At 45.0% G+C, this 72,089-nt stretch overlaps 1 long non-coding RNA gene across 1 annotated transcript; it reads right to left on the bottom strand.

Moving 5' to 3' along the window:
* Positions 1-11,807: 11,807 nt before the first annotated feature.
* LOC143434509 (uncharacterized) lies at positions 11,808-41,868 on the bottom strand. The gene is made up of 3 exons (XR_013104009.1): positions 41,661-41,868; positions 16,731-16,889; positions 11,808-12,027 (listed from the first exon to the last, which is right to left on the bottom strand). It is a non-coding gene; the product is annotated as an uncharacterized LOC143434509 (long non-coding RNA).
* Positions 41,869-72,089: the final 30,221 nt, after the last annotated feature.

Genomic DNA, 72,089 nt, shown 5'->3' with positions numbered 1-72,089 from the left:
ATGTGATTAGTAGCCGGGATTGTCTGCTTTCCACAGCTATGGAGCCAAAAATGTAAGTGCATCCCCCAGCAGGGTGATTATTATTTAAGAGATCGTGAAAGCATGAACACGTGCCCTCTGCCTGTACAGATCTCAGTATTGTGGTTATTTACTGCACTCAGAATACACTTAGGAGACACTCCCAGCTGAGCATCAGACACCCTAGCCGGCGTGATTCGGGAAATCTTCAGAGTGAGAAGATTTGCTCAGTCCACAGTGGCCCTGGTGTTCAAAGAAGGGAAGCTATTCAAGTAAAGATAGCTCCAGTGGGCATCAGGCACCTGTCCAATCCTGTCTCCACGCCAGCACAAACTGTAGGAAAGATGAGTTCAAAAGTGCCCCCTCCCTCCGTGCATACAACTGGCTATCTATCTCTAAGACTTTTAGGACACAGAGAAGCTGCTTCTAGCTCTTCCTCCCCCATCCCTTCCTAGACACCCCCTCCCAGTAGCCTTCCTCCTTAACTTCCCCTTTTTTCTCCTGACTACATGTCTAGCAGTATTTTTACTTAATATTTCAAAAGATTTTAATGTTCTCCCCCTTTCATACTTGATATAATCTTAAACTCAATTTTCTTTAGTATTCATGTGTGGGTGAGTACGGGTACACATGTGTGAAGACCAGAGGGTAATTTTCAGGAGTCTGTATTACTTCCACCTTCCTAACACAAGGTCTCTCTTGTTTCTGCTATGCTGCATACTCCAGGCTAGCTGGCCCCGACATTTCTAGGTGATTCTCCCGTGTCTTAGATTTTTCTATTGCTGTGAAGGGACTCCATGACCAAGGCAACTCTTAAAAAAGAAAACGTTTAATTGGGGCTGGCTTGTAGTTCAAAGATTCAGTCCATTATCATGGTAGGAAGCATGGTGGCACGCAGGCAGACATGGTGCTGGAGAAGGAGCTGAGAGTTCTGTATCGTAGACCACAGGCAGCAGGAAGGGACAGTATACTGCTGAGTCTGGGTTTGAGTTTCCGAGACCTCAAAACCCATCCCTTAGTGACTCACTTTCTCCAACAAAGCCACACCTACACCAACAAGGCCACACCTGCCAATAGTGGCACTCCCTATAGACCTGTCGGGGCCATTTTTACTCAAACCACTAGATCCAGTCTCTAGCTCCCATCTCTGTGTAGGAGCGCTGGGATTATAGTGTGAGCCATTTTCATTTTTGTGGAGTTTGTGACCATACTCTGGTCACTAGGCCTGCTCAGAAAGCACCTTTACCAGCCAATCCATCGCACTGTGAGCATATTTCTATATATTAAATGATTTTTTGACCATCATAGAAACAGACAGTATCTGCCATCCTTGCAGTACCCGGTAGAAATGAGATTCTTAAAGCTTAATGATAATCTAAAGGAATTATATATTTAGAAATGCTCGATCAACAAGATGCCCACACAATTAGAGTGGCTACCCAATATCTAACCTTTTGATAGAATGTGCTACCCTGGACAGCTTTTGACCCATCTGTGGTTCTCCATGGCTGATAGCCTCCTTCTTCTCCTCCCCTTCCTCTTTTTCTCCCCTCCCCTTCCTCTCTTTCTCTCCCAGCTCAAAATGAGAAACCCAAATGAGCATTAAATATATAAGGAAAATGTTCACCACCTTTAGCCAGCAGGAAAATGTAAATCTGACCCAAGTCACAATGACTGATAGCAAATCCAAGGACAGCAAAGACTGTTGGAATGTGGGGAAGAGCAGCCTGTGTTCACTGATGGTAGGAGTATAAAATGATGCTGTCACTATGGAAGTCAGTGCAGAGGTTCCTAAAGTACTAAAACAGAAGGCCACATATATGCTCTTGGGACTCTAAGTGAACAGACCACAAATGTACACTTATGTCCATGTTTATTGCTACAGTATAGACAATAGCTAAGAAACAAGCCTAAACATCCATTAACAGATGAAGGGCCTAAAAACATGTGGAGATAAGCAAACAAAGTAAGCCAGATTCGGAACAAAACCATCTTTTCTTTTATATGCAGAATTTAGGGGTGCACGCATGTGGGTTCCTGTGTGCATGCGAGTGTGTGTGCGCGCCTGTGTATTGTTGGACCTAAAGATCCAAAAACGGGGAATGCCCTCCTGCAAAAACACCCACAGACGGAATTCACTGCAATAACATGAGGTTTATTGATAATAATAACCAGTGCACTGGGGTTCTCTTGCATGCAGGCAAGAAGAACCCCGAACTAAAGTTAAGGGCAGCTTATATACCATTTTTACAGAGTTCATAAGAACAGTTAATTACTTCTTAGACCATAAAGGATTTCAAACAGCCATTCCCAGGCCTGGTTTCTAGGTAACTCAAATTTGCACCTTATCTTTACAACAAAGAGAGTCAGTTTAAGTGGCTTCTGTTTACCCAGGTGTACTGTGTTAAGTCTCCTGATAAATTCTTATCTTGGGCCTTTTTTCCTGGAATGTTTGTTTGAGTCTTTGGAATGTGCTCTTCTCGGAATGTGCCTCGGGGAAGCTAATATCTGACCGAAACCCAAACTTAAGGATCTTTTAATTTTAAGTTCAAGCTGAGACCTGAAATTACATTCTTACAGTGTGTGTGTGTGTGTGTGTGTGTGTGTGTGTGTGTGTGCACATGTGAGTGCATGATGAAAGTAGAAAGAGGACTTGTGGGAAAGATGAGATCTTAAGGGAAGAAAGATGAGGGAGAGGAAAGACTATTGGGAGGAAGAGGACCAACAAGGGCAGAGGAGGATTAAGACAGAGTAAGATGACATCTATTTGTGGGATGCTAAGATGAACCTATTGTTTATGTTATCTTAAAAATAAATTAAAAGGCAAGATACACCTGAGCACGTGCCTGAAATCCCTGCATGCTGTTTGTTGAACCAGGAGGGCTGAGAGGCTAGCCTAGGTTATTTAAAGAACATACAACTAGCCTGGACTGTGTAGTGAGATACTGGAGAGAGGAGATAGGGGAATGGAGGAGAAGCAGGAGAAGCTGGAGAAGCAGGAGTTGGGGGGGGGGGGGCGGGGATAAAAAGAGAAAGAAGATTCCTCACCAGGCTGTCAGCTGGCTTGTGCATGGTGGTTTCTAGCAGAGATTGGAGGCATCCAGGACACCCATATTACTAGTCCTTCCCTATACTCTGCAGTGGAAATATGTAAGAGGGAAAGAATGAATGACGTCATAATCTAACCACCACATGTCTTTGCTGTTGTGTGGAGTTTTAACACCAGAGTGGTTGTGCCAAGCAATCTAATTGTGGGGACGATCATGGAGCCCCTGGGACCAGGTGTCCTTAGTGCGGACAGAAGATGGTTCTCAGTGGTCTTTGCAGCTTTAACTTCTGGGCATTTGTAAACAGAGTTCTCCATAGCCCTCCTGACAGCTGCAATCAGTTTTGCTTTCCTTCTCCTAAACTGTAACCTCTCTCCACCTACCACCCCCACTTCCTGCTACCCTCTCCCCTTCCCCACATTTGAACCAGTTCTGTGTGGAGGGGTGGGTCTCTTGGTGGCAGAGCTAAACCTGATTTCTTACTTCCCCATTCTTCAAAGATGACATTGCTGACCTCTTAAATACGGTAATTGATTATAGGAAGGGCCAAAGAGATAGTACATGACTCAATTATGAAAACAAAACTGGTGCTATTTCTCTGATAGGTAGGTCAGAAGCCTGTCTGCACACACCCCACAGACAGACTTTTATTTTATTTTATTTTATTTTATTTTATTTTATTTTATTTTATTTTATTTTTACAATCTGTTATTGAGAAGCAAGCTGAAACACCACCTAGCTAACTGCCGGTGAGCCCACCTAACCCATCCACCTGAGGAGCTGGACTCTTTAGAATTTTTGCAACCCTTTGCTTAGCACAGAAAAGAATATTCCCTCGGGTGTGGTTAAATCTTGTCCTAACCCTATGCTCTGAAACTGGAAGGACAAAACAAATTGACCACGTGCTCTTGAAAAGCTCAATTTGGAAGTTAGTGTTGGCAACTGCTGATGAACTTTTGGCAAAAGCAGGCTGGCGAGGTGCTCAGAGAATAAAGGTACTTGCTGCCAAGCCTGAGGAACTGAATTTTACATTGGGTTCCACAAGTAGGCCATCACAAACACACAGGTACACACACAAATGAGAGAGAGAGAGAGAGAGAGAGAGAGAGAGAGAGAGAGAGAGAGAGAGAGAGAGAGAGAGAGAGAATTTAGGGGCTGGAGATGGCTCTGGTTTAGAGCACTTGTTGCTCTAGCAGAGGCCTCAGATTAAGTTCCCAGCATCAATTTGGTGGCTCACAGCAATCCATAACTCCAGTTCCAAGGGACTCAACATTCTCTTCTGGCCTCTGTGGGCACTATGCATGTGTGGGTGCATAGGCACACGTGGGCAAAATACTCAGGCATGTAGACTAAAATAAAGAAATGCTAAAGAAGATAATTTTTGACAAAAGCAAACAGATACTCTGTCAGAACGCAGCCCACTTTCCCGGAGGGAAGTTCCCTGACACGGCTGGGGAAGGGAAGACTGTGGCTAATGGGTTGGGCAGAATGGCTACCAGGACATACCCTGTCCCTGATCTAGGATCTGTTGTCACAGTAACAACACTCCCGTGGATCTTCTGCAAATACAGCTTCTTACCGGGCATCTCAGTTGGCTATAATTTAGAGCAGCGACAGCAGACAGAGGTAGAAGCTGGGGAATCTTTCTCTGGGGCCAATGTCTCTGTCTTCCAGTATCTGCACACTGGCTGATGCCACCCCTTTCCCAACTCAACCCTAGACCAAGCCTGGTGGGGAGAGTGAGCCAGAGCCAGGCACAGGATCATATCTCTCTGAGTCTTGGCTTCTTGGAGATCCCTGATTCAAATGCTTCCCAGATATTCTAGGGGTGGTCCTCAGGCACCAGTTCATACATGTTTTGGACTCTTCTTTGAAGCACCTCACCCCCTCCATCTCTACTACTGATGCAAGACCCTAGACGGCATCTGGGTCACCAGTGTCCACAGAAGAACACAAGTATTGACAGCATCTTTGCTCAAGGCAGGCAGTGTGAGGCAATGAACCTTGATGTATGGTACAGGCTGCTCTTGGCAGTGACCAGTGTCAATATCAGGGAAGGTGACATCCTAACAGCAGCTCTTTCAGACAGTCTTTCTTGCAGTCTTTCATAAAGGGACATGAGCTACTCAGACATCACTATGTGATATGCAGAGTCACCTTCTAATCCAGCCATGTCACTAGGGCCATGAACCCAGTATGTGAACCTAGTGTGCCTGCCCTGCCCTGTCTGTAAACAGGCTCCTGGCCAGTCTCCCTCCTGACCCAGCTTCCTGGAATGCACAAAGGCCATAGGTTTAATTCCAAGCACCACAAAAACAAATGCATCATGTTCTATACCCAGAAATGGGACAAACAGCTATGTTTGGACTCTGACTTAATTAGCTTTCCTATTGATGTGATAAAACACCATGGCCAAAAGCAACTCAGGGAGGAGGGGATTTATTACATCTCATAACTTCATCATCCAAGGAGGTCAGGAGGTAATGCAGAGGTCAAGGAATCATGCCGCTTACTGGCTTGCTCAGCCTGCTTGCTTTCTTTCTTCCTTTCTTTCTTTCTTTTTCTTTTTTTGTTTTCTTTGTTTGTTTGTTTGTTTGTTTTTCGAGACAGGGTTTCTCTGTGTAGTCCTGGCTGTTCTGGAACTCACTCTGTAGACCAGGCTGGCCTTGAACTCAGAAATCCACCTGCCTCTGCTTCCCGAGTGCTGGGATTAAAGGTGTTCAGCCTGCTTTCTTACAGCACCTAGGATCACCTGCCCAGGAATAACACCACCCACAGTGAGTTAGGCCCTCCTAAATCTATCATTAATTGATGAACTTGGCTCCTTGCTGATGTAGTGAGTGGCATGGTTAAGTAAAACAGTATCCCACAGACTTGCCTATAGGCCAGTCTGATGGAGGCCTTTTCTCAATTAAGATTCTCTCTTCCCAGATATGTCTGCATTTGTGTCAAGTTGTCAAAAACCAACCAGCACAGACCTCAAGGTGCTGAGTGGAAGCCTTAATCAGGGCAGAGGTAGGCTAAGGTGCCAGGTGACACAGTGTACCCCTCCATACAGAAAAATTTTCACTTCAGATGCTGAGGGTCGGGTGACTCTTCCAACAGAGTTAGACATTACAAGATGATTTAATTCTGACCAACAAAAGCTTGGGCCACTAATCAATACTATGAACCACCAGCAAGTCACAAACATTAAGGCTCTTCAGATCTACTTGAAAAATATTTAAGTCATCTAGGTTTTGGGAAATCACTCGGGGTCCTACACATTTCCACATACTTGGAGAAACCAGGCCACCCTCCAGATTCACTATGCCACTGACTACATCGGCAAGGAGCCAAGTTCGTCAAGAGACCAGTGAGTTCAGGTCCGGGCAAAACGTCCTCCTGACTCTGACATTTCTTGTTTCACAAAAGACAATCCTTATAAAGATACCACAGTTGTCTTCACTATATCAGACTTGAGGTGTAAAGGGCACCCCTCTGAGGTAACCTACACCATGGTAGAACTGACAGAAGCCAAGTCTGCCTGACTCTAAAGCCTGGCCCCTGGTCATAGGATTCTGCTTTTCTGAGATATGGGGAACCATAAGACCACATTTCTTTGGCAACAGGAAACAAAAGTATCGCAAGGGACAGCAAACATATGATTAGATTAGAGCGTCACACACTGTCGGTGGGGTCACGGCACAAACCAACTTGAGTAGCATCCAGAAGCACACTGCGTCGTCCAAATGAGTCACATGGCATTCAGTTTTCATCTGTGTGTTATGTATCTGTCCCGCCAGAGTGTGCACTGCATGAAGCAAGTATTCTATACCTTTATCCTGTTATCACGGGGCTTAGTACTGGCTTTTAAGAAACCTTTGTGGAATGAATTAATGAATGAGTGAATGACTGCATTTCAGTACTTTCTCCCTGGGGATATGTGGACACTGCCGTGCTCCTATTCATTTGCAAGAAGCAAGTGCCAGAAGTCAGACAACCCCAGCCACCAACTCCCCACACCTCTGCTTTGCACTCCGTGTCTCCAGTTGTCCAGCCTCACAGATTCTCAGGAGCATCAGGGAACAGGAGATAAACGTGCAGACTGGAGTGCTCCACCCCATGACCCCTGTGTGATCATCCAGGACAGAAGCTAAGCAGACAGGGACATCCAAAAGCTGAGTTGCCTTCCACTCATCCTGGCTGGTGGCCTCGCTCCTGCTCCCCCCCTCAGAGGAGAAGCCAAGCAGGCACAAAAACACCTGCTGTCTGAAAGTTGCTTGTAGCAGCTCCCAGGCTACCAACTCACTCATGTATACTCAGAGAAGACTCGGAAGCTGCCCTTGAGGCTGGGGGCCTTTGTGCCTTCCAGGCAGTAGTAAGAGACAAGGAGGTGCCACCACTTAAACAAAGTTGCCTAAGTTTTTATGATCATATCCAGCCTCCTAGTCACCTGTCCTCAGATTCACAGGAATCATGAGTCCCCAGCCCTCTTTCCAAATACTCCCTTTTCCCAGAGTCCCCCAAGAGAGCCTTGCCATCTGCCATCAGGTCCCACGACTTCATGATTGTCAAGGGGTGTTTTGGATTCACGAAGAGCTCACAGGCCATCCCTCAGCTCTGTTGGCACCACTGGCCTTGGAAGCCTCTCTCTGCAGGACCATGTGTTCCTCAACGCCGTTTGCCTTCTCTCTATGCTTACTTAATCCTAACAGGAACTCCTTCCCAACATCTAGTCTCTTGTCTCCCTTCGCAGTGCTGCTCAGAGACACCTTCCCCTTGCTGACTTGCTGGCCTGTTCTGTCCCAGTGACTGAGTGCTCAGCAGGCCCAGCTTCTAAGGCACAGTCACCTCCAGCTATACACTTGACCACACAGACACCACAGATGGCCTTTCCAAGCTACTTCCAAGGTGGGAATGGGGATTTGGATTTGAGAGAACTGAGCCAAAGAGCTCAGAACACCTTCCCCACTGGGTGCAGGAGCAGGTTCTAACCAGGACCTCGTTCTGTTTTGAGATACCAGCTTGCAGTCAGAGTCAACATCAAGAGGCCTTCATTCAGTGCAGTGTACTATAATGACATGCCTGGAACAAATAAATGTCCAAGATGGGTTTTGAGCCTAGAGTGATAAAAATAATCTAATTCGTTTTCTTGTCAGTCAACAAAATCTTTGACCTGACTGAGAATGCTGATGTGGGTACTGGTCTACAATGAGGAGAACTCACTCAGCTGAGTTCCTAACAGACACCGAAGGGTAAGATTGCAGTCTCTGGCAAAGAAGGGCACTGTCTGTCACAAACAATGGAGGTGGCCTTGGCATAGTTTCAGATGAATTGAGAGCAGCAGATGCCAGCATGTCCCCTTTGGGTGCTGTTGAATCCAGGGAGCAGTCTGGATTTGAATTAGGGAAAATGAACAGCAAAAGGCTGTAGTTGTCTCCGTGGGAACTGGTCATAAGCTAGGACATACTTAGCTCTGGCTGGCTGCATATTTAGGGCCAATGCGATTGCTAAAGGTGGTAGGATGGGGAGTAAGGGCCAGCACATGGCTGCAGTAATAGCCAGATGGTCGTGTGGCCTATTGGGCTGGGCCTTCTTTCCTATGTGTCGAGCCAACCCTAGACTGCTAGGCCCTGGCCAGTAGCACTCCAGGGAGCTACATCATACAGCTGGATAGTTCAAGCAAGGCAGAAGGACTGTACCCCTGTCAGAGTTGTGAGCCTGGTTTCATTCAATAGCCTGTAGGTTCTTGTCCATTAGTCATCCCTGACCACACATGAGATGGCAGAACAGCTCGCCTACCAGGTGAATGTACACTTTGAAGATGCACAGAACAAAGGATAAAGTCCTGTAGTAAGTTGTTAGGTACCAAGTCAGTCTGTATCCCTAGGCCTCAGATTTTACACAAGTAATTTACAATAAGTAACTGTTGTGTGACAAAACTCTTCCTGGAGAGACACAACAAACACATCTATTCACCCCAGGGTAGGGAACCCAGGACAGAACAAGGTACAAATACCACCAAAGTCCAACTTGATGAACCAATCAGTTTTATTGGGGTCCAGGAATAGGGGTGAGGGATTAGTTACAGGAGCAGAAATGCCTCAAGGACAGTTGCATTACTAAGGTCCCACTGTAGCATCAGTACAGCTCACAAAGCTGGGAACCTGCCCAGCCTGCAGGCAGCTCAACAGGTTGGAGTGTGTCCTTTCCAGGTGCCTTAGTTGATCTAAACCTCTTGCAGTCAGGCCAGCTGGCCTCTGTTTCCAAGCTGATGGTCTGAACTTAAGAGTCTTCTTTTTAGCTCTATTTGGCTGAGTGTGCTCTTTACAGCCCAGCTTCCTTCCATTTGAGAACTCTGAGCTTTTATTGTTTACTCTGGCAAGGAGGAACCCACTAAAGCTGGTCGGTTTTAGGGACTTCCTGAAGCTATCTTGAATTGTTTACCTTCCTGCTTAAGGAGCTTCCCTAAAGGGTAGAATGTTTCAATCTGGGAGGAAACTGTTACACAATGCTAACAGAAAAAAAAAAAATCAAGAGCAAAAAGATCCAGAGAGGCAATCATTGCACAGAAAATAAACATTTCCAATATGTGACAATGTGTTCAGCCTCTCTGGCCACCAGGAAACATCAAGACCTTATTCTTTCAAATTTGAGATTGAGGCTGTCAAGTAGTGGCACAGAGGTGCTGTTACATAGAACTGGTAGGAAGGGTCCAGCTACGTACACGAAAGGGCATTTGTGAGTCTCTGTCAGATCCTAGGTTCAAGCCCTCTGACCTCACCATCCCATTTCACAGAAGCCATCCTGATGAAATAGCTGCATGTTATAGATATGAGTGGTTGGTGCTGTCTTGCTTATAGTGCCTTAAAGGAAGAAAAGAATGAAAATACAAAGGGGAAAGAAAGAAAAAGATGGGGGGGGGGGGAATAAAGGGAGGAGTCAGAGCGTGAGAAGGAATACGCCCAGCGTGATAGAGGTGCAGGTAAGAAGGCTGCAATAAACAAAGGAAACGAAGCACAGAAGGGAGAGAAGCTGTCTGTTTATGAATAGTAAGTTGGTTGGCAAGGAGGGGGTCCATGGGTGCAGGGAGATCTCCGGGTTCTAATGCAGCCACAGTGCTGCTGCTACCCATGGCCAGTGGGAGAGAGTGAGCAGGACACAGTCCTTGCAGGACGGTATCAGAACAACACATGTTTTCATTTTTCTTAAGCAGGATAGAGTAGGAATCCAGGAGAGTGCACATTCAGCTGTGCCCAGCAGCTCTATGAAGCAGGAGGCAGAGGGTCTCCATTTCACTCTGTACCCCAGATACATAAATCTGTGGGTTTGCATTTCTGTATTATCATCTCTCTTCTCAGGTCCTAAGACACTGTCAGCATAACTCCGGGCTAGTGGAGGCTGCAGCTTGAGCAGAGTCTGAAGGAAGTTCAGTGAAGAGGTAGCCATGCGACATTACCAGTGCTCACCCAGTATCTCATGTGAACGTATAGCCCACAGGTCCTGAGTAGGGCATGGATGTCTGACCTGAACGCAGAGTTGGGATTGCAGAATCCCAGCAGAAGACAAGTCCCTCTGGACTTCAGGACAAATATGTCTCATAGGAGAGGGTGAGACTCAGGGCTAAGTGTAGTGGACCCAAGATCTAGGTTCCAGTGCTCTTTCCAGTGGTTGGGTGTCTGTATGAACTAAACCCTAAACAAGTTCAGGCTTCAAGTTGATTTCCTACCCAATGACACCTTGTTAAAGCTCTCCCACCTTATTCTTTGCCTTGCTCCCTGCTCTTCCTTCAAATCTGCTACTGTGTGCAGCTGAACTTTTTTTATTACTAACTTTTAAAAGGATTTAAGGTGCTTTGCCTGCATGTATGTACATGCCTTGTGTGCACTGCTAATAGAGAGGTCAGAACAGGGAGTTGGATACCTTGTTCTGTTCTCTTAGTGTCCATTTTATTCACTGGTGTCCAGGTCTTGAGCATTGAGTCCAATGCTTTCAGCTTGATTTGCCCTTGTTTTTCTAAAGACTTGATGGGAATCACTGGCGTTTACTTGGATCTCTGATTCTTAAGGCAGCAGCCATAGTCATAAGCTTCCCTCTGGGACTGACCTTCCTGTATCCCAAAGGGTTGTGCTGACTGTAGGGCTAAAGGTACAAGCCCACCAACCCCCCCAATCCCAGAACCTGAAACCCCATCAATCTCTGAGCCCCAAACCCCACCAATCCCTGAGCCCCAAACCCCACCCATCTTTGAGTTCAAAACCCCACCAATCCCTGGGCTCAAAATTCCACCAATCCCTGGGCTCAAAATCCCACCAATCCCTGGGCTCAAAATCCCACCAGTTTTCATCCTGGATATCTCCAGCCTGAAAAACTCTTCCACCAAGGAACCCTATTTAAGCCTGTCTCCTGCTCAGGTTCCCCCTGATCCTTACCTGAACAGAGGCAACCACCCTCTTCTTTCTCTCCCCAATAAATTTCTTGTGTGAAGTGTGTTGTGCCGTGTGACTTTGTGATATTCCTTGGATCCAGACTGCCAGGATAACTCTCCCTTCAGAGTTGTAACACTTCATAAGGGAAATCTTCTCCCTTAGAGCTGTAACACCTCCACAGGGGAAGCCTTCCCCCTCAGAGCCACAACACCTCCATTGGGGAACCTCCCAACACCTCCAGAGAGGTAACACTTGCATAGGGGAAGCCTCCCCCTCAGTTGTAATGCTTATACTGACGTTTTCTTTGATTCCAAAGACTTCAAAATCCCTTTCTTGGTTTATTCAAATATATTATGGCCATCCAAAAGTGCACTTGGCAGCTGGGACAGGGGATGGAGTTGGGGGGGGGGGATGGGACTGGCTCAGAGGATACAGGTGCTTGCTGTGCACATCAGATGATCTAAGCTCGATCCCAGGAATCCATGTAAAGGTAGGAGAGAGAATCAACTCCACAAAGTTGCTCCTTGATTTCTGCATCTATTCCATGGCATCTGTGCATGCAAACACACATACACCCAGTAATAATAAACAAAATTGTAAGCCAGGTGGTGCACATCTTAAATCCCAGCACTCAAGAGGCAGAGGCAAGCAGATCTCTGAGTTCAAGGACATGTTGGTCTATAGAATGAGTTCCAAAGAATAGCCATGTTTACACAGAGAAATAATAATAATAGAGAGCACTGGTTCCTTCCGATCTGGGCCCAGGAACTGAGCAGGTCTGGGCCCATGAACTGAGCAGATTCAAGACAGCAGCTCTGCCTCCAATCACACACAACCCAGAGGAAGTGGGGCTCCCAGGAACTCTAACCCGGGCAGTATCTTAGGTAAGCAGACAGCAACTTTCACCCCAAACAGGGAGTAACTGGGACCCACAAGGACCCAGGAAGTCACTCCTGGCCCGGAGCACTGGTTCCTTCCGGTCTGGGCCAGAGCACTGAGCAGATCTTGGGCGGCAGCTCTGCCCCCAATCTCTAAGAACCCAGAGGAAACGGGGCTCCCAGAGCTCTAACCTGGGCAGCATCCTGTCTGCGCTTGAGCACTGAGCAGATTTTGAGCCCCAGCGCTTACCCCGGTAGTTACACCCACCCCACAAAGTTCTGATACAACCAAGATAATAGGAAAGACAGGCTCCAGTCAGGGACAGGGCAGGTAGCACTAAGGAGATACAGATGGCAAAAGGCAAGCGCAAGAACATAAGCATCAGTAACCCAGGGTACTTGGCATCATTAGAACCTAGTTCTCCCACACTAGAAAGTCCCGAATTCCCCATGTCACCAGGAAAGCAAGATTCAGATTTAAAATCACTTCTAATGATGATGATAGAGGACTTTAAAAAGGACATAAATAACGCTCTCAAAGAATTTGAGAACACAGGTAAACAGGTAGAAGCCCTTAAAGAGGAAACACAAAAATCCCTTATAGAATTATAAGAGAACACAACCAAACAGGTGAAGGAATTGAACAAAACCATCCAGGACATAAAAATTGAAGTAGAAACAATCAAGAAATCACAAAGGGAGACTACACTGGAGATAGAAAACCTAGGAAAGAAATCAGGAGTCATAGATACAAGCATCACCAACAGAATACAAGAGATAGAAGAGAGAATCTCAGGTGCAGAAGATACCATAGAAAATATCAACACAACTGTCAAAGAAAATACAAAATGCAAAAAGTTCTTAACACAAAATATCCAGGAAATCCAGGACACAATGAGGAGACCAAACCTAAGGATAATAGGTATAGATGAGAGTGAAGATTCCCAACTTAAAGGGCCAATAAATATCTTCAACAAAATTATAGAAGAAAATTTCCCTAATCTAAAGAAAGAGATGCCCATAAACATACAAGAAGCCTAATGAATGCCAAATAGACTAGACCAGAAAAAAATACCTCCCGTCACATAATAATCAAAACACCAAGTACACAAAACAAAGAAAGAATATTAAATGCAGTAAGGGAGAAAGGCCAAGTAACATATAAAGGCAGACCTATCAGAATTACACTAGACTTCTCACCAGATACTACAAAAGCTAGAAGATGCTGGACAGATGTCATACAAACCCTAAGAGAACACAAATGCCAGCCCAGGCTACTATACCCAACAAAACTCTCAATTACCGTAGATGGAGAAATCAAGATATTCCATGACAAAACCAAATTTACACAATATCTCTCCACAAACCCAGCATTACAAAGGATAATAGGAAAGTTTCAATACAAGGAGGGAAATTATACCCTAGAAAGAGCAAGAAAGTAACCCTCTTCCAACAAATCCAAAAGAAGATAGTCACACAAAGATAACTTCACCTCTAATAACAAAAATAACAGGAGACAACAATCACTGTTCCTTAATATCTCTTAACATCAATGGACTCAGTTCCCCAATTAAAAGACATAGGCTAATGGACTGGATACATAAACGGGACCCAGCATTTTGCTGCATACAGGAACCCCACCTCAGTGCAAAACAGACTCTACCTTAGAGTAAAAGGCTGGAAAACAATTTTTCAAGCAAATGGCCCTAAGAAACAAGCTGGAGTAGCCATTCTAAAATCTCCAGCCTGAGAGCACAAAGGGGGTGACTCATGGCTCCACCTGTATAGGTAGTTGAGGGTGGCCTTGCCAGGCATCAGTGGAAGTGGAGAGCCTTGGTACCTGAAAGTTTGGATTTTCCTAGTGTTGGGAAATTGCAAGAGCAGGGAGGCAGGAATGAGAGGATGGTGGGAGCACACCCTCATAGTAATTGGAGGCGGGGGGGGGGGAGAATGGGGTAAGGGTTTAGGCATCAGTGGAAGTGGGGGGCCTAGGTGCCTGAAAGTTTGGATTCCCTGATGTTGGGAAATTTGAGAGCAGGAAGGCAAAAATGGAGGATGGTGGGAGCACACCCTCATAGAAACTCCCAGAATTATATGGATTAGACATGACAGACGCAGGCCGCCAGAAGACTAGAATCCAGAATTCAAACAAAAAATTATCTTGATACTAAAATTTGTTTTGAGAATTGTATATTGCAGAATACATAGCCTTGGTGTATCTACTCATCAGACAAGCTGAGCAGACCTGCTCGAACCTCTGATGTCCTGGAATTCCAGCTGGATGCAGTGAAGACACAGTGTAAGAGGCTTATCAATTTACTCTTCCCCCAACCCCTCTTCTAATATCTCAACACCCATAATCAGCTTGAAGAAGTTAATGAAGAGTCGGCGCCCCTATTCCCTGGGCTTGGGGACTGAGGTGGTTAATATTGGGCTGTCTTTCTAGGGAAAAGTAGTAGTTTTGGTGGAACAGGGAGGATTAGCTGGGATTTATTGCATAGCCATAACCTACTGGTAGAAACATGTATAATTGTTATTAAGATGAAGTTATAATTTCTTAAATGGTACAAAATTTACTTTGATTTCAAATGTAAGGTTTTCATTGGTACTAGCTTCTTATTAATATAAAAGTGAGATGAAATTGTTACTATCATAGGCATTGTGCCTGTATAACACATTTAGGAATACAAGGCTTAGACCCAGTCCTTCTTTAACTTTTTTTAACTTATTTGAGATGGTTAGCCTGTGAGTTAAGGGCCTATAGCAAATTCATGGCTTTGAGGTTATTGTTAGGGTGTTATCTATATTTTCTTTAGAAATAGCTGAGAGGAGTTAACAGACAACTGTCTAGATTGCCTTACATAAATAGTTGGTTTTCAAAACATCACAAATCCACAGAATTGATGTTACAAACATTTCTGTATTAATGTTCATTTTGATTAGAGACCTGTCTGCTCCTGACAGCTTCCTGTCTTGGAATCTAAGAAGAAACTGAGCATCTTTGGCGTTATTCCAATTGTGGTTAGTCAGCCACTAGGCAAGAATTGCCTCTTTCCATCTACAGACAAATCACTGTCCAGAAAAGGACACACTTGCAGAATAGTTGACTGATTATATCTTCCAAGACAGAGTAATCAGCCCTTAATAATTCTGCATCACTAGGTCTGTCAGATGATCCTGGGCCAGAAGGCTGAAGATCAGATGCTCCAATGTTCTATAGTATAGGGACTGTCCAGGTGTTCAGCAGTCTTTATAAATTGGCTTTGTTTTAGAAGCTATGCTTTGTGCTTTCCATAATTTCAGTTAACTCAGTCATTCTGGATTTCTGATGGGGTTGAAAACTTATAGTCTTATAGCCAATCCTTGCTATTTACTTTGAGAGAAAAGATTTGAGAGGATGGTTTTCAGCTGACATTCATTCTAAAGCCAAGGGGAAAAAAAAAAGCCAGGTTCAGAACTAAGTCTTTTATTTAGGAGAGATGACAGAGGTTCTGCTTAGTCAACAAAATGATGGACTGGGCATTAGGTCTATCTTGTACCTTACTGACATAAATTGGTATAGTTATGCTCTAATTGTATTTTAAGAGAAAAGTTTTATTTTAACAGGAAGGGTGATATGTAGGAGGAGCTAAGGTGGGAGGAGTAAGGAGAGGAGGAGTAAGGAGAGGAGGAGGAGTAAGGAGAGGAGGAGCTAGGTGATGAGAGAGAAAGAGAGAGGGGGGTCAGACATGGAGGCAGATGTTCACATGTCTCCGCTAGTCAAAGATAGTTAATATATCTAGGTTGGGTATTAGGTTTCACTTCTGATTGATATTGAGCATTACCAAATTTATAAAGCCTTTGGTTAACATTTAAAAAAATGTATAAAAGCAAAAAGGAGAAGGGGGTATGGGATAGGGGTTTTCTAGGGAGGGGAAATGGGGAAAGGGGATGGCATCTGAAATGTAAATAAAATATCAAAAAATAAAGTATAAATACAAAGAAAAAAAGAAAAAAGAAATAATAATAATAATAATAATAATAATAATAATAATAATTTAAAATGCAGTTTTCAATTTCTGTATATTTCTATTGTTTCTCTTGCTTGTGCTATTCAGTTCTAGTCTGATTTCACTGTGATCTGATAAGGCAAAATGTGCTGTATTCCGAAGTGGAAACTTAAGGGTTTTTTGGAAAGTCAGTTGGATGGTATTTTGCTGGGACAACACTGGAAGGAACATTCAGCTGAGGTGGGCACAGGTGAAAGACTAAGGCAGACTCATGAAGGAACATTTTGCTGAAGCAGACACAGGAGAGAGGATGTTCTGATAAATCAAGCACATGAAAGGTTACGTGATGAAGGATTCTTTGCTAATGACACGCATGCATTGGTTCACCTTTCATTGCACAGTTGAGCTGCATTTGTGGGGAGTCCATAGAGAGAAACGCACCAAAAAACTTCTGGTGGTGTGCTGCAGTTTCTTGCTGCTTCTGTGGACTTGGGCTGAATGGCGGAATGATGTCAGCTGAGACAGATGCACGTGCTGAGGCAAGACCTGTGGAGAACACATGATGTTTGAAGGGTATAAATAGGACTCAACAGACAGTGACAGAAGCTGAGCCAGGCTTGCTTTTATAGAGCTAACTGCAATGCTGATCTTACTGGGAGAGGCACAGCTGAGAACTTCTCCTGGCATTGCTGTTGGCCCTTGTCCCTCCCGCTGACTCTGCCTGAGGCCTGGCTGTCTCTACTGGATAGTGCCACCGCTGCTGATTCGTGTTTGCTATCCCGACTCTACAGAACTGGACTGCTGGTGTATCTGTGAAGTGTTTGCGAGTGAACTGAGCTGCCACTGCTAACCTGTGAACCGAACTGTTGTTTCCAGACAACAAATAGCCTTTCTAAACAAGTCTACTTCCCCTGCCCTCATATCCTTTCTTTTCCACTACCTCTGGTGGGTGGTGGGCTACAGGTGAGATTAAAGTGTTGAAGAACCATCATTTAAAAATAAGGCTTGAAAAAAAAATCAAAGTTACAATGTTCTCTTGTAATTGTGAAGACTTGTGGAATATGCTAAGACATGCTCCACCTTAGACAAGGTTGCATGGCCTGCTGTGAAGAATGCGTCCTGCACACTGTTTGGATGGATACTTCTTCTGCTGTTATTTGGAAGTCTTTTTAGCCACTCTCTCACATGAGAGCTCAGTCTTCAGTCCATGTGGAAAAGGGGAGAGAAACTGATGAAACAAAAACAAACCAAGCCAGATATAGAAATCGACTTTAGATAAATAAAAGCCAATATATTCAGTATACCATGAATGACGATAGCAAAAAAAGTGGTAAAAATAATATTTAAAGTGAGCCGAGAGGTTAACGTTTTATTAAGGGGACTGGAAAGACGACTCGGTGATTAAGAGCACTTGCTGCTCTAGCAGAGGAGCTGCATTCAGTTTCCCACACCCGCACAACCGTGTGTAACTCCAGTTCCAGGGGATCTGACACTGGCCTCTGACCTCCACAGGCATCAAGCATACGTGTAGTGTGCTTACGTACATGCACGCAAAACACACAGAATAAAATGAATATATCTAATTAAAATGTATTAGTATAAAAGTAGAAATTACAGTTGAATAAAATAAAGGGGAAAAAGAAAGAAGAATTTAAGGTGAATAAGAAGAAAATAACCAGGAGACAGGAGAAGAATTAGGAAGAGAAAAGGCCAAGAAGTTGCTTTTCTCCTTATATATTTCATAATATAGATAAACACAAAAGCTGAGGAGCTTGCTTAGTTGGTAAGGTGTTTGTCCTGCAAGCATGAGAAGCTCAGTCTGATCCCCAGAGATTTCTGGGCATCATAAAAAGCAGACAGGTACTTGGAATCCCAGCTCTGGGGAGGTGGAGACAGGCATATTACTATGGCTAGCTGACCAGCCAGCCCAGCCTAAGTGGTGCGTACCAACATAGCAAGAGACTGTCTCAGATTAAAGGGCAGAGACCACCTGAAGAAGGATGTCCAAGGCTGTCCTTTGGCCTCTATGTACTTATACACTCTTGTGCACCTGTACATGCGTACACACACACACACACACACACACACACACACGAATGGTAAGAGAGGCCAGAGAGATGGCTTGCCAGCGGAGAGTGACTACTGCTCTTGCAGAAGATCTGGGATCAGTTCCCAGTCTTCAGGGTGAGGCAGCCCGTAACTGTCTGTAATGCCAGCTCCAACTCTGCCTTCTGACCTCAGAGAGCATTGTGATCATGCACACAGCACACACTCAGACACACTCTTAAGAGACACAGTTTAAATAAATAAAAATCTCAAAATCGACACTAGTGAGAGTATAGTAAAAGAAGAAAGAAGGAAAAACACGAGGACAAAAGAAAGAAAAGAATGAGAGCGACTGCCTTCTCACCCTGCAGTTTTGGCGTCTGCTGGGTGGAAGCTGAAATTGGATGGAAGTGAGGCTCGTTTTGCTTTGTTCAAACTAGTGCCGAATCAGAGTGGTCAAGGGTTACTTGTCCAACAGTGGTGTAATCTCTTTAGGGACTTTTGTTCTTTATGTACCAGACTCTGCTTTGACTGATTGACCTTTTCATTAGATCAGCTAGTGTCCAGACTAAAGGGTGGTCCCCCCCAACCCCGGCTGTGTTGGGTGTGGGGGAGGTAGGTGGAACACTGTGATGTGTTACTGGAGGACTTGTCTCAGTGCTTCTGATTCTGCTGGGTAGTAAATGCCTCGGAGGGACACGACCGTAGGGAAAACACATTTGTCCTCCGTTTAGAGTTCTCTGTTCTCCAAGTGGAAAAGCACAGGGCAGAAGAAGGTGTGGACTTCGAGCTGCCTCCTGACCTCTGGGTTAGGGCTGTCGTACTCCGCCACTATCCTGCTCCTTGCCAAAGTGTACAGAGAACCAACAGCCATGCACAGCACAGCCAAAGTCTTCTACTACCTGAGTTTTATGATGTGCCCTTGCCAAGCCCTTCACCAATCTACGACGGCCACCTTCCCTTCAGAGACTGGGAAGGCAGCTGACCTATGATTGCTTGTTGTAAGGTCCCAGAGTAGTTCAGTCTTGAATAACGACCGCTCTAAGACACAGTGGATCTCTTTTCCAGGGATAATTCATCAGAATGTGTCACCAATGTAAAAGCTCCAGGCTTGTCCAGTGGCTGGTATTACTAGTCGTCTTCTTCTTCTTCTTCTTCTTCTTCTTCTTCTTCTTCTTCTTCTTCTTCTTCTTCTTCTTCTTCTTCTTCTTCTTTTTCTTTTCTTCTTCTTTTAATCAATACCACTTGGATTATCTTTGGGATGCAGTTTCTGCTTCCGCTAGCTGGTGGGTCATGCAGAGGGAGCCTTTGCTTCTTTCTTCCGTGGGAATAGAGTCTGTTCTTTGCTATCTAGACTGCTCACATTCACATCCCGTCTAATCCAGTGCCTGACCCCAGAGGTCTGATAACGGTCTTTAGAACTCCCCACTCCCCATCCTTTGGAGTCCTCACTCCAGATCCCTGTGGGTCCAAGTTTGATGCTTCAGACAAGCACTCCAGCTTGAGTAATCACCGACCCTCACTTAAGCTCTTCCTACCCCTGAGTCTGCAGAGCCCAGCCCCCTTCCTCTGTTAGGAGACATCACAGGTATGTTACTGTAGGTGGTATTGCTTTTATTCTCATCTCTGGTTTCTCCAGAGATTAAGAAAGCAAAGGCTGTCAGAAGAGCCGCACGTTATATTCTATGTGGTGTGGCAAATCACCATGAATTCAACAACCTACAGAACACACTTGTGACCTCACAACTCCTGAGCATCAGGAACCTGGGGGTGTCTAAGATCCTCTGCATCAGGTGTTTCCTGAAGCTTCCTCAAGGGATCAGCCAAGCCAGGGTCTGATGTGAGGTTCAGCTGAGCAAGGATCAGTTTCCAAATTACCCAGTGGCTAGTGAGGAACTTGGTCTCTTATGGGCTCTTGGGCTGGAGTTCCATTATGCTCTGAGCTGTGTGTTTCCTTCCAGCTTCACCAGCACCTGTGAGCAGAGCCAGTAGCTGAACCCACAAGTGAAATCGAGGCTAGACCTCTTGTAACAAATTCGGGAGTGACTCCACCTCCTTTACCACCTTGGTGGGGTGGAAGCATGTTGCCACACCCACCACATTCAAAGCAAAGCTCTACACAGGCTTGAGTACCTGGAAGAGCAGCCTCAGGCTATTGGAATTAGCCCCACGGGAAGCCAGGCTTCGTACCTAGACCCTTACTAACTGTGTCCTGCTCTGGCCTACCCCAAATGGTAACATTGGTATTGTTTACCTCACATAAAACCTTTTTTTCTTTTTAACCCAGAGATGCTGAGTGATCTTCCTTTAGGGAAGAAAAAAAAAAAAATCAAGAAAAGATAGCAAGAAAAAAAAATCAGCATGCTTTCCAAAACAGAGCTATCCAAAACCCAGTAGCAAAAGCGAGACAGAAGAATGTGGTGGCACCGCTTATGAAGGCAGCTGATGGCACCTTTGAACCCAGCCCTCTAACTCAGACACTGGGCACAGTCCTGCAAACTGTCATTCCGGGGAGTGATATGGATCTGAGGACCAGGAGACAGGCAGCATGCACCCCACCAACATTCTGTGTGAGTCATTTTCCTGGATGTTTGGGTGGACACAAACCGAGACCAGACTAAAGAAAGTTTCCTTTCAGTGGCAGCTAGAAAACAATAATCTTCTGTTTGTCATGACTACTATTCCTCTACTCTTGGCTGCTTCTGCCAGGGATGGTTACCTGCCAGGGGGCTCCCAATCAGCTTGCAGGAAGTCTCAGGCTCTGTCGCCTGCATCCTAGGTTGGCCACTGTTGCATTCCTCAGAAGGTCGCTTTTATTTCTCCAACCCCAGTTATCTCTTCATCTGATACATTGAGTCTTAGCTTGACTCGAGAGCTAGTAAGTTATTTATGGAGCGCTCATTAGAGAGCAGATGCCCCTCTGAGCTGACAGGAATCCGCATAGATATACAGTCACATAGATGCCAAGAATACATAAGGACCAAGAGCACAGCCCCAAAGTCAGAGAGACACAGTTTGGCAGTGGCCTTTACTTTGGCACAAGGATGCCACTTCCTGAACTCTTCCCTCTCCTATAATGAGGAAATGACTTCTCTACTTTGCAAGACAGTTGCAAAGATTAAATGATTTCATTCCAGGGCAGCTCTTAACACCCTGCCCCTAGCAAATACCTAACACCTCAGCACCCCCAGTGTGTGGAGAGCTCTGTGAAGGCTGGCCATGTCTATGTCAGCTTCACATCCTCAATACCCCATACAAGGCCGGGCAGGTGGTGAGTACTTCATAGACAGTAGTCACATGGGTTAATGAGTGAACCAGTACTATGGTGGTTAATGACTGAAATGGTTATCTGGTCTAACTTTCCCAGGAGGCCAAAGATCTCACAGTGCTACCTAGCTCAGATCCAAAGTCCACTTTGTCTGGTAGGTGACAAGTCTGACCATTTAGCTCAGCGTTTGGCTGCATCTTGAAGGGTTAAATTTGATTTGCCTGAGACTGTAGAATAAATCTGGTTACAAGGTTGGCGTGGTTACAGGGGTGTGCTCAAATTCTTAGACTCTCAGCTCTTTATCCCCACTGGTTCAGCATATTGAGACAGCCCCATCTTGATTTAGCAAGCAAGGGGAAGTCCCTGTGGACTCCAGAGCTGGGATAGAGAGGACTTTCTCTTTTCTTCCTTCCTTTCTTTCTCTTTAATTTTTAGTCTTCTCTCTTACATTGTATCCCGACAGCAATTTCCTGTCCCTCCCAGAGGTCGTATGTCAATCTGTCTTCCCCTAGCCCCCTTCCCTTTCCCCATAGATCTATTCCTCCTCTGTTTTCCAAAAAAAAAAAAAAAGCGATCAGGTCTCCCTGGGATATCCACTAAACATGGCCTATCAAGACACAGTAAGACTAGGCACAAACCCTCATATCAAGGCTAAATGAGATGACCCAGTAAGAGGGAAAAGGTTCCACACACAGGCAGAAGAGTCAGAGACACCCCGACTCCCACTACTGGGAGCCCCACAAGGACACCAAACTACACAATCATAAGATATGTACAGAGGACCTAGCTTAGACTCATACAGGGTGTTAGCATTTTGTCTAAGCTCCACCCCGGTTACCTGGCAACAGCCAGGTGTGCCTGACTCACTATAAAAGGAGCTGCTTGCCCCCTCCCCTCTCTCTTGCTCTTGCCTTCATCCCCCCCCCCATCCTCTAGCCCCTTCTCCATTCCCCTCCCCCTCTATCTCCACATGCTTATGGCTGGCCTCCATTCCTCCATTTCTCTGCTCTCTTTCTGTCTCTCTCTGCCTTTCTCTGTCTCTACTACCCTCTTAACTCCCCTCCCCATGCCCTGGCTGGCCCCTCAGGGGGAAGGGATGGCTCAGCATGGGCCTGCCAAGGCACCCCTTCCCCACACCTCACCACACATCTACCAAAGCATATCTCCTCTTCTCTTTATCTTTTTATAAACACATCCCATCACTTCAGTCTCTGTGAGGCCCATGAGGCCTGCTTAGTTGACTCTGAGGGTTGTGTTTTCATGCTGTTCTCAACCCCTCTGCTTCCTACCGTCCTATGGGAGGGTTTTTAAATTACTCATGACCATGTTGGTGCTAGCAGCAGAACACGAGACATCTGCCTGACACTTCTTAGTCTCATGCGACCAGACATCCTTGCAGAGTTTGTCAAGCATTCCAGGAGTGATTTTCTCTGTATACCAGCTACTCAGCATGGCCAGCAGCCATTCCCAGGACAGGGGAACAAATCTCAACCTCGGCCTCATAGTCATGTGACCTTGAACAAGACATTCCAATTGTGTTTACATCAAAAAGTTGTAAACTAATACCTTGTAAGGACCTAATCACATCTGTATGATAAAAGGGTACCTTGCCTAGTACATTTCCCAGTCTCTTACTTTGTGTACATTGTCTAGTTGGGGGCCTCTATGTTAACTGCTATCTATTAGAAGTATGATGGAAGATACTTCTCCATTGCGGTGATGCTCTCTGGCAGCATACAGCTCTATCCAGCTCTATGAGTGCTAGTCAGTGGAAGTAAAACTTCCAGCTGAATACATCGTGATTTCTCCAGGTTTTATAGCATAAATATGTATATGGCAAAAGGGTCTTACCATCGAGTTCTGAAGGGTCAGCAATAGCATTGGTGGTAGTATGTAATGTTTGGGAGGGCCTTTGTTGAATAACTCAAAAAGATGTAACCGATTTCTGGTGTTGGGGATTTTATTTGGTAGTATATAATGCCCAGCTGGGTTATTGTCTTTCCCATTACATGGTAGCTCCATTTAAGTACCTTTCATATACGTATATATTTCAATGTCTTCGTCCTTAATCATGCTGTTAAAACCATAAGAAGAAAGCGTATGACACAAGTACACACTTTACAATCCCCGAGACAACGCAAATAGGTTTATGAAATGAACTGGCTCTGAGTATAAATGTTCTGAGATAGTTGAGGATTGATGGGGACAGGAGAGCCAAAGCAGGGTCATCCAGACAGCACACGGTCTTCATGGTGTCTCCGGTTGCCTTGGAGGTAGTTCACCCAGAGAATGTGTCCTGAGACAAAGGACAGAAAAGTTCAAGTAGACAAACTTCACTTCATTCATTTACTCATTACTTTATGACTTTACGGAATGTGTGCTAAAGGCATACTCTACGCTAGGTGCTGTTTGATGCTGGAGATGTGAGTGGAGTAAAGTCAGACACTGTCTGTGCTCCTCGATGCTCACAGTGCACTGAACACTGCACATCAAGTAATCATTTGCCAAAGTCACAGCTCTTGAGTTCCATCTCCAACCAGATTTATTTTCTGTGCCAACATCTTTGGCTCCAAATCTTAGTCTTGTAATCTGGCTGTTGACCTGATGTATTTCCATTCTGACTCATCTGGTTCAACCAGATTCTGACACAATGATATCAAAAGCCTGTCAACAGATGGTATTTGGTGGGGTTTTTTGTTTGTTTGTTTGTTTTTGGTTAGTTAGTTGGTTGGTTGTGTTTTTTTTTTTTTTTTTTATTTTATAGGATTTTCCTTGATAGGATTGTGGCTGGATTTGATCATTGGTAACTTGCACATTCGACTAACTGGTGGAGGTTTTTTTAATTGGTCTAATCCAGTATTCTTCCTCATTATTGTTAATTACCCAATGTGCCTGGGAGGCCAGGCGAATGCCTGGAAGATGATCTAATGCCAAGGCTGAATCACACTCAGATTCGAGAAAACCTGTCCTGGGAGGTGGGCCGATCCTGAATTCTCTATTCTGCTGTGCAGGACTTTGGCATTTAGAGGTTTGAGAAAACAGAATCAGATCCCGACAACTGTGGAGCTGTTTCTGATCCTAAACAACCTTTTACCCTGGATCTTAAGCTTAGTGTGTTTATTATGAAAACTGATTTTGGGGAAATCTCTCAATGTCTGGTGTTTGGTGTGGTTTTTGTGGTGCTGGGGGCTGAATGGATAGCCTTGCACATACTGGACAGAAGTGGGGCTGCTGAGCTCCGACAAAGCCCCAAACTCTCATTCAAACTTGTTTCAAGGTAGGCGCACTGAGTCTAGCAAGCTATTTCAAGGAGCTGTGACTCTCATGAAAGAAAGGAGAAAGGAGAAGGGAAGACAAATGGAAAGACCTTAGCAACAAAACTGTGACTATTGGGAAACATGGCGTTTGCAGCACGCTTGAACAGAAAGCTAGATGCTCTCTCCCCGGGATGCTCGCTCCTGCTATGCTTTTTTTACAGGTCCATTTACACTGAAGTCCAAGCTAACTTTATGCTTCAAAAGCTCGGCATTTGGGAAGACACATGGACCGTTTGCTCTGAGCGAGTGGCAACAGCTACTCTTCCCCCAGAGCTGGCTCAGAGAACGTTTTTGAAACCCAGACTGTCATGATTGCTGGCACATAGAATGTGTGGAATGAAAGAGTGCTTTCAATAAAAGAAGAAAAGGATATATATATATCTCAACAGTAAACCCACACAGTTGGTTCTTTTGGTGAATGTCAAGTTTTCCTCACCAACCTCACACAACCAGCATCACTTCCTCTTGCTCAGGTATTCCCCATGGAAAAGCATGCTATTTATGAAGTCTCAGTCATTTGTGAAGACACAAACTAGACTGGGCTGAGTTACCCCACCAACATAGCCCATGCTTCCTCCTCAGGCCCAGCTCTGCCCTTCCTCTTGGCAGGGATCCTCCTATACTGTGATATTCAGCCTTGGCCTTGTCCCCAGGTTGCCTGGTCTGGCCCACCTTAGAATGAGAGGCAGTGGAGGAGGGGAACTGGAATACCTGAATGTTTGATGGCTTTCGATCTGGCCTCAGAAAGCTTTGATTTCAAATTTCAAATCTACTTTGTCCTAGGTGAGGCTCGGCCTCCAGATCTATGGAAGTCTTGATAATAATCTGAACTTATGATGCCGTTTCGATTGTTTTCGTGCTGAGGGTTGAACTCGGGATCTTACACACAACGACAAGCACTCTATCACTGAGAGCTGCACCCCCAGCCTCACACGAGCTTATTAAAAATCACGATGAGGGACTAGAGAGATGGCTCAGTGGTTAAGAGAACTGGCTGCTCTTCCAGAGCATCTGGGTTCAATTCCCAGCACCCACGGGGCAGCTCACAACCATCTGAAACTCTAGTCCCAGGGGAATTAACCTCTTCCGGCTTCCTTAGATACTGCGTGTATGTGGTGTGCAAATACACACTTCAATACACACTTAAAAGAATAAATCTAAAGGAAAAGCTGCAGCAGGGTGACACCCAGTAAGCTTAACATGTAACCAGAAGATGGTTTTGGTCGTCCTTGACTATATTAGTCATAGGCTTCTTGTTAGCAAGAGTGGTTTAAAATAGCAATGCTTGCTTTCATGGATTTGTACCAGATTGGGACGTTTGTCAGAATCAGTTTCCCAATGCATTATGCATTGCTGTCCAGTAGAACACTGAGCATTAAAAGAGCCTGCCACAGTAAAGCTAGGTACTGTATGTAACTACTGAGGACTTCTAGTTTGACTATAGGACGTGACATCCAATTTTAATTAATTTAATTCTAAATAACCATCCATGTATGGTCTGTGACTACCATGTTAGACTGTACAGTTTTATGATATTAAAACAGCTAAATCTGTATGCAAGTTAGCCAACAAGGTGATAGAATCAAATGCCTCGAGCTGGTAGGATTGAGTAAGTCAGAAAGAGTCAAATTTTGAATACACAATGGGCACTATTCTTCTTACTTCTTGTGCATATGAATAAGTAAAATATGGAATAAGTCTAACCTTAGAAGCCACAAAGTCTGTTTTGAAGAGCTGTTTGATTGGCTATAAGTTTTACTGAAGTGAAAAAAATTATACTTTGATTTGAAATTTACAAAATTTCTGTCATTTGGCAAACAGATAAAACAAACAAACAAAAATATTACCCAGCATCAAAAATGATCACTGAACCCCAAAATGTTCAGAAGAGCTTCTGGAATGTTCTCCTCAGAGGGCACTGAACTTGTGCAGCTGAGAGAAGCCATATCAGTTCAGTGGGCTCCCCCGCTGACAGACTGGTCGGGTGAGGAGAAACTGATAAAGGTGCCATGTGTTTTGTTCCTGTTGGCACAACTTAAGACATTAGAACAAACGATGCTTGTTCGGTAATAACTAAAATGAGCCTTGCATGCTGTGAGAGAATGTCTGCTGCCTATAATGGTATGTTTAAGTGATGTAAAGTGATGATACAGACGGGCAAGGGTCCAACATATAAAAGCACTGGTTTTACATTACTTGACATTAAATCGATCCCTCACTGGAATCCAAGACCTGGTTCTGAGCCGTGGTTCCACCAGCTACCAATTGGGAACCCTTCAGCACGCTACTACACCCTTTGTCCTCCACATTCCTGCATGTATAAATGGGGTGATAATGCCCAGCTCACAGATTCGCTTAGGGGTTGAATGGAAAACTGTGAAGCAATCTGCAAAGGACAGTTGTTATCATCAACACATCCTTTGTTTTCTCAGCGTCATCTATGGGATGTGGCAGGGCGAGTTGACGGGACTACAGACGAGGAGGTCAAGGCTGGAAGGGTTAAATGACTTGCCCATCGTTTATGCAGTCATGAGGAGCAGTGAGCTCATCACAGCCACAGGACACTGAATAAAGTTGCTCCAGTAAACGCAATAGTTTCATTCATTTTCAGATACCTTGCTCTAGAACCGTCTAAAATGACAAGATTGTAAGGAGAGCAGCACAGTCCCAGCTACCTTCTACGTTGGAAGGAGAGGCTCTATCCAGGGCCTTAGTTATAACAACCAAGGGCCAATTGGATCAGATCCTGCTGCTGGGTATATGCAGTTTGATTGCACCAGAGCACTCACTGACTTGGTAAGTGCCTTTGGTTACTGCACTACAACAACAGAGTGGAACAATTGCAATAGAGACCATGGGACGTGCAAATCCAGGTATCGGCACTACCTGCGGCTTACAGAATACATTAAAGAACATGGTCCTTCCATCTCTCAGGATCTGGCTATTAGAAGGGTGTGGCCCCAAATACTAGGCAGCTACTATAGTGACCAGCACCCCTTAAGTGTTTGAGCCCTAGATTTCTACATATGCTGTGTGTCCTAATGTGATAGAACTCTGTCCTCTGGACTAGCATGGCCGTTGCTGTCATGCACATGAAACCCTTATAAGATGGGTTCCATAGCATTCCCTCAGAGAAGGGGGCATCATCAGGCCCTCAGCTGAGGTTGTAGCCATTCTTGCTTTTCAGCCTCCAGCTGCACGTGACCCTGTTCCAGCTACTAAGGACCTTGGTGGGTGGGGTGTGACCTTGGTAGGTGGGGTGTTAAATTATGTAGGAGGTAAAAGGTTAACTGAGGGTGAGACTTCCATAATGTGGCTCTAAAGCACTGGCTCCCATGCTTGGCGAGGGCTTTTGGTCCAGCAGCTTCTTTGTCCATGCTCCTGTAGGTTACCTCAGTAAACCCACTGGTTCATCTAACTGGACCTGGATAGAATTGTTTTTGTTTGTTGGTGCCGAATCTGCAAAAATTAGAGGTTTCTGCGAATCTCCTCAGGAAAAGTCCTGTAATACTTAGAGACAAAGGGGGTGGCCTGGGGACACCAGAGGGTCCTGGGGACACCAGGTGGGGCTTGGGACTTCAGCCACTGCTCACTTAGGCAGGCACGGTTCTAAGGGTGGAAGAAACAGCAAAAGAACTCAGAAAACAGGAAGTGACAAACTTTGTCATATCTTTCTTCAGTAGCAGAGATGCAAACCCTCAAACAACAGCGTCAGCCCCCGGTGGAAGAGGCGTCTTCACTTCTCCTTTGTGTTTCAGTTCCTGGTGTTGAGTCTGGGGTGGTCACATATTGACACAGAATTTACATAGATGCAAATGACAACTGGGAAACTTCTGCAATGGTAACCCAGAATATTTTTCTGTAGCTGTTAACATAACAATGCCACATTTCTTGACTTGACAATTAAATGGACATGAAACGCTAGAATATTTTTTTTCTAAAATAATTTCATTTATATGATTTTCACTTGAACATCCCACAAGCAGGGATTATAATTTGTATTTTGCAAATTACAAATTGACTTTAAAAGTAAATTTTGAATTCTTGGAAGAAAAATATACATGTGAAAATATGAAAGATTATAATTGGGGGATTTTTAAACATTTAATTTCTATAATTGGATGAAAATATATTCAAAATGTATATACATTGGAAGTACTATATCAATTTTTATACATATTTGAGCATTACTGTCAATGAAACAAATCCCGTTTGCTCATTTGTGAGGGTAAGGGTGTGTGGGTGTGGTGTGGGTGTGGGTGTGTCCTTTAATAATAACAGAAATATCTTTTATTTACTGTAGGCAACAGATGGCAAAGAGGTTGAATAGACTCATTAATAGAATCATTAGAATGGCCACAGTCCATCTCCTACCATTCCCTAACTACTGAACTACTGATAAGGACTCATTAATGGGAATAATATTATTCCACTCTTAGTAACCTGTCTTAGAAGGAAGTGAGGAGCAGGGAAGGGGGAAGGGGGAGGGGAGGAGTGTCTTTCTCCTTTTTGGTACTGCCCAACTTGATTTAGTGCTACCTTCCAGATAGGACCAGGTCTCTTCCAACAGCCCCATTACTAAAGAGAATGCCTCTCCTGAGGAGGCCCTCAGATTGCCAGCCCAGTTCCTGGAAGCTCATCTATGGCTCTTTTCCCAGTAGGAGAAAGAAGAGCTCCTAGGCTGGCTTGGAAAACAAGGCAGCCTTTGTCACCTTTGTCCCCTAGACTACTGATTCTCCTGGGTTCCATTAACAAAGCCATCACGGGCACTACAGATATTGATAAACCCACCCAAGAAACTGATGAGAGCTGGCACAAAGCCTTTGCAGTTACCCACACGGATGCCAAAGCTCAGCTGGTGGGGAGCACCTCCCATGCTGGAAGGAAATGATGAGTTCATTAGCTCATTCACTCATGTGGCAAAATATATACTGCGTCCCTGTTGTGTGCCAAGCATTGTACTAGGTATGGGGACACAGCTGTTACAGTGACCAGTGTGCCCTGTTTGTTCTGAGCGTCTCATGACTTCCTTAGGATTTCATGACAGATATGTTCATTATTCATAACGAGCTCCTTTGCATCTCAGTCAGCTTTATACTAATGAGGTGACTTGGGGTAAGATCTTTAGATAGACTCAAGATGAGGTCTGGTGACTAAAGAGACCTTGGAACTTTCAGTGCTACCCACTGAGCCTTCCACCAGCACCCATGGAGAAGGCCAGAGCAGAAGACTGAGAGCTCTAGAGATGCCAGCAAAGAAGTGTGGTGAGCTTAAAGACTGGTAACCAAGGACACAAAGCCATCGCACCTGAGACCTTATAGAGCGCGCTTATGTGATTCTTCACCTGGTTACTCCTTAGTGTTTTTTTATTCTAAACCACACAATGGATGTTAAGTCTCTCTAAGCCCTGTGAGATGTTTCAGCAGAAGTGACGGATGGGAACCTCTGATTTTATACCGTCAGTCAGACTATGGGTGCTCTGGGCTTGTGATTGTCATGTCAAGAGAGGGTACACTTGTGGAACGTCAACCTAGCAGGGCTTCTCTCTCTCTCTCTCTCTCTCTCTCTCTCTCTCTCTCTCTCTCTCTCTCTGGTTTGTGTTAGAATTGGATGACCGTTTGGATGTCAGAGAACTGGTTGATGTCACAAAACAAGAGTTTCTCCATTCTCATTCCAATAATGGAACTGCAGGGAGGGAAGACGGATAATGAGACATAATCACATTAGGGTGATGTGTTCAGTGAGGAGAAGGATGGAGCCTACCCTGGGAGCCTGTAACAGGAAGAACTTCTCCTAACTTTTGAGGAAGAAAAGGTGCCCCTAAGAAAGGCTTCATGGGACTTATCCATGCCAAAGAGAGAGGAGAAAGTGTTCCAGGGAGAGAAAGAAGCAGGGTCTGGAGGGAGGCTTGGCAGGAGCTACTACAGCAGGAATGAATGTGAAGGCTGTGTTAGGTGAGGGGAAAAAAAGCAAGAATTCTCACTTTGGAAAGCCTTAGGCTACCCTGTGGAGTTTCCTCTTTAGACACTACTGAGCCTCAAGAAGCAGCTTCTATGCACTCCCAAGGAGCTGCGATGTCAAACACAAGCCCTGAGGGACAGTGCCATTGGTCCATGAAGAGAAATACAGTGAATGCATGCTTCCTGCTCTTCGTCAGCTCTGTATGAGGACAACCTTATAACAGTTGATTTCATTTAGTGATGGCATTCTGGCTTGAAGGATGGGCACGTGAGCAGACATGGACATGGTGATTGGTTCAGAAATGGACATGGGACTTGAGCTGGGCCATTAAAATCTTCCCTTGGGACTTCTGGCGGAACTAAAGAAGAGGGCAAACTACTGAAATAATAAGTAAAGAAGATGGTAAGACTGGACTGAGTACCAACCTCCAAGAAGGAAGCTGCTCTCAGAGTACCCACACCCCATCCTAGCCACCATCCTCTACCACCTATCCCCGCTCTCTCATTCCTTCATGGAACAAACTTGAGGTTTGCTTTCCTCAGCATTTCAGAAGGTCCCTGGTTGCCCAGCTGGCCATAAATCAGTGACTCTTATCCTTCCAACCCCTTATTCCCTGAGTCCTCACCTGGGTCCCTAGGATCACTACCCAAACCAAATCCTCACTTTGAGGTCTACTTGGGTAGAAATCAAACTTACAAGGGCTCTGTAGTCACTTTTCATTTTCCTGCTGATTATGTGTTTAAGGTCTCAGAGATGGAGGTGGAGTTATCCTTTCCCAAAGTTCAACACTTGGAATTTGTCCTCACCCCAAGAGAAAGCTGACTATTTCCTCTCTGTTTGTCCCTGAGACTGTGACTGTAAGGCAAGTTTTTTTCCAGATGTTGGTCCAAAATGATGGCCTAATAGCAAAACCTTTATAAATAATAGCAGATGGATTCCTCACAGAATGCAGACAATTCTGGAAATCTGGGAATAATACTGTTAGATTGCAAGGGGACGATAAATGGACTATCAGACTTTCCTAGTACTAATCTATGTGATGGGCATAACAAGCCCCAAACTCAGCAGCCATCAGAGAAGATCCCACATGGTTGCATAAGTTTATAGTTCCAGTTTCAGATCCTCTGTCTAATCGAATTCCTCAAATATCTCTCCACAGAAGTACAAAGTAGAACAATTGGCATACTGTATTAATAAGGAGGATGGCACACAGAGCAATGAGATTTGTGGAGCTGATCAATAGAAACTCAACAAACACTTATACAAGCCATCCGTCATGGGAAGCACAGTCTGAGTTCTAGTAAGAGCTAGTCTTACTGGCAAAGATTTTATAAAGCAGTCAACAGGTTGGTTAAAGCTATCACATTTATATAAATAATCCTCAGACCTATTCAATGACCCCCTTTTAGCCTTTTCAGTAATGGGGTACCTGTTTAGGGAAGAGTGGCAATTAGATTTTACCCACATACTATCTAAATCTGGGACTAAGTATCTGTTAGTGCTTTTAGACACTTTTATAGGATGAATAGACATGTTCCTGCTAGAACAGAAAATGTTATACAAACTATGTAAATGACTCTTAAATTATTTATTAACTTGGATTCCTGCCATCCTCCCAAATTGACAATAGGTCTTTTGTTGCAAAGGTAACTCGAAACTTCCCACAGCTCTTGCAATTAATTATAAGTTATGTTCAGTTTGGCGTCGCCAATTCTTGAGAAAAGTAGAAAATGCCAATCATATCCTTAAGCAAAGTAGCTATTTTGTGCCAAGGAGGCCCTGAACCCAAGTCCTTCCAAGGCCCGCTCACTGCCACTGTAGGGTTTTATGAAGACACAAACAACACCTGCAGTGCACAATGCTGGTAGGTAACCCGTAACAGGCTCTCTTAGACAACGGGAACTGACTCGTACCAGATCTAACTCGGGATCCTGCTGTCTTTACAAACCAAGACAGCTAGGATATAGGGCTATGCTTAAAATACACAAGACATGATCCCTAAAAGAGTAGGGACTCTAGCCCAAGTGGAGAGGATCAGATCTAGTCATTTTACCTCCCTTCATGGCCGGGTGCATTCAGCCTGCTCTTCCATAGGACTGGAGCCCCAATCTCTTTAGCAGGGCTGACGATCAATAGATTATGAATATTGTAACATGATCCCGTGCTTAAGTTGTAGTTTTATTACGTCCTGGGCCAAGGCATTACCAAACAAAGGTGGCCTGTTGCTAAACCCATTAACTCAAGCTAACAAGTGGCCTTTTGGCTTTTGGGGGTGCCTCTACTCAAATGCAAAAGAATACTGTGAATCTGGATCCAACTGTATGCAGGATAACTATCCTTTCAAGGAAGGCCAACCTTTGACATTGCAACACAATGCTGTCACCTACAAAGTTCACTCTTGAGAACTACATCACGGATTTGGGGTGGGGAAGGTAAGACCTGCGATGTTTTAAATAAGCTTGTGATTTTGCTTACTTATCCATGTCCATATCCATACTGTGGCCCATGGGGCACAGGTTGGACACACCTGCTAGATTGAAACAGTAAAATATTAAGTCTTTCCTAACATTTGAATCACCAAAGTCTAGGGGTTGGGAAGTCTAGAATAGGTGAAAGCAGTCACCTCATCTTCAGCCATGAGATCCTGCATGATGTGACATCCTCCAGACAATTTCTTTACATTATGGGTTGTAATGGTTTAAATGAAAATGGCTCCATGGGTGCTTATATTTGAATGGTTGGCCCTCAGTTGGTGGAACCTTTTCTGAGAAGGATTAGAAAACATAGCTTTGTTGGAGGAGGTGTTTCACTGGGAATAGGTTTTGAGCTTCAGCCTCCCTCCCTCTCCACCTCCCACTCCTCCCATCTGCCTGCTTGTCTGCTCCCATGTTTCCCACCATGATGGCCATGAACTCATCCTCTGAAACTGTAAACCCAAAATAGGAAAGTTTTATTACTTGTCTTGGTCATGGTGTCCCTTCACAGAAATAAAATAGAACGGTATCTAAGACAACAGTGTATCACGGTATTACACCATGACCGGCATGGCGTGGGGAAGAGAATAGTTGAGAATTGTTGATAATATTTCTTGAATGACTTCCAATCTTCAAGGCTTACTTGTCTTTTCCAAAAAATATTTGACCCTGGGTTTAAGTTTTATCTGAGTTAGGCTGACCTTAACAAGTACATCATAGGCTTCTGGTTTCCTAGACTCTGTTTTACCAAGTCAAGTACTTCTAGAAGAATATTAGAAGGTGGACACAGCACTCAGCTAAAAGAACTAACAAATGAATACAGTATTCTTGGGGCACCTCAACCTAAATTTGGTTCCCAGCTAACAAGACATGTATTCCTCATTTGGTCATCAGGCTCCTTCCTAACAGATGAATAGAACATTCTGGCATATAAAGAAATGGGAAATGATTTGGGTGTGATCAATCAAACAAGAGTCCCATGGAAGCATTTTACCACGGGCCTATCATCTACTCTGTTATTAGGTACTCTTGGTTTAAGGCCTAGAGGGTGAATTGGGACACGGTCTCAGCTCGGCATAAAAAAGGAATTTTGTTTTCTCACTTGTGACATCAACAGTGACAGAACAATTTCTAGAGCCCGGAGGCCGGCTAGCCTGGTGTATTCAGTAAAGGAATCCCATCTCAAAACAAGGTGAAAGGTAAAGATAACACTCAAAGTTCCTCTGACTCAGCCCATGCACTGTGGCAAGAGTGCTTACACACAGTAACAACCATATACACACACATCAAACATACACGCATGCATCTCTCAGGTACACACAAGCACTCTAAGTAAAATAGGATAAAATAAGTTGAAAAGTAATAGGAGATGTTATAAACATCCCTCAAATCCAGCGTTTGCAAGAAAAGTGCTGGTCTTTGATTGACCACTGACGTGTCAGTTGGCCTTCCAGGGCTATCACCCTCCTGTGGGTGTCCTGGCAAACAGAATCCTTTACGCCTCTAAAAATGAGTCCACAATTAGCCCATACCAGGTGTGATGGCTCCAGTCCAGGGCTGCCAGCCTGTGTAAGGCTGTGTACCAACCAAGGCTCCCACTTCTGGGTGTTTCTGGTCTGTCTGCCTGACCTCACTTGCAGAGTATGTGACTGTCAGCTCTTAGGGAAGATGGTGGAGATCTCTCAGGAGCAGGAATGATTTATCGGTGATAAGAATGGTTCGCTCGTACATCTCTGGCAGGTATGTTGCTGCTCCTTCTTGTTTCACAAGCACAAAAGTGTACACATGTGCACATGCATGTGGAGGTCAGAGGTAAACCTACAGTATCATTTAGTGTTTATTTTTGCCATAATCCCTCACTGGCCTGTGGCTTGCCAGTTAGGTAGATCTGGGTGGCTAGTAAACCCGAGGATCTGCCAATCTCTGCCTTACCAGTGCCTGGCTTTTTATTGATTGATTATATGGATTCTAGGATTCAAACTCAATTCTTGGTGCTTGCAAAGCACAAAGGCATTTTAACAACTGAGTTATCCTAGTCCCCAGTGATTCAGAGTCCATTCATTCATTCATTCATTCACTGAGACAGAATTTTGCTGTGTAGCCTTGGCTGCTCTGGAGCTCACTATGCCAACTTGGCTGCCTGGAAACTCGTAGAGATCTACCTGCCTTTGCCTCCAGAGGACTGGGATTGAAAGTGTGCACTACCGTGCCCAGCTGTCTCGGAGCCTTTAATGTCCAATTATGCATTGTAACCTCTCAAGATTGTAGTGTGAACGATAATATATGCTGTAAGCAAATTCTCGTGACTACCTGCTGCTTCAACTCTGTGTCTTGGGATTGTTGCCAGGCAGAGCACATTCTGAGAAACGCTGTGGCGGCACACACCTCTCCCGTTACAGAACAGTGTTTTGTGGTTCTAACCACTATGATTCGGGGTTAGAGAAGATCTGAGCTTGGCAAAGCTAGATGACTGCGAAGCAGCAATTTAGAATCATGGCCGAGACAGCGACTCATCATCCTGTAAGTCTCCTGATTCTGGGAAATCAATGGCTGAGCCATTGCCACTGCTACCTCAGAGCTTACCTCAGAGCAGGGCTTCCCTGGCTCTGTTACTATTGGTATAAGGCCCAGGATGTTTCCTGTCCTTTTGCTTTTCTTTCTGGAATATCAAAAACTTCAATATTCTAGAGGATATGAATCACCTCATTGTCTTTTCCCATGAGAAACCCAACTCTCTACTAAGTCAGTTTATCCAGGTTGAAAGACCCTTTCATGTGTCAATCTTATCTGATACTGTTAACCATTTATGTCATATCCACACAATTATGGGTAAAGAGGCCAAGCGGAGACAATGGAGTCTGTGTAACTCTCCTAGTTTTGGAGCTGTAGGGTGGGGAACAGCTCCAGGTAATAGAGCAGAGAGACAAAATCATCCTGCGCCTGATGCCTAGTTTTGCTGAATTTCTTGGAACAGGCAGCATCTTGAAACATCTGATATAAGAACTTTGAACTGATCCAAGATAAACTATCCCAGCTAGGTCAGTAAAGGACTCACCTCATAAACATGAGGACTTGTGTCTGGGTTCCCAGGGTACATGTACAAAAAGCCAGATGTGGTGACACCTGCTTCTAATCCCAGCAATGCCAAGAGGAGAGGTGGAGACAGGAGGATTTCTGAAAGCCCACTGGCAGCCAGCTTAGCCTGTAAGTGAGAGACCCTGTCTCAGATAGAATTTGAAAGGTGCCTGTGATGATTGATCTCTTTCGTCAACTTTACTGAATGTAGAATGACCTGGGAGACCAGTTTCTGGGATTGTCTATAAAGAAGCTTCTAGATTGTGCTAAATGAAGGTAGGAAGACCCATCTTTACCAGGAGTGGTTCATAGGCCGGGGCCCAAAACTGAACAGAAAGGAGAAGGCTAAGTGAGCTCGAGCAGCCATTGCTCTGTCGGCTCCCAACTGATGAATAAATGGGATAGGATGCTTCCTGCTCCTGCGACACGCCTTTCCCTGTCCTGCGACACGCCTTTCCCTGTCCTGCGACACGCCTTTCCCTGTCCTGCGACACGCCTTTCCCTGTCCTGCCACACGCCTTTCCCTGTCCTGCCACACGCCTTTCCCACGGACTGTATCCCCCAAAACCGTGAGCCAAGAGAAAGCCTTCCATCCTTGAGTGACAGCAAAGAGAAGATTAACTAACACACACACACACACACACACACACACACCTCTAAATGACACTGGATCTTATCTTCTCATTTCTACATATATACCCAAACTCTCACATATATCCACACCCATATACAGATGAACATACAAAGAGGAGGGGGAAAGAAAGGAGGGAAGGGAGACAAGCTGCTTAACAAATGTGTACAGATCCAGGCACGAAAATATTAGAACAGAGAATGAAAGGAGACAGCGGTGCTGCTCAGAGACAGTGGTGCTGCTCAGAGACAGAGACAGCTGAAGGACCTGAACCTCCTTGCTCACCGCTCTACACAGCATGGCTTGTCCTTGCCAATTCCCACTGCTGAGACCTGCCAGGCCAGTGTTTCATTATAATACTGGCCCTTAAACAGTATGTTTCTTCATACAATGATGACAGGATTTCATGAATAGAAATTAGGCCTTGGACCAAGTTTATAATAAGCCACGAGCCTCATTACACAGGTAAGGAAAAGAGACCAGCTGCTGAGTGATATATTTGCCGTGTAGCAAGAAGGCAGCTCTGAGAAGTTGTTTAGAAAAGGTGCCATGGTGATGTCTGACAGGCTCCAGGCATCTTTCTCTTGGGGGTGGCTGTGTAGGAGGACGGTAAGAAACCAAGGATTTAAAAAAAAAAAAGAAAAGTAAAAAAGACAATTGGGTAGAAATTCTTCCCACCCGTGTTGAGCCAAGTCACCTGGGCCCCTAGAGAAATGGCCCATCATATATTGTTTATTAAATGTGAAAGGAAAGCATAAAAATAATTTTTCTATTCAAGCCTAATTAAGATCTATGTGAAGAACTGGGGGATTTTTCCCCCTCCTGTTGAACAACGAACAAAGGGGCCCATTAACGTTAGGAAGTGACCTCAGTGTGGTTAAAAATATTTGTGTTGCTTCTGTGTAGAGTGGCAGGCAAGCACGCCCTTCCCAACCTGTGTGGGCAGCAAGAAGCAAACAGAAGAGAGAAGAGGAAGTGAGGGTCAGGACCGATGACAGACTTGGATCAACACCAGCACTTTCAAGAGAGCGTGTGAAGCTCCGGGTTCAATAACTGTGCCTCTGCCGAGGGCTGGGCCCAGCCTGTCCATCGGCAGGGTTGGCGCCTGAGCACAAGGCGTGCTTCTGAGCGCTCGCTCCCTTGGTCCTTCATGGCAGAGCCATCTCCATCCTCAGCTCCACTGTTGCCTAGCCACAGCTGTCTACCTGGGAGCTTCCCGTGTCACACTGTGTTGTGAGCCTCAGTGTTAGACTTACCGTGTTCATGAGTCCATTCATATTTTTCTCCATCTTTAGCTGTATGTCATTAAAAGACCTTACAAGTAATTAATGACTCCTGCTGAACCTCAAACAAGGAATTTTAGACTTGTTGTGGTTAACTTCATGATCTGCTGAGGCAGCCAGAACCAGAAGTATCTATTTGGTTTGTTTGATAGGCCTCTAACATTTTACACTGCATAAGGAAAGTGCCCAGGATTGGATAGAAAGGGTTAGCCTGAGAGTGGGGTATGGTGTTCCTTTCTCTAGTTCCATGGACAGTGTTTGAGCCATTCATTCTTAGAAAGCAGAGTCTGTCATGTTTTTGTGAAGCAAGCTGTGATCCTGGGGTATGATTGTAGGATAATGGTTGGATTTGTAATGCTCAAATAATGTCGTTCAGTCTGTCTGGTCCCCCATAGGAGTAGATTGCAAAACTAAAGATATCGCTTTTCCTACTAATGAAGAAAAACAACCAGACAGCCTCTGTCCAGTCCCAGGAAATCTGGAAGCTTTGAGAACAAAAGACTGAGTTGCGGCAGCCTTCACTTGGCCAGGAACCTGGTAGAGTCACAAGAGGGCCACTCGACACTCCACTGAAGGCAGGAGGACTAAATGCATTGAAAAGACCAAGCGAGGCAGAGCTTAAGACAGCCTTAAGGTTCTGTGCTCCCCGCCCCCACATCTGTGTGCTCTGTTCCTTTTGCTTTAAAGGAGAGACTGTCAGGCTAGTTTTAGCCAGCTAAAGGTGTTGCCTGCCACATTCAAGCCTAACCCAGCTCCTAAAATCTGGAGGCTGGAGGTCAACCTGAAGTGTCATTCTTCAGAACTTTTTTTTTTTTTTTTTTTTTTTACAGGATCTCTTACTGGAAACCGGGGCTTGCCAATTAAACCAGGCTGCTGAGCCAGCAACCAAGCCTGGGAATCCTGTCGCTGCCTCCCAGTGCTGGGATTACAAGCACATGCCATTGCCCAGCTAGAGTAAACTCAAGCCCTCAAATCCTTTACTGAATGGCCTATCTCACCAGCCTCACGCTATCTCTTTTATTCATTAGCTGGCTAGGGGAGGAGGACTCAGAAGCCCTAGGTGACAACAGAGCCACAATATGGAAAGAGCTTAGGTCACTGAGTGACTGCCTGGAGCAATTTGTCATAGTGTACCATGTATCTTCTGGACTGGATGGGAGGGGAATAAGACCTTTGCTGCATTAGAGGTTAGACCTTGCGTGTTACAGGGTTATGACATCGGCTGATACAGACCTGAAGCTGAAGAGTCACTGTGCAGAGAGTAGCACCAAGGGTGCCTCGTGCCTTCCCAAATGTTTTCCTCTGACCTTCTAGAAGCACAAATTAGGCCAAATTTATACCCTGTGTACAGAATTATGACTCAGTTGGTTTCCTTTGAGTTCAAATTTCCTCTTAGTCTTCTAAATGGAATCAAGTACTGTTAGCTTAAATATAAAACGGATACATATAAAGCCACAACCCTCAAGTAAAACTGACGTTTAATCTAAGCCTTCATATTGCCAAGTGAAATTTGTCTGTAAGCCAGGTGTGGTGGTGTGCATTTTATACCCTGCACTCGGAAGCCTGACAAAGAAGGATTATTGGAAGTCTGAAATCAGCTTGGTCTACCTAGCAAGAATCAGGGCTTTGGCACCTTTAATAAATGCTTGGGACACTTGCCAGCTCTTAGGTTTGTACAGATTTTACTTCACATGCAATCTGTGGCTTCTATTGTGTTCTCTCACTGTGAGGCACTTAAGAGGAGGTGGCAGGTGGCATTAGTGCCCTCTCCCCACTAGCAGGGTAAGATAAATGTTCCTTTTCCTCTCATCCCAAACAGATGTTTATACCAAACACAGCATATGGCTTTCCTATTGCAGAAAAGCTTAAGAAAATTAAAATCTCTGTCTATGATACAGCTCCCCAATCACAGTTAGCACATGACTGTGTTTCCATCCAGAATGGCCCAGAGAGCATCGGTCTATGCTAGACAGCTCAAGGTTTCAGGACTCAAGCCTGGTGCTCTGGGGAACTTCTATGAAGCCTTCATGTTCTCAGACACCCATCTTTACAGTAGCAAGCTGAGTTAGTATACACTATATGACACATCCACGAAAGGAATCCGGGCTGCCGGTTAATACAAGCCCACAGCCTGCTTAGCAAGCATCCTACCAGTCACCTGAGTTTCCACACATACAGTCAGGTGGCATTGGACTGGTTCTAAATTTTTGGGGTGCTTAGCTGATATTTATCTGTAGAAACAAGATAGTAAAGACGCATCCTAGAGCTACTCACAAAAACCATGCTGACCAACAATGTGAGGACTGGCTCCCGGGAGTTCCGTAGACTGCTCCTAAACCCTCTGAACCACTTCTCTTTGAGAGCCAATCCTTTGCTTGAGAGTCCTTCCCCCTTTCTTGGGTCCCTCTACATGCTAAGAGTTTGAAAAGTCAGTTGTAAGAAAGGACTCAGGCAGGAAAGGCACATCATCCCCCCGGTGCTGTAACTACAGAATTAGCTGAAATCATAGGCTAGAAGCTGATCTGAACCCAAGTTCAAATTCCAGGTCTGCCTTTTGTCAGCTGTGTGTATTTAAGTGGGTGGGCTACTCCCTGCCTTCGAGCCTTGATTTTCTTATTTATAAAGGGAAATAGCAATGAAATTCCTAAGAGTTTGTGAATAGAGGAGACAGGCTATCATTTCTTAAACTCAAGGTTATCTATACTTTACTGCTGCCCACTATCAATTCAAAATTTTATTAGACCACTGTTAAATATGTTAATTACGTTAATTAGCTTGATCCAGTCATTCCATAATGTACAAATATTCCAAACCATCACTGCATTCCCGCAGGCTTATACACATTTTCCAATAAGAAGAGATCAGAGGACTGGGGAATGTAGCTCAGTGGTTGGAAGCACTCACTGTTCTTGCAGAGGCCTGGGTTTCTATTCCCAACATCCATAATACAGCTGACGATTATCTGTAGTTCCCATTCCAGGGGATCTGGCATCCTTGTCTGACCTCCACGGGCAACAGAAACATATGCGGTGTACAGACATACGTGCAGGCAAAACACCCATACACAAAATAAAATAGTATAAAATAAAACAAAAATAATAAAAAGAATGTATCCTAAATAGTGACAAATTTACTTTGTGAGGAAGGAGAGTATTAGAGATTAAGCCCAGGGCGTCATGATGCTATGTAAATGTTTTGCCATGGAACCACCGCCCAGCCTCTCCTGGCCTTTTAAAAAAAAAAAAAAATTAGTTTTACTTACATTGGTGTCCTGCCCCATGTTTGTGGGGAGGGGGCAGATCCTCTGAAACTGGAGTTACAGACAGTTTTTAACTGCCATGTGGATCCTGGGAATTTAACTCAGGCCCGCTGGAAGAGCAGCCAGTGCATTTAACCTGCCCCTCTCTTGGCCTTTTCAGGAAGCAGAGCAATAGAGACAGAGACCCCTCCTCCCTCAGAAAACAGGACACACAGTTTCCGGTTCTCAGAGCCCTTTCTGTTCAGCTTAAGCTACGCTGCCATAGGAGGCGGAGCTTAATATGCAAACGCATCTGTCAGGCTCTGAAAACCAACAGGCTTGTTCATAGATTTTACAAAAGGTTAGGTGGGAAGGTACGACTGGAAGTTGGACTTAATTTGAACAGTCTTGGGAGAATTCAACCATGCCAGAGAAAGGCAAGAGTAGATCTGGAAGTTACCCGCCAAAATGGAAGGACAGAGACCACTGCAGGAAGCCAGGGGGAGTGGCACACTTCTGCATGGACACTGCCCACGAACAGAGTCAGGTTAATCCTTATCTAATGACGTGGGCACTGCTGAGAATCTAATAGCTGAAAACAAAGCTTCCAATAGGCTCACTCAGGCCAGATCAGAGACTGACCCAGGACAGGACACTAGACAGGGCTCCTCATGGTCAAAACCAGTAGCCTGTTCCACAGTACCCATGAGCACAGCAGTCTCATCCCGCCATCTTGTCCTCACAAGCCAGGAAGAAGTCTTCTCTTCCAGCACTAGTCCTTCCTAGAGCTTCCATGACTCATCTTGTGTAATATCCAAGCATAACTTACTTCATGTGATGGTTAGCTTTAACTGTCAATTTGGTACAATCTATAATCACTTGGGAAGAGGATCTCTTTGAGGGATTGTCTGATGAGTTGGCTGGTGGACACGTCTATGGGAGATTATCTTAGTTATATTAATTGATGTGGGGGACCCAGTCCACTGGAGGCAGCACATTTCCTAGGCAGTGGGTTACTGATCTATATATGTGTGTGGAGAAACTGAGCCGAACACAAGCACAGAAGCTACTGAGTATACACGCATTCATTTCTCTCTGGTCTCAGCTGTGGATGTGATGTGACCAGCTATCTCAAGCTCCTGCCACTGTGACATTACCTCAGTGATGTACTGGAACCTGAAACTGTGAGCTAAAGTAACCCCTCTCTTCCTTCAGTTGCTTTTTGCCCGGATACTTATTTTTATCACAGCAACAGAGATGACACTAAATCTGCTGCCTATCTTATATCCAGTGACTAGAATGACATTCCATCAGAGGAACCATACTTATCTTCCATGAAGCAATAAAGATCTGACAAAATTAGGGCCTTGCCCTGAAGGCTTACGTGAAGACAGTTTCCCAGTCACTATGTGACACCTATGCGTTACTTTCTTGTATTCACTAACGAGGGCTTAGCATGAGTGCAGACACAAGAAGGGTGAAGTTGGTGTGGAGGAGGGAAGGAGAGAAGAGCCGCCTCAGCCAGGGGGAAGCTTGGGAAAGGACATAGGATGGTTCGGTGGTCTCAGGGCTCCACCTGCCAGAACATGGACCATGCCCCACCCAGAACAGCAGTCTGAGTAGAACAGCAGTCTGAGCAGAACAGGGAGAAGAGAACGGTCTTGTTTTCCTATTTTGCAGATAAGTAAACTGGATATTCTGGATTATTTTAAGGATGTCAAGTTACTTTGAGGTTGTAGTTTATTACTGCTATTGTAACAAGTCACCACAAGCTGAGTGGATTTATAGAGAAGATAAACTTACTTCTCACAATTCTGGAAGCTGGAAATCCAAGTTGGAAGTGCGAGAGTTTCAGTGTGGTGAAGTCTAAAGCTTTGCTTCCGAACTGATTCCTTGAATGCCGTTTTACAGCTATGCATGCACTTATTTATATTTATATATTGTTATATTATACATGTGTATATTTACCTTTGGGCACATGAGTATCAGACCCAGGACCCCGTTGCTCAACCATTGAGCTGAGGCAGGTAAGTCTAAAGGTAGCTTAGCAACAACCCAAGGGTCCGCATGGCTTGAGCTACACACACCCAACAATCCATTTGCCAGCCTGAGATTCTCCACCTGCTTGGAGCTGCACATTCTCCACCTGCTCAGACGCTGCAACAGACTGCTCTTCTGTAAGACCTTCCTGCTAACTCCCCTTTTGTGACCAAACCCATCCTAAAACTAAGGAAAATTAATGGATCCGCCCTGAACTGGTTTGGGGTATGTGTGCACCAAGGCGAAGCTTCTTTGAATAAACTTCTGGGGAAATTCCCTGTTTAGCATCTTAGATGTGTTCGTGGTTGGGTGTGCATATGATTAAACCAGATGCATCAAGGGAAAGGGCATGTACAGTAAATAAAGGGTTACATAACCCAAGCTCGTTAGTCCAAACAGAAAACCACCCACACCCCATTCCCAGAAACCAACTCCTCTCCCTCCTAACCCTTGTAAAACCAGAGGCCCCGAGCAATAACCCTCGGCTCTGAACACTGCCCCTCAGTAGCCCGCTGCTTCCTGCGTCTGCTCTGTACTTGCAGTTTGTCTTTGAAGAAAATTTCTTGCTACTTTGTAATTTCTGTGCACCTCTTCAACTTTTTAAACAAGATCATCAAGAACCAGGAAACAGCCAGTCCAGCCAGTGACCCTGACAACAGAGCTGCAGCCTCCAATGATTCACAGGTGCTCTGTCCACAGGACCGACAGGACAGTCATTCACAGGTGCTCCGTCCACAGGACCTACAGTCATTCACAGGTGCTCCATCCACAGGACCTACAGTCATTCACAGGTGCTCCGTCCACAGGACCTACAGTCATTCACAGGTGCTCCATCCACAGGACCTACAGTCATTCATAGGTGCTCCGTCCACAGGACTGACAGTCATTCACAGGTGCTCGGTCCACAGGACCTACAGTCATTCACAGGTACTCCGTCCACAGGACCTACAGTCATTCACAGGTGCTCCGTCCACAGGACCTACAGTCATTCACAGGTGCTCCGTCCACAGGACCTACAGTCATTCACAGGTACTCCGTCCACAGGACCTACAGTCATTCACAGGTGCTCCGTCCACAGGACTTACTATAAAGATCCCCAACTCTTCAATACTACTACTTCAGCGATTATTCAACCGAAGACTTTTGGGGAAATGCATCCATTGAAAGCCATAGCAGCTATGAGCTTAAACTCTGAACCAGGCCTGTCTGAGTGCGTAGCAGTACTTGCTTTTCTTTGTGTCTGCTCCTGTTAAGGACTGAGAGGATTACTGGGATTCTCTGTGGCACACTTCTGTCATGGTGCCCATGGAAACAGAAATCAGAGGGATCTTCAAGCTGTGCCGGGCTGAATTCCAGAGCCTGGGAGTCTGGAGAGAATGTTGTCCTCCATTCACATAACCCGCAGTTCCTCAGATAAACCAAGCATTTCCCCAGCCTCCTGGATTCTTCACAAGAACAACAACAACAACAAAAGCAGACTCCAAAGCAACTCCCCTCCCCCTCCTGCGCCATAGCAGCTTCCATCCCTTCTGTGGGCCGAGTTGTGTCCTTTACCGAGATAGGTCAGTCTTAACTTCACTTGCAAGCAGTCATTGCAGATAGATTGGCTAAGATGAAGTTATTTGGAAATAGGGTGAGCCTCGAATGCAGTACTAGTGTTCGTATTAAAACAAACAGACAACAACACCAAACCATGACAAGACTAAAAGGACAAAGGCCAGACACACTTGGACCTGCTGGAGGGGACACAGTGCAAGTACTCCCACCCAGAGTTTTCATCAAGAGCTAGACTCACTCCCTCCAATTTCCAGCCTCTAGAACCTCGAGGGAACAAGGTTTTACAGGGGTTTGCTGCTTTGAGCCACTCTGCTTATGTCAGCTTCTTAGGACAGACTTTGGAAACTACACTCACTTTGGACAGAGCTGGACCCTAGACAAGAATGAACTGTTTTGTGACTATAGCTAAAAGAAGTAGTGACTGGGCTGAGCGAGAGCTGGTTCTGGTACTGCCTGTTCCCTGCAGACATGACTGATGGGTCATGGTTCTCTTCCCACAGGGCCAGGCTTGCAGAACTTCTCAACACCGGTGTTTCAGGCTGTCGCCAATGCCTGTGACTCCTGTCCCCTTCTATCCACGAGTTACAGTTTCTCTCAGCGTTCAATGGCTACCAGGTAAACTGTTAGAAAATTTACACGGCAAGAGAAAGAAGTGTCCATCGGGAGTGGGGGCCGGTTGCTAGGCAAGGGGAAGGTCAAAATGACCCAGGAAAGTACTGGGAGAGCACGGGAAGACTACATCATGAATAACCAGCTGAAATCTTTGCTAGTTTGCTCAGTTAAAAACAAAACTGGTTTTACTTTTAAGGGGGAGGGGGGGAGAGACTTCTGATCTTCAAAGTGTCTGCAGAAACAGAGTTGGTGCCGCGTGCACATTTAAGGTTGTGTTTTAATTTGCAGCAGGATCCTCCGGGCATGTAAAGTCTGTGTTTACCGCAGACCTGTCAGGCACCAGGTGGGGGTGACGGAGTCAGCGCTTCTCCTGGGTCTGCTTCTCCTGTCACTGTTGCTCCACTGACACCAATCTCAAATGAGAGTTAAACAAAGAGCATCTCCACACTACACCCACCTAGCTGGCCCCCGTGTGTGGCATCTCTGCTGTCACGTTGCTGTCTGTCCTCGGTCTTTGGAGTGAGTCGACTTTTATCAGCCTTTCCATCTCCGAGTCTGTCGTCTTTGTGCCCTTCACACTGACTTTTTGTGTTTGCTGCTTTGCCCCTCCCCCCACCCGTCACTTCCTAGCCCCTGTTATTTAAGTTGCATCAAATATGCTAATTAAACAGATGAAGCGCTTCCTTATTCAGCTTTGACTTCGCAGCTCCTGAAGCTTTGTTTTCTACAGGTTCTTCTAACACCCAGTTTTGCTTCTGTGGCAGAAAGCGGGGGGGGGGGGGGGGGGGGGGGGGGGAACCTCAGATGGAAGCCTGCCTGCTTCACTCCCTTCCTCTCCATCTCTCTCTGAACCTCCTTTCCCTTTCTTATTTGCATAGTGAAGATAAAAACACTAAGAGACATTTACTATTTCAAACCATTTTTAAAGGTATCACTCCGAGCCATCAGGCATATTTACATTGTAACTATCGACGTTATCTGTTTCCAGAAATCTTTCATCAACCCAAATAAAAACTCTTGGCTGGCTCTACCCCAGTCCGACACCACATTCTGTAGAGTACTGTTATTGGAAGGGGCCTGAATTCACTGAAAATGCACCACACGGGCGGGGTGTGGTAGGGCACTCCTTAAATTCTAGCACTTGGGATACAGATGCAGGCAAGTCTTCTGAGAATTCAAGGCGAGCCTGGTTCTGAGTTTCAGAACAGCCAGGGGCTGCATAGTCAGACTGTCTCAAAAACAAACAAACAAAAGTAAAGAAAATGCATTACAAGCTCCAAAACAGCCACCACAATGTGCTTTAAAAAACATATTTCGTATGCTAAGAAAAGAGAATGGAGTCACATATAATGTTCAGTTAAAAAACACACCGGGGTTGGAGAGATGGCTCAGTGGTTAGGAACTAGTACTGCTCTTCCAGAGGACCTGAGTTCTGTTCCCAGCACCTAAGTCTGGTGTCTCACAACTACCTGTAATTTCAGTTCCAGGGGCTTATTCTGGCCTCCTGGGTACCCAGGCATACAGACACACCATAAATAAATCTAAAAAATATCCACATTGGAGACTGGTGACACAGTTCAGTGGGCCTGAAGTTTAAACTGAGTTTCATCCTTGGGAACCACATGGTGGAAGGAGAGAAAGGACTCCTGAATGTTCTTCTCTGGCACAAATGCGCGTGTGTACACACACACACACACACACACGTAATTTTAAAACTTTTTTTTAACTGCAAAGGCAGAAAAAGAGTGTAAGACATAAACAGAAGCAAAGACAGAGCTATTGCCAGAGAACAGGAAATATACAGTGGCTATCAGCCCAACTGCGTCAATAATAATTCTATTTTTAAGTAACCATGAAAAGCAAATGTTTGGTTTCGGACCCTGGAACAAGAGACTGACGTGCATATTTTATATATGAAAACAGACGTGGCCTCCAGGTTCTCTCAGTATTCCTACCTGGCATACCCTGCCCCAATCTTGAACTTTCCAGCCCCTCCCCCAGAGGCTCCTCCCTATATAATCCAGACATTTTGATCTTTCCTCCTCTTCTTCATCCTCCTCTTCCTCCCCCTTCTCCCCCTCTTCTTCCTCCTCCTCTTCCTCCTCCTCTTTCTCCTCCTCCTCTTCTTCTTCTTCCTCCTCCTCCTCCTTGTGGTCTTCTTCTTTCTTCTTCTTCTTATTCTTCTTCTTCTTCTTCTTCTTCTTCTTCTTATTCTTCTTCTTCTTCTTCTTATTTTTTCTTCTTCTTCTTATTCTTCTTCCTTCTTCTTCCTTCTTCTTTCTTCTTCTTCTTCTTTCTTCTTCTTCTTCTTCTTCTTCTTCTTCTTCTTCTTCTTCTTCTTCTTCTTCTTCTTCTTCTTCTTCTTTTTTCTTCTTCTTCTTTCTTCTTCTTCTTCTTCTTCTTCTTCTTCTTCTTCTTCTTTTTTTTTCTTTTTATTTTTCTTTCTTTTTTTTCTTATTTTTTCTTCTTTTTTTTATTCTTCTTATTCTTCTTCTTTTTTCTTCTTCTTCTTATTATTGTTCTTCTTCTTCTTCTTCTTCTTCTTCTTCTTCTTCTTCTTCTTCTTCTTCTTCTTCTTCTTCTTCTTCTTCTTCTTCTCATCCTCACTTCCTATCTCTTCTTCTCTCCTCTTTTTGCTCACACCCTTTCTTTCTCTTCCCCCTCCTCCCCCCTCTCCCCATGGTGACAACCCTGGCCTCAGTCCTTGGGGCCAGTGAACTTGCCTGAGAGCAGTTTCCCAGTAAACCTGCCTTTAATCTAATCTAATCTGACTCAAATTGGCTCCTTTCACCAGCTGCAGAGAAATTACCTATCAGAAATGTGCTTCCTTGTGGCATTTTCACACATCTGTGTCATTACACTTTATTCCCTCCCCTCCCCCACCCCACGTTCCCTGCCAGGCCTTTCTGGGCCCCTCCCTTCTGCTTCTCTGTTACAGGTGATGATCATTTTAAATGGCAATGACCTGAATAAGCAAGTTAGACAGTTCTGCCAGAGACCCAGCTACATGTTACCCATAAGAGTAGAGAAGCAATAATCAAACTTAGAGAATTTCTAACAAGCTGCCCATGGTGATATGTGGTAGTACATGTCTATACTTGGAAGGCCCCAGGAGGACAATTACAAATTAGAAGCTAGCCTGGGCAACACAGCAAGTTCCAGGTGAGCCTGGGCCAGACCCTGCCTCAAAACAGTCTTCATCCGTCTAAAATGGCAGATTAGAAGCTGCATCTGAGCAAGCAGATTACAAAACTACGTAAAAGGATTAGTTTGAAAATAACAATATAAATCTCCTTCCTCTAAGAGAAAGGCAGAAATAAGCAGAGGTGGAAATTTCTCTTCAGAAGAGGAGGGCCACTGGAGACTCCAGTTAAGATGTAGCTCCAGGTGACCAACATCAATGGTAGGCACCAGCACAGTGCTCCACGGGCAGTGCTGTCAAGAGATCTGGGATGTGGGAAAGCAGCCAGGGTCTGGACAGGCTCGCACAGACTACAAACTGGACCGAGCAGGAGAGGTGTCAGGGTGAAGGAGCAGAAAGGCTAATCAGTAAACAGCAGAGGCGAGATGGTAACTTGCTGGCAGGCGGTCTCAGGTCAGGGAGTCTAGGCAGGAGTAGACATCAGGCAAAGGAATCCTCCTCTGGTAGGTCATGCTGACCTAACTTATGGGAGTTACGAAGCCCAGCACCCCTCCCTGTCCACAGACACCCCAGGAGAGCCATGCAAAGGAAAGTCAAGGGCACAGGAACCATCCTGGAAGGAAGAAGTGCTCAATACTTTCTAATGTTACTGCTTATTTGTATTTACTTTCTTGGAACTTTGCCAAGTAAGCAAACTTTAGCTGTGAGCTTGTTGAATTTTAGCTCCCCCCCCACCACCACCACCACAAAGCCTTCCTGGCTGTCTCCTTTTCCAGGTAGAAGTTTTGCCTCTCCACCCTCACTCCTCTGACCTTCTTTACTCCGAGTCCGTCTGTTCTCACTTCACTGTTTAGATACTGATAACTTTATCTTTAAAGAAACTGTGACAACGCTCTCCTCATCATGTACCCAGGTGCCAGTGTCTCAGAACCTTATCAGGGACACAAGTGAAGCCACCCAACACCGGTGCCACCGGCAAACCACTGTGTCACTGTTAGCATTTTGTCTAAGCTCTGCCCCACAGTTACCTGGCAACATCCAGGTAACATCCTTCTTGCTCCTCCTGCTCTGTCTTTTTGTGCCTTCCTCTATGCCTCTACTTCTCTTCTCTCTCTCTCTCTCTCTCTCTCTCTCTCTCTCTCTCTCTCTCCTTCCCTTTCTCTGTCTGTACTACAGTCTCAACTCCCCTTCCCATGCCCATGAATAAACTATTTTACACTATAACTATACTGTCCTGTGGCTGGTCCCTCAAGGGGAAGGGATGCCTCAGCATGGGCCTGCCAAAGCAACCCCCCCCCATACCTGACTCCACCACCAAAACATATCCCTTCTCCTTTTATCTTTTTATAAACACAACAATCACCACTGTACCCCCACCCCCACCACACACACACACACACACACACACACACACACACACACACACACACAGTGGCATAATCCCAAGTGAAGGCAACTCTCCAGAAGGCCTCATAGATGAAACAAATAGAAAGAGTAAGAAATAGGAAAGATAAAACTGTAGAACACAGTCACCCCAATAGATGTACCAAATACAACCACAAACCCCAAAGTCACATGCAAAAACCCTCTGTGACACCTGCATAGGCTTACAAGTCAACCATGGAAACCAAATATATCAAAAACCTGAAATGCCAGGAAGATTCAGAATCCCATCTTTCAAAAGAACTGCTGGCCATATAGGTGATTTGGATAAGACAAATGGAGCAAAGGGGATGATTCCGGACCTAGAGGACAGTGTTGCTGGCGTGGGTGAAACCATCGTTAACACGAAGGATAAATTCAAAAAGGGAAAAAAATCAAGCAAGGAAATTGAAAAGCTGAGAAAACTGAACAGAAGCTCTAAAAAGGAAAGCAGTCAGTCAAACAAGACACTCGGCAGAGCCACAATCAACCCACAGGACCAGGCAGAAGAACGAATGTCAGGAGGAAGCCCAGGGGGAGACAATGACAGGTTCAGACACCCACAAAGGAAAATACATTGGCCAAAATTCAGAAACTTCGAGACCCCCTCAACCAGAGCCAAGAATTTATGGGGCAGAAGAAAGAGCTGAGCAAAGTCTAAAAGAACAGGCTCTTTATTCGGTGAAAGTTATAGCAGGACGTATGTGTTTCCCTACACACATGCCCAGACACACAGGCACATGCACATACACATGCAAACACACAGACCCACACACACACACAAAAGCATATGCACACACACACACACAATTTAAAGGATATGGTTGTGGGGCTCCCTGCAGGCATCATGGAAGTCAGGAAAATGAACTACAAAAAGGTGAGAATAAGAACTCAGCTCAGCCTGACCTAGTCAACCAGAAGGAATCAAACTTCTAGGAAGTCTGATGCCAGGAGATTTATTGCCAGCATAGTCAAACATAGTACAATTTAGAGAAAAGAAAGTTTCCCGGTGTAATACAATCCCTGGTATACATGGAGGCAAAATTACATTGAAACTCAAAGTACATGCCATTTTTCCAAGAAGATAGGTTGTAGAAATAGGATACATGTACTAGCTGAAGGGCTTAGGGAAGACCTATCATGGTCTCCGTCATACAGGTACAAGTCGAGATCATTTGGGCTAAAGTCTTGGTCATGGGAACTTGGGGGAGCCCCTGGCTATACAGATAACATACGGGTCATTTAGACTACTACCTCCTCCAGGCTTGGTTGTGGGAATTTGATTTGGCCCAGCCCAACAGATAATGCAGATCACCAGACTGATAATCACCTCTGATTCCCAGCCTTCTGGATGGAAAAACAGAACAACCTTTGAAAGAACAACCTCGAATGCTTAACATTCCTGGTTTCTTTGGTGACCTGTGGGCACAAGGACCTTTGTGTTCCCAACATATGGTGGAACTGGGCTGTAACTCAATAGTAGGGTACTTGCTCCTTAGCACAAGGTGTACAGGCCCCTTAGCCCAATCTTTAATACCAGAACAAAACAAAACAGTGTTTTTAAAAATTGATTTCAGATACAATAGACCTCATAGCAATAAACATATATATATATATATATATATATATATATATATATATATATATATATATATTTAAAGGACATTATTGAAACCCAGAGTGGTGGTCAGGAGAATAAGAATTTGAGACCAGCCTAGGCAGTTCAAGCCCAGCCTGAGTTACATAGCAAGACTCAATCTCAAAAAAATAAAAACTGAGGATATAGCTCAGAAATAGAGGACTTGCCTAGCATACATAAGGCTGCACTTTCACTACCTAGCACAACAAACACAGCCAAAAAGGAGAATTATAGAATCTCTACTGACTATAATTCTCCACTCACCAATCAGCAGTTGAGCTTGTCATCTGACCTGTAATCAGTTCCGTCTGAGGTGACCAGAGCTCTTCCATGACACTGCCAACCATGTCAGGAGGAATGCAGAAAACACAGGGAAGACCCAAGCAACAGGCACACCCAGGTTCTGACATCACCTCTGCGAGATGCTTGAGTTGGACAAATGGTCCTTCGAGACTGAGAACCACCTTCCCCAGCACTAAAATACAGCAGACAGCCTCCTTACAGACTTGTTATGTAGCTTCCGTGAGACAGAGATCTATTTTAAGATGTGCTGGGTGGTATGGGATCTCTGTTATTAACCATGCCTGTGGAATTCACTCCTTGTGGCTTTCTTCTTATAATCTGCTAAGGTCTGATTTTTGTTACATACATGATCCATAACCTAAAGCAAAAAAAGAAGTATTTTAACGCATTTCTATTGTTTCCTCTCCATCCATCCATACACCTTACATCTGTAGGCGAAGATTGGCAAATGCTGGGTTTCCTTAGAAACATGACAAACAGATTGGGCAGTGGGTAAGGAAGGGGATGCTGGGCAGGATGGCCACAGAGATGCACACACAGATAGAAAGATAAAGCCCTGAAACTTCAGAACTGGAATGCTAGAACGATCAAAAGTAACTTACAACCGAGAATGAAAAGATGTCTTCAGATGTCTCAATCAGTCTAGCAAAGCAGTCGTCCATGATGGTATTATTTTTAGCTGGATGCATGGCCATTCAAGCTAAAGACTTCATTTCCTGCCGGGTGGTGGTGGCGCATGACTTTAATCCCAGCACTTGGGAGGCAGAGGCAGGCGGATTTCTGAGTTCGAGGCCAGCCTGGTCTACTGAGTGAGTTCCAGGACAGCCAAGGCTATACAGAGAAACCCTGTCTCGAAAAACCAAAAAAAAAAAAAGACTTCATTTCCTAACTCTGTTGCTGCTAGTGTCACCATGAGACTATGTCCCAGCTAAAGGGTGTGGACACAGTGGATGCACCTATAGGCTCTTAGCCGTTCGGGGACATGTCTGTCCTCCACAAGTATTTTCCTTTTCCAGCAGCACAATGGGGTGATAGGAAGAGATGTCTGGAGCCATATAAACAAATGAAACGTGGTGGGGGAGGGTTGGAGCAACAAGATAAAAAGGAAATGTGTCACTGACAGTGTCACAAAACTAAGCCAATGTCCCAACTGTGCTGCATGTGTGACAGTAGGAAGTTTTGATGCTACCATTTCTTTTAGTTTCTAAACTAATGGCTACTTTGATGTCATTCCTCCCCAACTCAAGTAGGAGAAAGAAAGAAGAAGAAAGTGCCGGGCAGTGGTGGTGCATGCCTTTAATCCCAGCACTTGGGAGGCAGAGGCAGGCGGATTTCTGAGTTCAGCCTGGTCTACAGAGTGAGTTCCAGAGAAACCCTGTCTTGAAAAACCAAAAGAAGAAGAAGGAGGAGGAGGAGGAGGAGGAGGAGGAGGAGGAGGAGGAGGAGGAGGAGGAGGAGGAGGAGGAGGAGAAAGTGATTTACAGAAAGAAACGCTGCTGTGGCTCAGGAGATGAGGATTTAAATCTTGCTTCTAGGCTATGCAACAAACCCTTCCCTTGTGACCCTAGTGCTAGCATGTCCAAAGGAGAAACTAGACCCAAGACTCAATCTAAGAGCAGACCCAGGAGGAAAAGGAAAGGACAGTGGACCTTGTCAAGTTCAGCTCTAGTGTGGATCACAGCTCAGGTGGACAGCGTGCCCACCATGAATGAGGCCCTGGGTTTGTTCCCTAGCACTGTGGAAAGAAAGAAAGAAGAAGGAAGAAGGAAGGAAGGAAGGAAGGAAGGAAGGAAGGAAGGAAGGAAAGAAGGAAGGAAGGAAGGAAGGAAAAAGAAGAAAGTTAGCAAATAGAAAGCAGCACAGCGCTGGGCAGTGGTGGTGCATGCCTTTAATCCCAGCACTTGGGAGGCAGAGGCAGGTGGATTTCTGAGTTTGAGGCCAGCCTGGTCTACAGAGTGAGTTCCAGGACAGCCAGGACTACACAGAGAAACCCTGTCTCGAAAAACCAAAAAAAAAAAAAAAAAAAAAAAAAAAAAAAGCAGCACAGAGTTAAAAAATCTATCCTAACAATAATCTTTTCTATTCCCAGTTTGTTTCACTTCCTGATGATCGAACAACAAACCACACTAAAACTTAGTGGCATAAACTGCAATAGTTGATTCCCTGGGATCTGTGGGCTTAGTTCTTGGTGTTAACTGAAGCAGAAAGATACCAGTCGATCTGAATAGCTAGCCGTGGGTGCTGCTACTTCCTGGAAGATCATCTGGGGTGATTAGTTAGAGGTTTTGAGTCTTCACCCAGTCTTCTCTATCTGTCTGTTTGAGCTTCCTCAGGGCATGGCAGTGAGGTTCTGAGAAGAAACAATTCAACACACAAGTAGAAGCTATTCATATTAATATTAATATGGGCTTCGTTGTTGTTCCATGGTAATAGAGTTCATTCCCAGCACTGGAAAGAAAAGAGAGAGAGAGAGAGAGAGAGAGAGAGAGAGAGAGAGAGAGAGAGAGAGAGAGAGATTGGTATTTGTGTGCTTTCTAAGGCTTAGGTCTGAAATGGCATAAAATTAAATTCATCACATTCTGTCACTGTAAGTGTGTGAATAGAATACCTGAACATGACACTGGGGACCAGATAGCAGCTACCAAACAAATGTGACCACAAGAGGCAGGTGACATCTGAAGAAGGAGGAAGTGTGTGTGGAGGACAGAAGGTAAGGTATGGGAGTATTTTTATCTTGATTGTATTGATGATGTCCCAGGTCTACACACACACACACACACACACACACACTTATATACATTATACATTAAACTTGTCAAACTGAATGTTTGAGTTTACAGAAATTATTGTGTGCCAGTTATATTTCAGTATAGCTATTTGGAAAGTGAAAGTGAGCTATTGCAGAATAAAACATCCCAATAAGATAACATCTGGGTGTGTGGTGGGGTGGTGGAATAATCTGTGGCAATTAATTACTAGGGATACTTAAAACAGCTATAAAATAGTATCAAGAAATGTGTTTGCTGGGCAATGGTGGCGCATGCCTTTGATCCCAGCACTTGGGAGGCAGAAGCAGGCAGATTTCTGAGTTCGAGGCCAGCCTGGTCTACAGAGTGAGTTCCAGGACAGGCAGGACTACACAGAGAAACCCTGTCTCGTAAACAAACAAACAAACAAACAAGAAATGTGTTTGCTGTGTGAGCAGGGGAAAACAGTAGATATGTAATTCTGAGTATGCTGAAATTTTTGTTCAAATATGGGAATTAGACAAGGCTAGGAAAAAATATCCCAAATGAGGGGCTGGAGAGATGACTCGGTGGTGAAGAGCACTGACTGCTCTTCCAGAGGACCTGGGTTCGATTCCCAGCACCCACATGGTAGCTCACACCTGTCTATAACTTACTTCCAAGGACACAACACCTTCACAAAGACATACACTTGATGTTATGAATTTCAGCACAAAAAACTCCATTTTGATGCTTTGCCTTGCGTGTTGGGTCTGAATGTGGGAACTTATTCTAGAGCAACGGCCTCTATGTTGCTTGAGAGGGTAAGAGGCAGGAAGCTGCAAAAAGGTGCCTCCCATGTTTGACATAGCCCCTCACACGTGGGCAGGAAGCCACAAAGGGAAGAGCAAAATATTTTTATTTGTCTGTATAAGATCTGGAAGATGGGAGCAGATTGCCCTGGCCCCTATTTGCTTCACTCCATCAGAGCACGGATGTCTTACAAGGAAAGATTCTAGAAAACAGAATCCTCCCCTGGCTGGGCCAGTAGCCCGAGATGAAACCCTATGACTAACTGGCTCGAAGCACTCACTGTTCGTTTTTTATGTGCCTTCTCAAGGTCTGTCCCCAACAGTAGGAGGAACAATTTGACCAGTTGTTGGAGGTACCAATGTGACCATGTAAATATCTCTTGTCTAGATGTCTCATTTCACCTCATCCTGAATCGTAGTTTTTTGCTATGTTATCTTTAGAATTGCTTGCAAAAATAAAAATTTGGCATTCTTTTCAACTAAGTGTGAAATAACGTCTCTCCCCCGGCCCCCCGCCCCCCCCCTCTTCTGAGGAGGAGAAAAGAAAACAGTGGGTAGAGAAATCCCAAAGAAGCTGAAGGGCAGGGTGGGGTGGGGCGGGGTGGGGTGGGGCGAGTCGGGTCAGGGTGAAGATCATTAATGTCTCCAAGGAGGAGATCTCAATGGGAGGTATTTGGTTCACTCGGCTATACCAGTAAATGAAAGAAGATAAGGAAAGGATGTCCAGATAACTCAAATGTTTACTTAGATGGATGCCGTCTTGTCTTCCTGTCTTCAGCCACCATAGCCAGGTCCCCTGAGGGTGAGGCTGGTTCAGAGTGAAGGATACTAAGAGCAGCTACCTGAACAGAATCGGTCTTTCCCCTTCTCTCCTTCGGCTGGCGAGCCACTGTAGAAACAACAACAGTAACCTAGCCTTGGGAATTTCCCAAATCCTTTCCTGTTACTTCCATTGATTGTGACAGTGGCTGGTCTGGGTGATGTCGTCATCCCCAGCCATTGGTTGTCATTGCCACTGGGAGACGAACCTCATATGTTGGAGCTGGGACCCCCGAGGGTTTCCGATGAATTGTCCTTATCAACGGATGCACCAGGCTCCAAGTCCGGTGAAATCTCAGGGCTGTCAGGGACTCTGCTACAGCTGAATTGCATTTCTGTGAGTTTTCCAGGAGGACATAGGAATTTGACTTCTAACTGGCCTTCTTAGAGTTGTGTTAGGGACAGTAGCAGCAGCAAGTGGAGGAGGGAGGATGGATGGGCACTCTCTTATCCAACTACATGATCTGTGATTCACTGACCTCTAAATCAGAAAATGCCAGAACTTATTTTTGGGAAGGGCTCAACCTCCCTGGAGGCAAATAGGCCAGAGGGTCTGATTTATAGTGTTGCCATCCCAAACCCTGACAGCTCCTCTTCTCAGGAAATGTCGTGTGACCCTTGAAAACAATACAAACTTCTTTATGTCTAGTGTATAGATGTCACATCGAAGGATGGAAGAGCCGTGCCTCTGTATTCAGAGGGTCAGGAAGAAAGGTGTTAGCATGTGGATGGAACATGAATTTGGCTGTCAGGATTCATCCCCTGATCAGTTATAAGATGCCTACTGACAACTTACTGTTAAGTTTCAAACCCAGGACCAGCAGTTTGGGGTGCCTATTGAACATACCAAAGCAGACCTGGCCTCCGGGTTCTCCCAGCATCCCTCAGTCCCCACCTGTTACAGGGTATGGCTGGCATACCCCACTTCTACCCTGAGCTCCCCAGCCCGGGGTCTGGGCTGCCCTTCCCCCAGGCCCTTCCCTATACAATCCAGACATTTTGCTTACCCATCCTTTGTACCTTTGGCCTCCTGGCTGCTTTGCCCTTTCTCCCCTCTCTCTTCTCCTCCCCTTTCCCCACATGGCTCTGGGTCAGGATCATCTGAACTCTCCCAGACATGTCTGCCCCTGGGTGTCCTCTCCCACACATCTGTAACAACCTTTCTCCTCCACCACACCTAGGAGCACTCATGTCCTTTCCTTTCCTTTTTATGTCTTTTTTTCTTTTCATTCTCCTGGGATTGAAACTTAACACTTACCGTCCCTGGTTGGTTGTTCCCATTGTAGGGCATCTTATAGTATAACTGTGTTGTAAAAAAGAAAACCAAGAACAACGGATAGAAAGCTGGAGATGAGATTGCTCAGTGACAGGAGACTTAGCTAGCACATGTAAGATGATGAATCTGATCCCCAGAACTGCAAGAATATATATAATGTATACATGCTCTATACACATTTTATGTATACATACATACACACACATATGTACATACACATACAGTTTTAAAGACAAATAAGCAATTTCAGTGAATCAGGAAAATATTTACTATTTCTTATGGTTTATAAAGCAATAGATATATTTACTTCTTTTAGGGGGAAATATCAAGCTGGGCCTTAAAAAGAGGGCATTATATGTTTCTGCTCTAAATTTTTGGTCATCTGTATCGTACATGTACATACACACATTTGCTTATGTGTCTCTCCATTAGACACACACCACCTCCTGAATAACTAAAAAAGTGGGTGCCTATGAGAGAATATATCATACAGATTATAAAGCATCCACATTTATCGTACAACTGAGTTTCTGAGATTTTGTTTTGTTGTCAACTGAATTATTATCACCCTTTGTAACAGAAAGTGTTTAGGGCTTGCTGGCTATTGCACCTGAGAAAGAGGTGTGTGTGTGTGTGTGTGTGTGTGTGTGTGTGTGTGTGTGTGTGTGTGTGGTGTAGTGTGTGTGTGGTGTGTAGTGTGTGTGTGGTATGTGGTGTGTGTGTGTGGTGTGTGTGATGTGTGTGTATGTATGTATGTATGTATGTATGCATGTATGTATGTATGTATGTGTGTGTGGTGTGTATGTGTGTATGGTGTGTGTGTGATGTGTGTGGTGTGTGTGTAAAATTTTGGCAGTTAGAGAATAGAGGTCTCTCAAAAGTGACTTGTCTCTCACAGGGAAGGAGAGAACAGAAACAAGAGAGAGGCCACCAACTGCCTCTCCCTTCACCGGGCTGGAAGTCTCTCTCTTGAAGTAAGAATCTACATCCCTTCTACCCAGCTACTGGTGCTACACAGTTTCTCTTCTAAGAAGTTTGGCAGTGAACTTCCCTGAGATGAGTAAGACTCCTTGATGTCTTAGCACCACAGCCCCTGTCCTAGAGTCAGAGGAGCTCAGTAGGAGTCATGTGAAGCCGTGACTGATGAGTCCTCTTTCTTTTCCTGGAACCATGTTTACAGAGTTTTCCACTATCATTAACAGAAAGCTCTAACAGTATCCTGAATAGGGAGTATCATCATTGCCACTGCAGTAGGAAGCTGTGTAGTTAGACTGATGTTTCTTACAAACAGAAAACAGGATTGGCTTTTAGAAAATTGGGGGTTGGAGAGATGGCTCCCTGATTCAAAGGGCTAATAGTGTAAGCATGAGGACCTGAGTTTGGGTTCCCAGTATCCATGTAAAAGGTATAATAATGTACTTTGTAACCCAGCACTGGAAGGGGTGGCAGGCTAGCCTGGTTAGCTGAATTGGCAGACTCCAGGTTCAATGAGAGACACACTCTTGAATAATGTAGAAAAGGAGAGACGAAAGACATCTGATGTCCACCTGTGGGACACACACCTAAAAATACATATACATACAAACACATACATACATACACAAATACATGTACACATACACAGTGAGAGACAGACAGACAGACAGACAGACAGACAGACAGAAAGAAAGAAAGGAGGAAGGAAGGAAAGAGAGAGGATATGAATTACACCTATAATTCCCTAATGATAAAGGAATCTAGAGGCAGGCAGCCAGCCCAGCATGGGAATGGAATCCCCCTTGGGTTTCTTCTACATTTCTACTCTGCCCTAAGTGGTTTCTGTTGCCAAAGTCACTTATGACCCCCAATGGCTTCTGGAGCTCCAATCATATCTGATCCCCTCATCAGGAAGGAAGAAGGGGTGAAGAGAGGCACACTCCATCTCCAGGAGTTGCACACATCACTCTATGTACATCCCACTGACAACTTGCTGTGGAAGCCAGGCAAATGTAGGTTTTGCTCTTGGGTACCTTGTTTCAGCTAATGAATAGGGGTTCAGTTCCTGTAAGGGGAAGATGGGAGAGAGGGAGGGATATCCAGTAGCTTTCGCTGAGACCAAACAGGTGTCCCATGCTGTCGCTCTGCAAGGAGTGTTAGCCAACCTGCAGCCACTAGGAAGACACTGATGGTGACAGTCCTGCCAACAGAAGAGACAACCATTGATCCTTGAAGGCTGTTCCATTTCCAGTGCAGTCCCCATTGCTTGCTGCCACTAGAATAGGCTTGGTCACTATACTGTCTGGCAGAGCTGGGCCACAAACCACAGCTCAGTAGCTTTCTTGTGACAGTGACTTCTCATGTCCTCCAGGCCCTGCTGACCACAGCATGCAGATCATCAGAGCTGAGGAAAGAGTGCTCGTTATGATCTGTAGACAGTCAGAAAAAGAAAAGGAACAATTTAGACTACATTCTAAATTGCTCCCGTCACCCTGGGAGACCATTGGTTGCTACTGTTTTGTTTTTTCGGGTTGTTTTGTTTTGTTTTGTTTTGTTTTGTTTTGTTAAACATCACCCTTGGATGGGCACGTCATGAGATCTGACACCGGCAGCTTTAGAACAAGGCATCAGGAAAGGTCCTCTCTTCATGAAGTGACAAGGAGCACAGAGCGATGAGATCTATCAACAGCTGTCAGTTAGCACAGTTGTAGGAGCCAGCCATTGTGTGATTCCCAGCAACAGAGACAGCTGGCAATGGGCCTGAATTCCAGGCTTCCCCCAGAGCATGTCCCTCCTGTGCTCCACCAGTGCTGGTCTGTTGACAGCAGAACACAGTGAACATGGGGTAGTATAACGCCTGCAGCTGTATCATGAAAGGTGTTGCAACTTCTGCCTAGGTCTTTCAGATTGATCGCGCACCCAGCACCATGCTCTGGAAATATTGCACCAAATCCTTTTAGAGACCCATGTGGTAAAAAAAACAAAACAAAACAAAACAAAACAAACAAACAAACAAAAAACCAAAGCACTGAGGCCTTCAGTCCAAGACTACCAGCAACATACCAGCCACATGATCATGTGACCTCAGAACCAGACGCCACAGTCCAAGCTAAACTTCAAATGACCATATCCCAGCTGACAGCTGTGAGCTATGACAGGAGCTAGGCCCAACTAAGTCTCCAAGTTTCTAATTCTCAGACCCTGTGAGATAGTTCATGTCCATTGTTTTATTGTTGTTGTTTTCGAGACAGGGTTTCTCTGTGTATCTCTGGAATACAGAGTCCTGGAACTCACTCTGTAGACCAGGCTGGCCTTGAACTCAGAAATCCACCTGCCCCTGCCTCCCGAGTGCTGGGATTAAATTTGTGCACCACCACTACCCGGCTCATGTCCATTGTTTTAAAGCCATTCTATTTGGCTATAAGAGTTAAATGCTGATAGAAATACCCCTATTTTTTTTTTTTTTTTCGAGACAGGGTTTCTCTGTGTAGTCCTGGCTATCCTGGAACTCACTCTGTAGACCAGGCTGGCCTCGAACTCAGAAATCCGCCTGCCTCTGCCTCCCAAGTGCTGGGATTAAAGGCGTGTGCCACCACCGCCTGGCTAAATACCCCCATTTTATTGATAAGAAAACTAAGGGCTTAGAAAAATTAGTTAATATTTCCAGCAGCAGAGTAGCTGGTAGAAGCCAAACTGAGACACTAGTTTTCTTGTTTATTTGTTTTCTGGTTTTTTTTTTTTTTTTTTTTTTTTTTTTAAACAGGGTTTCTCTGTGTAGCCCTGGCTGTCCTGGAACTTGCTCTGTAGACCAGGTTGGCCTTAGAGATCCTCCTTCCTCTGCATTCCAAGTGCTGAGATTGAAGGCATGTGTCACTATCCCCCAGCTTGGAATGCTGTTTTAGGGTTTTTATTGATGCAACAAAGCAACATGACCAGAAAGAAAGTTGGGTAGAAAAAGGTTTATTTGACTTACACTTCCACATGATGTTCAGAATTGAAGGAAGTCAGAACAGGAACTCAAACAGGGCAGGAACCCAGAAGCAGGAACTAATGCAGAGGTCATGGAGGAGTGCCACTTATTGGTTGGCTCACATAACTTACTCAGTCTGACTTCTTATAGAACCCAGAACACCAACCTGCCTTGAAACTCTTCAAAACAAAGTCATCTTCAATCCTGTAAGACACACACAGCATGTGTACTGGATGCACCTGCTGCGTGGAGTTGGGTCGGGCCTGCCCTAAACTCAGATGGGACTGCTTGTTATCTGCAGAGAATTCCTAAACTTCTGCTCTTAAGACAGAAAGTTGATCCGCTTTCTAAACTATGTCTGTGACAAAATAGTCCATCCCCAAAGAGAATTGCCTCTTAAAATTCTAAATGATGGCTGCTTCATGTTATCAATATACCTGGAAGCTTCCTGGCTGTGGACTGCATCAGTTACTGTTCTCAGTGTGGCTTAAGTGTTATGGTCCAGGTGAGAAAGTTACAGACAGAAATACGCACAAAGCCAAAGTAGATGTTAGAATGTCACCAATTTCAGAAAACAGCTGTCCCGAGTTTGCTCTGTATTGACGGTGATGAGGACCATGACCAAAAGCAACTTGGGGAGAAGGTTTATCTCACTTGTACTTTGCCGTCATAGCCCATCACTAAGGGAAACTGAGGCAGGAACTCATGGAAGAAACCTGGAGGCAGGGACAAAATCGGAGGTCACAGAGGAACACTGCTAACATGGCCTGTTCTGCCTGCTTTCTTATACTACACAGGACCACCTGCCCAGGGTGGTACCACTCACAGTAGGCTGGGATCTTCCCCATCAATCATTAATCCAGAAAATGCCCCCACAGACTTGCCCACAGGCCAATCTGTTGGAGGCAATTTCTCAGTTGAGGGTCTCTCTTACCAGGATATGTCTAGGTTTATATCAAGTTGAGAAAAACTAACTAGCACACCAGTATTTCACATTAGCTTGAGGTAAAAGGCCCATTGAACATTTTTGAAATGATGCTTATGGATTTGACTAAGTATAAAATGTTTCTTTCTCCTAATCACTGCATCTGAGACTGGCAATTCCAAGACTGAGAGGTGAATGACAGCCCTGTGATAAACAGCTAAGGAGAGACCAGTGGTGGCTGAAGTCCTTTTGTTTTTTTGGTTTTTTGTTTGTTTTTGTTTGTTTGTTTGTTTTTCGAGACAGGGTTTCTCTGTGTAGCCCTGGCTGTCCTGGAACTCACTCTGTAGACCAGGCTGGCCTCGAACTCAGAAATCCACCTGCCTCTGCCTCCCAAGTGCTGGGGATTAAAGGTGTGCGCCACCACTGCCCGGCGGCTGAAGTCCTTACCTTCTGTCATATTCTGTGAGCTTTTGAAGTCAGTTGTTTGTACTTAAAAAGACAAACCTTAAGAACTATATACCATGAGGGCATAGGCCCAAAGGACATCCTACCGTGGGCACCTGCTCATCCCTGCTCATCCCTGCTCATCCCTGCTCATCCCTGCTCATTGTTGCTTTATTCGTCGTAGGCAGAAATCGGCAACAGCCTAGAAGTTCAGGAGCTGATCGATGGATGATGAAAATGTGCTGCAGTTACAGTGTTGTGCAGCTGTTGAGAGAGGTGAATGAAATGGGTGGAGCTAGAAACAGTCATCCTGAGTGAGGGGCCCAGACCCCAGAAGACAAATGAATGTTTTCTTTTCTACGTGGACGTTAGCTTGTAATCTTCCATATTCGTGTTATCATCTGTATAACGGCCAAGGTTAGATACCTAGTGAGGGGCTGGGAGGAGGGAGAGGCTCTCCCAAGGAAGGGGAAATAGAATATGTTGTTATAGAGAGTTGCGGGGGGGGGGGGGGGGGGGGGGTTGGAATGGGAGGACTAAAGGGAAGGGGTAAGAAAGAGAAGGAGAAGGGAGGAACCATGGGAAAGGACACTTAACACCAGGGCAATTTGAGGGGCCACAGAAGCCATGTCTGCTGCTGTAGATGCTTCCTAAAATATAAACATATACAAAAGTAATCTAAATAGAGTCACCAAATAATGGAAGAGACAATATCTCCATTATAATTATAATTCCATTATGCCACCAAGCGAAATAGCCAGTACCAGGAACGGGTTACATCTTGTTGAGTCATTGGCCCCCAAACATCCCAGGCTATTTCCAAGGCTATTGGCTGCTCTCCTCAAAAATGATGGTAAGGCTCTCTGCTGAAGGCAATACTTAATATATTTCAACAAGCACATAGAAACTGACCAGGTGCTTGCCTAGAGGCTTCATTCCTAGTGACTAAATTCATATCGCTAGAAGGTATTCTGCATGCTACAGAAGAGAAAGGTATTCCTCAATCTGGCTACAAACCCTACAACCTATAATAGTGACCTGCCTGCAAGATATGCTGGTGCAAGCCTTCTAGGAGTAACCAACTGCCTGCTGATTGGACTTAAGGCTTACCACATGAGATGGAACCCATACCTGATAATCCTTAGGTTGCCAAGGACCTGGACCTGAATAGGCCATAAGCCTGGGGTGGGGTTGGGGGTAAACATAGCAATAAAATGATTCCCAGTGACATTCTGCTATACCCATAGCAGTAAATGGGAACTAACACAGAGACTCAGAACTGGACAATATACATAGAGCGAGAGACTCTGAGACACTAGGTACTAAACGGGATGCCCTCATTAAACTCTCTCCTCAGGGATCTATGTGGAAGAAGAGGTCAAGTGATGGTAGGAGCCAGAGGTGATGGTCACTCGATGGAAACAGTGTCTTCCAGACACAACAGAACCGACGCACATATGAACTCACAGAAACTGTGGCAGCTGCACAGGGCCTGCACAAGTTGAAGCCAGACAGAGTCTTAGCATGAAGAGCAGGAAGAGGACGTGGGCTCTTACCCCCAACCAAGAACTTATCTGCAATTAACACCAGCCTACAAATGAAAAATTAGTTTCCTTCAATTCGGTGTCACTGGGCATATTAATCATACTTCAGAGAAGGCCCAGTGCCCAGGAGTAGTTGACAAAAACAAATTAACTCAATAAAATTTTTGTATACTTTTTGAGCATTTTTTGTTTGTTTATCTTATTTGCTTTTTGTTTGTCTATTTTGTTTTTTGTGCGCCTCTGTGTGTGTGTGTGTGTGTGTGTGTGTGTGTGTGTGTGTGTGTGTGTGTGTTTTGTGGGGTTTTTGGTGTGTGTGTTTCTTACTTTTTTTTTTTTTTTTTTTTTTTTAGGGAGAACTGGCCCCTTGTAGTCACAATAAAGTGAATAGTCTGCTTTATTATATCCTCCCAGTTGTGACAGAAAGTGATGGAGCTGAGTGTCCTAGAGCCAAAACCTGAGTACAGGAACCAAAAGACACCCTCCAACCCCCGCCCTGTCCCCTGTGAGCAGAATACCCCAGGCATTTTGTCACAGCAGTGAAAAGCTGGCTGACACATTACAAGGCACATTGGAGACTCCGAGTTGCTTTGTTAAACACATTGTTTTTTGAGACAGAGTCTCACCTTGCAGTCCAAGCTGGTCTTGAACTCACAACATTTCTCCAGCTTCCCAAGCGCTAGGATTACAGGCACTAGCCATCACATCTGGCTGTCTTAGCTTCTAAACGTATTCTGTGAGGTTGAGAGCAGAGGTGAGACTCAGAGTTGGTGCTAGGTGGGTGTTTTTGACAAGTGCCTAAGTTTTGTTTGTTTGTTTTTGTTTTTTTGGGTTTTTTTTTTGTTTTTTTTTTTTGGTTCACACTTCCCCACCCACGGAATGAGGAAACACGAAGGCAGCTCAGAGGGGGAGGTGAAAGACATCAGCCCACATCAGGGAAGCTGGCCTTCAGCCTTCAGCGTAAGCCAGGTAAGCCTTCAGAGCATTAGCAATGCTTCCCCACCCATTTTGTGGTGGGTGGGGTTGACGGCAGTGCATGGTTATTGGCTGTGGGGGTACAGGCCATTGTGAGACAGCAACCTTGATGCAGCTCGCAATGGAACCACAACCATAAACTAGCTCTGGAAATGCATTGGCTCAAATAAGAATGGCTCCTGTTGGCTTGTTGATATGAATGCTTACTCATCAGGGAGTGGCACTATAAGGAGATGTAGCCAGGTTGGAGTAGTTGTGGCCTTGTTGGAGAATGTAGGCTTTGGGGTCTCAAATGCGCTCTCTCTCTCTCTCTCTCTCTCTCTCTCTCTCTCTCTCTCTCTCTCTCTCTCTGCTACCTGTAGATTCAGATGGAACTCTCAGCACCTCTCCAGCACCATGCCTGCCTGCATACCGCCATGCTTCCCACCAGGCTGATAATAGATTAAATCTCTGAATGTAAGCAAGCCCCAATTACATTTTTTTTTTTAAATAAGAGTTGCTGTGGTTATGGTGTCCCTTCACAGCAATACAACACTGACAAAAACGGGACACAAGAATTACTGGGCCAGGAGCCAGAGCTATGGGGCTCTAGAGCTGACATCTTGGAACCTGGGTTGGCTCAATTTGTTATAGAGACATTGAACAAGCAGTGATGGTATGTTGCCCTGCTCCAGGTTGTGCTGGGCATTGCTAGAAAAATATTCAATGCTCTCCAGGTGCCTAAAGGGGAGCAGACAGAGGCATATCAGACAGTAGGTGGCTACAGAGTTCTAGGTCCTGTCAGAGAGACTATAGCTAGCATCCTTGGAGCTTATGCACCGCTCCACCTTGAGGCTCACTGTTGGAGCCCAGAAAGGAAGGAGGCTTACTTTTCTGACAGGGAGACCTTCTTCTTGTTTCTCCTGAGGAGAGTTTCCCTTCATGACAATATGGACTCTGCTGGCCATTTCCCTCACTCCTGGTACAAGTTGTCCTAGTAACCAAAGAAGAGAAGCACTGCTGTCTCTGCCCAGCCAAGACCACTGTCGGCAGGAAACAGACCTTTGATGTTCCCACCACTCTTGGTCTTTGGAGGAGGCTGGCCAAGGCCACACCACCCATCAGTGTGCGGGGTTCCTCTCAGCAACTCCACTCCACCCTCCCACCAAGTGACACCTCCTATGTCACCTTTATCACCAATAAAAAGATACTTTTGGCACCATCTGCCAGATCTTTCAACTTATTTCTCCTTAAGTTTGAAACTCGTTTAAGACAGAAGAAATTATTATTATTATTATTATTATTATTATTATTATTATTATTGTCTCCCAGGGAGCTGAAAACTCAGACACACATCATTAGATGGACTGCAGTTCCTTGGGTAAGAGCTGGTGATGCCAGCTCCCCTTTCCTCCTGTGACAACGCTGATTCAAGTGAATGAATTTGTAATTCTGCAGAGGGGTGGAGCTTGGGTGGGACATCAGAAACCAGGAAACACTATAGACAATTTTATTCAGGCATGAAAAACTGAGACAGAACCTGCTTCTGCTTCCTTACCTGTAAAATATGAAGTTACCATTGCTTCTCTCATACGGTCCTTTGGGAGCAAATGCAGACACACCTTAACAATTATAAACTGCTCTACACATTATTCTCCGATACTGTTTCCAGCACAGATATCTATCACTAGTACATGTGAATGCATTTTTATGTTGATGAATTCTTTTAATCTTTTTCAATATAAAACTGAACTCGCCCATCATTAATGCCCACTGTCCCCCAACTCAGCCACCATGTCACTTTTCTTTTCTTAACACATGGACAACACGGAAATCCACTTGCATTTGTGATCATCTTAAAAATGACATTTTTAGAGAGAATAACAGGAAAAGAGGCCTCATCGCTTATGTGAGTTTTCTTGTTAGAATTTTTCAGGCTGCCAGTTATCTACATGCAAGCATCATATCTAGGAAGCAAACAGATTCTGATGCTTTGTAAATGTCTTTCTTCTCCCCTTTGTATGGAGAGGGGGGGCAGTAGAAAACGTAGCGGCAATCTGATTTCTCTTGCAATGAGACAGTGAAGCACTTTTGATTGGTATGTGTGTTTAAATAATCATGAAGGTGGCTCGCATCTTTCTCTCTTGGTCCAATTAAGTGCTGTTTTCACTGCAAAGAATACTCAAATCATACCTCAATCTTCCCTGTGTCAAAAGCCTGTCTGGGAAACGGCTTCTCTTTATCCAAGAAGAAACAGCACACTTGTTTTTCTGCCTATAAATGACACTGCTTCAGAGAAAGACTTCGGAGTTATTTTATCGCTAGCATGTGAATGAATGCTGTTTCTTCTGGGGACTGGAGAGAACCGTGCCAGGTGAGGCAAGGATCAGTATGGGCAGATGCTGTCAGCAAACAAAGAGAGTCTGTGGGAGAGGAAAGAAAGCGTGCATTAAGGCTACAAAGTAATCAGCAGCTGGGGGAAGATCGGAGCCCTGGAAGTCAGTCACCCGAAGACAGTTTAATGATTTCAAAATGGCAATTACCCTGTGCAGAAGTCACCCCAGGCCCACAGCCATATGATTGTGTTTCCTCTGTGTCAGGTAAAAAAGAAAGACATGCTTTGGAGTAGAGCCACGCCCAAACTCCCGGGTGTCACAGGGAAGGACATTCAGCAAGCATTAAGTGCCTACACCAAGGAGAGCTCTAGACGCAGAAAAGCATACCCAGTGAGCATGCCAGTATGTTCTGGGTGCTCCATTTGCAGAGTACTGCTCCGTCCCTGGGGGCAAACCTACAGGCAATAAAGCTCCCTGCCTTCTGGAGCCTGTGTCCACTGGAGCAGGCAAGTGTACTTAGGGGTTGGTATGCAGCATGATCTGTTATAAAGTGACAAAGAAAAGTCGGAGAACGTTGAAAGGCGTGTTGTGTGACAAAACTTCCTGGGGAGATAGAGCAAACACATCTACTTACCGCAGACAGGGAACCCAAGATACCACCAAGTCCAAAACTTGAGTTTTATTGGGGTTATTTACAGGTACATGAGTGGGGATTACTTATAGGAGCAGAATGATTCAAAGACAGCTGTATCACCAAGGCCCACTGCAGCTTGAGTGACAGCTCACAAACCTGGGAACTACACTGCATAGCCTGTTGACAACTCAACTGTAGAGTGAAAAATTATAAAAATCATTTTATAAAATGTATATAGGCTTTTCTTTAGGCCTCACTTTAAAGGGCATGGAAAATTTTCTCTGAAACAAGCTAAAAATGTAGACTGGCTGATTTCAGGAATCGGAAGAGAGGAATGCAAGTCATCTAGGTGGTGCTGAGAAACTAGTAACCACGATGACAGGGCAGGGTTGTGTCCGGAGCAACTGAGAAATAGTTGAGCAAGTGACAGGGCAAGGCCACAATGACAATAGCAAGACCACATTTTTGAGAAGAATGAGTATACAGAGTGTTTTCCACATGACCCTGACTCACTTAGGTTGGGCTCCTCTGGAATTTTCCACTATTTTATGTTATGTTTCCTTGGTAACCCCCTCACCCCCTTGGTTTGTGATTCGGTCCTATATAAGCCCTCACTCCCAGCCCACAAGGCCAACATTCCTCTGCCCCTACATGGGTCACGAGTCTCGGCCTCAGTCGACTGATCCCGAAATATACCTCTTGCTGTTGCATCAAGAATGGTGTCTTGTGAGTTTTTGGGTAGCTGTGAATTCCTGAGGCTTGGGGGAGGTCCTCCCTTCGTGGGGGGGGGGGTCTTACACAACAAGTTGGAGTGTCCTTGCCAGGTGCCTTGGTTGTTTAAATCTCTTCCAGGCAGCTGTTTTTTACTTCTTCCAGACCGTTGATTTGGTCTGAAAGTCTTCTTTGCAGCTGGGTTCTGCTCTTCTAAGAGAGACCCCCAGCTTTTATTGCTTACTCTTGCAGGGAGGGGCACAGAGAATCTGGTCTGTTTCAGGGACTTCCTGAAGCTATTTTGAGTTGTTTACCTTCCTGTTTAAGGGGCATCCCTACAGGATGGAGTGCTTTAGGCATCAGCACAACCAGGCAATGTCATGTAGCTATGCCACCATGCAGGGCCAGGGCTTGAAACTAGGGCTTCCTGCATGCCAGCAAGCATATTGAAGGCACCTTTAAGTAGGGTGTGGTAGGAGCAGTTTTGCTGAGAAGATGGCATCAAATACAAAAGAGGAAGGAAGGAAGTGATGGTACCAACATACAAGGATTGGTGCAGGTAGAAGAAATGAGTAAGTCCAAAGAATCGCCAGGAAGCTAAGCATGGGGACACACATTAGTAATCCCAGCACTTTGGGGACTGAAGCAGGATCTTGAAGTAGGAGGACCTGTCTTGGAAAACAAAGGGAAAGAAAGTTAAGGGAAGAAGGAAGCAAGGGAGGGAAGGAAGGGAGAAGGTGGGGAGGGAAGGAGGAAGGAAGGCAAGAAGGTGCCATGGCCATGCTGGTGAGTGAAGCAGACAGGAACCACAGATAGCAGCAGGTCCTGGTGGCTTCCTGGACCACTCTGAAGACTGGCTTTTAGCTAGCTGAGATGGTGAACACTGGCCTTGCCTGTGCATCCAACAGCCCTGTTCTGATGTCTGGGGCTAAAGAATGCTTCTGGCTGCTGTTTTGCAAATAGACATGAACAAGCCAGTAAGATGGCTAAGGTGCTTGTGGCACAGGCCCGGTGACCTGAGTTTGAAGCCTATAATGTGTATAAAAGCAGGAGAGAACAAACTGCACAAAGTTGTCCTCTGACCTACACATCACACACAGACACACATACACACATACACACATATATACACACAAATATATATATATACATGTATATATATACACATATGTATATATATACACATGCAAATATATACATATATACAAATACATGTACATATGTAGGAGGAGCTAAGGTGGGAGGAGTAAGGGAGGAAGAGGAGAAGGAAGAGGAGCTAAAGGAGGGAGAGGAGAGAGAGAGGCAAACATGGAGGCAGATGTTCACGTGTCTCTGCCAGTCAAAGGTAGTTGGTATATCTAGGTTGGGTATTGGGTTACACCTCTGACTGTAAGGGCATCTTGTTATTGATCATTACCAAATATATAAGCCTTTAATTAATCTTTAAGCATTAGAGTCTCATTTTTCTACCAGGCCCGCGTGGATGGTGGGATGGTCTGGGCACTGCCCAGCCTTGCAGAGACAGCGTGGAAGATTGGCAGAGCCATCTCCCACACTGGCGTCTTGTGGGTGGCAGGGCTGGTGTCTCTGGCTGACCGTTTCTAGCTGTGGTGCACACATGGCCTTTGGCCACGTGGTTGAGCTAGGCAGAGACGCTGCAGCCTAGACAGTCGGATTAACCAGCGGCCACTTTTTTAAAATAATTACTACAACATACATATACATACACATATGTATACACAATGTGTATGTATTACATATGTTGTATACATATATAGATACACATACGTATGATATTTAAAATGGCACTAAAGGGTTGGGGAATAGATGGAGGAGCAGGAGACCAAGACATAACCAGGAAGGGACCAGAGTGGAAGCCGGTGCTGCTTGGGGGTGTGGCCATGTGAGAACAGGTCAGGCCCTGTGTGTATTTTGGTTACTGAGTCACACAGCATTGTCATTAAACCAACCAAAGCCTGGTGGAAACAGCTGTTTTCTTTACTCAGGAATGGATCCTAGGAGGTCCGTGAATGGTCATGTCAGATGCTACCCAGCACTGAGAGCTCACAAAGATTCACCTTTAGACTCAGGGCAACACAGCAGAGAAAACACATTTCTTAGCTTTCGGGCTTTGTTCTGTTTTATTAAACATTATATCTACATGCCATTATTTTTCAGAATTTTGTTAGAAGATTTAAATTAACATAACGAGAACTGATAAAAATGTGAATCACTGATATAAAAGTAAAAGAGAAACAGTTAAATATGTAGAAATGTACACAAAACAGATTATCGCAGTATTTCAGTAGCATTCCTAACAAGAAGAAAAATACATCTGGAGGTAAATTTGAGTAGGAATTCTAACAGAACATAGTCAAGAATTTGAAATCTCTCACAAGTTATCAGATAGTAATTCAATCAATCTATCTTTTCAGTTTTAAGTAAAGCATAGACACTAGTTACTGGGACTCAATCATAGGGCAATGCTATGTTGGGGGTAATTTCCCCTCGTGGGCCCCTCCTGGTCTTCTGGCCTCTTCCCTCTTTCACTTCACACAGGCTCACACATATAAAAACATGGAAGCCAGGATTTGCATGGAAGAGAGAACTGTCT

This window comes from Arvicanthis niloticus, chromosome 15 (assembly GCF_011762505.2).
Source record: "Arvicanthis niloticus isolate mArvNil1 chromosome 15, mArvNil1.pat.X, whole genome shotgun sequence".
NCBI classification, from domain to species: domain Eukaryota; kingdom Metazoa; phylum Chordata; class Mammalia; order Rodentia; family Muridae; genus Arvicanthis; species Arvicanthis niloticus.
This window is presented reverse-complemented; position numbering and strand designations above follow the sequence as displayed.